Raw genomic sequence first — 70,882 nt, 5'->3', positions numbered from 1 at the left:
CACTGATTTCCTTCATGTTCTTTCTCTTCAAGCCTGGCTGTTATCTTGGACCATAAAAATGATGGCCACAGGCCGGGCAGTGGTGGCGCACGCCTTTAATCCCAGCACTATAGAGGCAGAGGCAGGCAGATCTCTGTGAGTTCATGGCCAGCCTGGTCTACAAGAGCTAGTTCCAGGACAGGCTCTAAAGCTACAGAGAAACTCCGTCTGGAAAAAAAATGATGGCCACGTCTGAAAGAGTAAGCTGGAAGAAGTTTGAATCTTTGATGACTTGATCATGGATTTTCTTACCCAAAGATTTCATTTATGTGTTAGAGAAATAAACTTCTCTCTGATTTAAGACTTTATTACTTATGCCTATAGCTTCCTATAATACTACCCATCTTTTATTTCTAATTATTTTTTTTGCTTTTTATTATCTATTTATCATCCTGGAACATAAATTCTACGAGGGTAGACCCCTGGCCTGTCTTGATCAGCAATGCATTATCAGTTTCTAGAACAGTTCCTGGCACAGGGTAACACTTGGAAAATACTTGCTGCTAAGCAAGTGTCTCCTCTGCTAGATTATAGAACCACCTTTGGGTTAGCATCATTTCCTGAGTCAGGACCCCAGAACAGGGCCTGGCACACTGAAAGGGGCACATTGATGTCCAGAGGGTTGGAGGACGGAAGGAAAGAGACTCAACAGTGCTATGAGATCATAAGGAAGCCATGTACCTGCAGTGCCAGGAGTGCCACTTGAGGTCTCGAGAGTCTGAGCACCTGTGGGCAAGAGCAGAAGGTGAGGATCTCCTTGGGCATCCTCTGATGGCTACAATCTTGCTCCCAGCCCTCCTGGACTGGATCACCACCCCCACTGGCAATCCTCACTGTGGAGGCCTTGGTGACTTGGCAGGTGCATATCTAAGAACATTCTATGCAGCTTCTGTCTAATCTTCCTAACAGGTTTGTGAAGAAAGTCTCTTCACCTCCCATTTGCCTGGGGGGGGGGGGGGGACAGAGGCTCAGTGATGTCAAGGAACTCGCTAAGTTGATTTTTTTCAGTGTCAGAGTTGAGATTGCAGCTCCAGCATGACAGTCACTTCCCACCATCAGCTAGAAAGGGTTGAAAGGTGCCTAGGGTGTGGCAAAGTACCGTTTCGGGTGTGTCTGTGAAGGATTTTCCACTGATCAGCTCAAGGAATAAAAGACTTCCCTGAATGCGCATGTAACTATTCTACAGCCTGGACTAAAGGGGAAATGGGGAGAGCTCCATGGATTCCCTTCCTCTCCCTCCCTTCTCCCTCCCTCCCCTTTCCCTCCCTCACCGCAATGAATCAAACAGCTTTGTTCCACCTCATTCTTCCTCTGTGACCTTCTGCCTGGCTAGAGGCCCCAAAACATGGAGGCAAGCCACCATAGACCAAAACCTCTGAAATCATGAATCCAAATAGGTCTTTCCTCTTTAGTTCTTTCCCCAGCAATCCAGTCACCACAATGAATAGCTAACAAGACCTGTGCGTTTGCCCCAAATCCCCCCTACTCAAGTTGTCCTGTGATGCTGCACAGGGCTCCAAGTTGAGAGCTCGGTGAGGGGGCAGGGCCACTCAAGGCAGAACTTCCTCGTGAGACAGCTCAGCCTGTTCATCCCAGAGGGAGAAGAGGGACCAGTGGTGACCGCCTGAGGTTGCCATGGGCAGCCGGGCTGATGATATACATAAAGCTGTTCAGCACAGAGTGCGGATAAAAATACTATTATTTGATGAGAATTCACATTACTGCATCTTAATTTTGTCAAGGCAGAAAGCTCTTTCTTTCTTGGCAGGAGGGGCTCTTGCTCCTCCAGTCAGGTGGCAATAACAACCACGACAGTACCACACACACTTGTGTGAGATGAATGAAGCATGAGAGTGTGGTTGCATTGTTTCCCCCATTTCCTATCTCCAGAGGATCGTGGCTAAATTTTGGAAAGCGCATTCACCCTGCTAGAGAGGAATTACAGGACCCCGGGCCAGCTGTGGGGAAAAGCGGTGAAATCAGACTCATCTGGGTTCATTCTAACTCCTGCCACTCATAAGCAAGTGATCTTAGGCGAGTCTGTTAATCTCTCTGAACCTGGAGTTCTAACAACTAAATGAACACAGTCGTGGGAGGATTAAGTATATTGATGAATGCAAGAGTTACACCCAGCCTCTATTACCCAGGCGCCGCCATAAATGCCAAGACAGCTCCACTCCATAGAAAGACACATTCACAGCGATGGGTGCAGCGAGAAAGAAGAAAAGCCCGGAGGGGGGGCTGGCCTTGGTGACCCCAAGCATCCACAGGTAATTATTGATACTTGGTCAGCTGTCCTTGCACCAGGACTCGCATACTTACCTTTCCTACTGATGGGTCCTAAGTCCAGAACCTGGGCCAAGTTGATGCCTGGTCCACTGCTGCGGAGCTGACTTCTAGAGCAAGACTGTAGAGACATAGGACTCCTGTTATATCAAAATGTAAATACCTGGTTCCTATGTGCAGGTTGTCAAGGGTATGAACATCTGTGAACCTATGGCCTAAGCACTTGGTTAACCCACCCTATGGCCTTCTTTTTGATGCTATGGTTTCTTCCATCCGTGAGAATTCAGTCACGCTTTAACATACCTGGGTTTGACTCTTATCTCTATCCTCTCCTGTATAATTGGGACAAATGTCTTTATCTATCTACGATCAAATAGTTCACATCTAGTTTTATTTAGCTAGTTATTCATACATTCATTTATTCATTTATGCATAGAAGCATGTGTGGAGCAAAGGACTGATATCAAGTGTCTGTCTATATTGCTGTCATCTTCTTTTTTGGTCAAGATCTTTCAACGAACCTACAGCTTGTCCTTTTGGTTAGGCTGGTGATTTAGTGAGACCCCAGAATCCTGTCTCTGTCCTCCCAGAAATTGGGTTACAGACAACGCTGGCATCCTAGTTTTCTCATGGGTGCCGGGGATCCAAACCCAGGTCCTTCAGCTTGTATAGTGAGCATTTTAGCATTCAGATCTCCCCAGCCCTGCACATTTGGTTTTTAACATTAACATGAAGTGTGACAGCAACATATAGACACATTGTAAGCACCCAAGGAATATCAGCCATTCAAACATTGCCCATTAGGTGTGAAAGTATGGGCTTAGGAGTCACAGCTCAAATGGGGAACACTCCAATTTGATATTAACCTGTAACATCTAGCCCTATATGGGGCTGTGTTAGGGACTTCTCTGAGCCTCAGTTTCTTTATTTGCATCGTAGGCTTGATTAAATAGTCATTGTGAGAGCTCAAGTAGATAAGATGCAGGCGCTTTAGTGTAGGGCCTGCCCCAGAGAAGGGACTGAGAAAGCCTCGCCACAGGGTCACATTTGCCCCTCACTGAAAACCTGAGGTCCAGAAATAGTCAGCATTTGGGAGTTTCTCAGATTTTGGAACCTTCACAGTCTTTACAAGTTAGTCATTTATAATCTGAGGATCTGCAACCCAACCTTCTACAAAACCTGAAACTTTTTGAGCTTCATCTTGTCCCTCAAAAACTTTAAGAGTTTGGATCATTTTGGGTTTGAAATTTTTGAATCAATGATGCTCAAGCTGTAACATCGTAATCATTCATAACAGATGTTATGCCAAGGAAAATTGGTCTGCCTTATGATGAGACAATAATTGCTCATAAATAGGCTTTGGGGATGCTCAGCCTAGACCTTATTTCTTCTTTCTTCTCTTCCTTATATCCAGCCTCCCACCCATCTGTCTTTCCACCTCTTCAAGCATCCATCCATCCATTCAACCAACTTCCTTCCTTCCTTCCCTACTTCCTCTCCTTTTCTTCCCTCCCTCCCTCTCTTCCTCCCTCCCTCCTTCTCTCCCTCCCTCCTCCCTTCCTTCCTTCCTCCCTATCTTCCTTCCAATTATGCATTTATTCATCCTTCTTTCCATCCACGACTCCAATAAATAAATGTAGACAGCCAACTGGGTACCAATCCAAAGAGACACTCACTGGTTCACACTCTTCATTAGTGGAGTCACATAGGTTCACCTCACAATGCAGGAAAACTAGGTCGTAATTTCCAGCAAACATGAACATCTGTACTGAGAACCGGCTTTCTGAGGACACCCCATTCTCCTCCACGTTGATGGTGGAATCTTGTTGATTTGGGCAGCTAGGAGAATAAAAGGGGCAAAGGTGTAACTTCTAACCCCACACTGGAGAGCATTAAAGAGCCCTCTGCCCCAGGTTCTGTCCATCATAGTCTCATTTTTCTAGTCTGTCTTTCCGCAATAAGTTTGTATGGTTTAAGTTTTGGGGTGCCCAGTTTCTAGGATGAGTCAGAAGATTCCAGTCCCCATTTCTATGTAAGTGATTCGGGTCTGGTTAATCATCCTTATTGTGCCTCCATGGTCCAGTTTTTTTACCTCCATACTCTTTTTAATTTTTTCTGTATTCTTGAGTATTCCATACACATGTACAATGAAATGTGATCATACCATCCATTTTCCTCCGACCCTCCATGCACCCCTTGATTGTAAAGCAGAGACAGGCATGTCCATTTTATATAATTGAGATGAGCACTTAGGAAGACGACTGTGTTGCATATCTCACTACAGAGCTGGCCACACAGCTGAGCCCAAACATGAATTTTACTAAGCACCATTAATATTTGAATTGTAACCTCCAGGCAGGTATTTCCTTTGTTTTATCATTAAATGACATACAAGAATATCTTGTCCTGTAATATTCATATATCACATTCATTTTAATCAATATAAACATTTATATAATAGGCCATTATTACTCAATTGAACTATATTTTAACAGTAAACATAATGGGGAAGTTATCAAGAATACTAAGATGGGAAATTATTTGTATTTATTTACCCCACTCATCCAGCTTGTTTTAATACTTTAGGTTAAAATATCAGGAATAATCTTCCAAGATCAATCAGGACGTAAAGGCACATTATTTCCAAATAAAGTGAATCAATTTGCACTCAGCCAGCAATGGATGAGACAACATTTTTATCAAAACCTTAGCTACGAAAAGAACAAAACAAAATAAACAAAAACAATTAATCCCAGAGTGTACTGATACCTGTCTCTGATGATGAAGTACTTCACGGGGTCATTCTTATCTTTTGTGGGTGTGGCATAGCAGTTCCTCAGCAACAGCTTGAACCTGGAGTCATCTCCTCTATCCAAGATGGCACCCACATAGAGCATAGACTCCACCTGAAGTTCCACTTGGGCCTCTTCATACGGTTGTGTGTAGCTCTGGTCTCGGAAGAGGGCCATCCTGACGGTGAACTCTCCTGCCCCACCCACATCAATATTCAGGGAACTGAGACGAGGAAAACCACAAGAGTGGAAACATCAGGCTTTGACAGGAAAGAAGCAACTAAATCAAGCCTTACACAATGACAATATTATGGAGAAAATGATGTATCTCTGATCTGTAAATGAACTAGTTGATAATCCATTGAAACAGACCACTTATTGGCATTTAAGCTCTGAACTTGACAGACTAGCAAGCCTGTCTCCAGGATTTGCGCCCATTCCCCCTGTGTGGCAGCTACATCAGACTCTCACTCAAGGAACACGGGTTAGTACACAGCACCATCTTGTCACCTGGGCAATGGGGTTTGGGATCAGCTCTTACAGGCTCACAATTTTTAGCCTTATGTCTCTTGTGTCCACCCCACAAGCTTCAGCCGATCCCAGTCTGAACAAGATAAATGACTTTCATTTTTATATTTATGAACGTGGGCTCCAACACGAGATAGCTTGAAAACCTTTGAACTTTGACATTCTTAATTCTTCGCATCCTGCAATTCTGTGAGCCCAGGAGGCAATTGGGGGAATGAGACAAGCACCCTGGATTTCTGGCTGACAGTTTAGAAAAACCCCTTGGCAATTCTAGAGTTGTATAAAACCTAGTTTAATGAACTTTGTTCTGGGAAAAAGGGGCAGTGGTAAACAAAATGCAAACAAAAGCCTTGCCTGGATCCAATCACACCAAACCATTGTTTCACTCTATTTCTTGTGGGTATAGGTGCCGTTCTTCAAAAGTAGACTTGACTTAAATCTCAAGCCTACAGTAAAGCCTCCTAGACCCCTTCTGATCTCTACCACGCAAAGATCAGGTCTGGGATCCATGCCTACTGACCCAAAGTACCCTATATTTCTCCTACATTGCATTATCTGATTTGCAAACGATTATCAATTATGACTGTTGATATGATTGGTTGTTCGCTGCCTTTCCTTCAAGATGAATGAACTTGTCTGAAGTTTTTGCTTCCTGAGCATATTTTGAGCACCAATCCATGGTACAGCATTGCTTCATAGTAAAAATCTTTACTAATCATTAGTTTCTTGATCATTCTCCATGTCCTTAGCTTCAATACAGAAATGTAGTGATTGGAAGCTCCTGCGGTGGGCGTGGTAGCACTGTGTGGTCATCACGGATTGTGTGTGTGATCATACCTTACAACGGGCCGAAGTGCAGTTTGGAGGCTGATCTTCATGTCCAGTGGGTAGGCACACTGGAAGTTGACATTGACGAGGAAGTCCCTGATGATGAAATCAGTGGCCAAGGAGAGGTTGTTTCTGTAGATGGCATGGGTCCCATTGTTCTTTGGTATAAAAAAATGAAAGCACATGAGTTTATGCAGATGTGTGTAGGTGTTTATCTCGAACTCAGATCTGCCTGAGTCCGTAGTCAGTGTTCCCAGCCATGCAGTCACCCTGAATTCTGACACCCCCCCCCAACCCTTCAGAGAGTAAGGGGTCCTCTTTTTCCTGCAGCGCCAGTACTTACAGGAAGCCCAGAGTAAACACTAGAAACTGAATGACGAACCCTGGGGAAGAGTCAGGGGCTGCCATGCTTGCTCTTCCCACACCACCCCTAACGAAGATCATTGTGATCAGAGCTGACCTCACGAAGCTCAAGTGCTAAGCCCAGCCTAACCTCTTCAACATGGACCAACATGTGTAAATCCACAGAGCCCTGGCAGCCTGATGAGAACAAGCTATTTGCCTACAATCTCACTGCTCTAAAGATGCTCCCGTGAGCCCAGATCCCACCTGCTACTACAGCAGAGTGAATATCACTTACTTCCAGAATGTTCCCACAGGCATTATCCCCAACGGGGCTGGTGGCAGACACCCAGTTGTTGGGCTCATTCTGCATGATTCCACTACAGTTCCGGTCATTCAGGAAGGTAATAATCTCCTCCTTGAAACCCAGACCTCCCAGCAAGCACTTGTCCAGCTTCACCTTGATCTCACTAGGTCCACAGTCCAGCTCAGGCTGCAAACTCTGAGGATCTAGGAGGTCAAGAGTAAGGTCAGTGGTGTGGACAGAGAACTGGAATCAATGAGGAACGTCTTCCTTCTCTGCCTTTTGGCAAACTGATTATGCCCATCGAGCTGCAGGATAGACTAGATGGGGTCAGAGACCCCAACAGAAGTCACGCTCACACTGATAAAAAGAGGTCTCCAATTGAAGACTTCCAAGCATCTCAGATACAGGCTTGACTTAGCTGCTCTTGGAAAACCAAAGTGGTTCTATATTCGACACTAAACCAAAGCCAGATGCCCGTGCCACCAGTGTTCCACCAGCTGACTTGGAAGTCTGGTCTGGCCCCACCCTCTCTCACCCTTGCAAACCCACTGGCTTCATAACAAGTAGCCTAACTAAATCTCAAGATGTCCCCAGTGTCAGTTCCATGGCCCCTGACACTGGTCCCTGCCTTATCCTGACCCTGTCTCATTACTTTTGCCCTGTCTACTCAGCCCCAGGAGCTACTCACCAGAAACACTGAGGTCCGGATTACAGACACAGGTCCAGGAGCCATCTTGGAGTAGAACACATTTCTCCTCAGGACGGCAAGTGATATCACACTCGGTGGGTTCAAAGGTGGGTGCAGGGGTGGTCTTAGGGGTGGTTTTAGGGGTGGGTGCAGGGGTGGTTTTAGGGGTGGATGCAGGGGTGGTTATAGGGGTGGGTGAAGGGGTGGGTTCAGTGGTGGATTCAGGAGGGGGTTCAGTGCTGGGTACAGGGGGGGGTTCTAGAGGGACAGAAGAATAAGAATAAGATGCAGAGTGGGAAGGGTCTGAGTCCTCCCAAACCAACTCTCTCATTCCTTCAGTCTTTATAAACACATGAGATTCTTGCCAGAAGAGCCAAACCTCCAACTCATAGTTCCTGATTCCCATTTCCAGCAGAGTGAGTAACATCCCTGAAGCTGCCAGGCCAACGATTTTAAGTCCACAGTTGCCAGGGTTATAGGACCTGGGTTTAAAGCCTGGCTCTTCTGCATCCTAGCTCTGTGACACAGGGAGAGCTCTTGGACCTTTTTGTGCTCCAGATGCTAATATGAATGACTACATAGACCCCATTTCATGAACTGACTAGGAAGATTCAGGGAATCCATATGTTTAAAGTGGAATGGTCGCAGATGCACTGTGAGCAATGCAAGCTATTAGTTTTGCCCTTTTGTTTCAGATAAGAAAACAGGTTTTAAGAAGAGTAAAATTTGACAAAAGTAAAATTTGAATGAGCCTGGGTTCTTGATATGATTTGTGTGTGTGTGTGTGTGTGTGTGTGTGTGTGTGTGTGTGCGCGCGCGCGCGTGCTGTGCATGGATGTGTGGGTGTGAGCACTCACCTATGCACAGAGACTAGAGGAGAACATCAAGTGTCCTGCTCAGCCCCTCTTCACCTTCTTCCCCTAAGACAGAGTCTCTCATTGAACTTGGGTCGAGACTGGCAGCTAGTAAACCCCAGACTCCTGTCTCTGATTCCCAGTCTTGGGGTAACAGGCGAGCTTGGCTGCCTTCAGCTTTTTACATGGGTGCTGAGGGTTGTCCCCACAGTCCCCACACTCGTGTAGCAAGCACATTTTAGCTACTGAGTCTTCTAACTCGCCTGGAATTACGCAATATGCATTTATAATTCAGGCTATCTCATACTCAAATGTGAATCTCTGGCTTGTGCCTGGCAGTTCCCAAATTATGTTTCCATGTGTATTTCTGACAGGAGCCTAGTGGTGGTGGCTGCTTTGCTTAGTCTCCTCTTGGACCTTTCTGGATCCTCTGAGTCCTGGGCACTAAAAGGCACCCTGTCCTGCAGCTGCTGCTTACCTGTGCAGTATCTCAGACTGCATTCAGGGGTGCCCTGGAGCTTGTATACATGAAAGATTCCTGATTCTTCTGAGCAGGCCTTCACCTTGACCTCAGAACTCCAGAAGCAGCAGTTTTCATTCCAATTGGCACAGGCTGTGTGGCTGACAATGCCATCTTCCAGGTTGGGGTGAGCTCCATTCAGCCACATGGGAGCAAAGGTATGGCACCGGAATACTTCCACACAGGTCTCTGGCATCCTCACTCCTCCTTCACCCACAAAGCGGTACCAGCCCCGCAGATTGTCATCACACGCATCTGAGACCTCCGTGTACTCTGTGCTTCTGGATGGGTCATCCAGGGTGATGTAATTCTGACAAGGGTCAAAGCAGGAGCCAGACGCTCCACAGTCCAGCCCATCAGAGCCACTGTTCCTGGGGCCTCCATAATCTAGGATGAATAGAGAGCGTGCAGGTTTATTAAGCAACTCCATAGCCTTCAGGGTTTTTATCCCTTCTCCATTCTGCTTTGAATGCCCTAATGATTCCAGTGAGGCCAATAGGTGCACACTGTAGTAATTAATGCCAGACTTTGTTGCTCAGGGAGCAGAAGGGTCAGGAAGAACTTTCCATGGCATTTTGCGTGCAGCAAGGACATCCCAGCCACCACCTTACATAACCCCACTGCCCCACCCAAGGTTTCAAAGAGCTTCTCTGTGGGCCACTAGCAGGACACTGTGTGTGTCCCATTCAGTCAGTGTTTGTTGTTCTCAATATATCATGCAGGATCCCTGAGAAAATCCCCAGATATTAGTGAAGTGAATGAAGCAGAAACAAATGTTATCATGTTGCTTGATTTGGCAAAATATGTCATAAAATGAAAGTTGTCCTAAGTTGGACCCATCTCTAGAAGTAAGCACAGATTTGTTGTATAACCCTTAGGATTTTCCCATGCCTGTGCAAACACACACACACACACACACACACACACACACACACACACACACAGAGGGGGAGAAGAAGACAGAGAGTCATTTTAAAACATTGGTTGTAATCTTTAATGTATTACAAAAACAGCACTGTTCCCTATCAGTAGGTAATAGCACGGGTCGGCATCCACAGATCAATCAGGCCACTCAATCTCAAGCTTAGTATTACTGGTATATTATTGGCTGTGTTATTCACTATTGTGTAGCTGCCATCAAAACAGAATCAGAGAACCCTCGACCTCTACCCTCTCAATGCCAGTAGCCACTTCTGAAGACTTCGGGCATCACCGATGGTCCCAGAAAGCTGAAATCACCTCCACTGAAAACCACACATCTAACAGGGCCATTTCTGCTGCTGAGTTTTCACTTGGGGGTTGAGGGAGGGGGTGAGCCACAATGTATGAAGAGGCAGAGAAGTAACGAAGGAAATGGTCAGAGGCTGGAAGAGGAAATTTAAAGTCAACTCTGATCTGCTGGCTGGTGACCTTGAAAAGTGATAAAGCTCTCCTAGGACTCAAATGCAAAACCACCCCAATAGTTCAAGGTTTCCAGATACCCTTCCCACACCTCAGGCCCTGACATTTGTACACCTGTGATCTTGTTCCTGTGATTGACTTATAGAGACTTTTTCAGTGATTCCTTTTAAAAATTAAATAATTAAGGGATACTGAAGAGATAGCATGAAGATGTGAGATCCATCACAGAGAACTCGCTTTAATGAGCTGGGCACAGTAGCATGAGCTTCTGATCCCAGGGCTGGAGAAGTGGGAATAGGCAGGTCCTCAGGGGCTCACCAACCAGTCAACCTAAGCTGTGGCGGAAGTGAGAAACCCTGTCTTAAAAAGCAAAGCAGATGGTACTGGAGGAATGGCATCTAAGGTTGTTTTCTGGATTCCACACGTGCACACGCGTCCACACACACATACATGCATGTGCATACTCATAGTTATAAATATATAGATAAGTAAGTTTCATCTAGAGGAAGAATATCTCTGATAACATAGGAATGTAGGGATGGTTGTATTGTTATATTATTTAATATTCATAAGTAAATATACAACCATTAAAAAAAAATGAAGGGCTTTCCAGGCTGCCAGAGTCGCTTTGGGGAGGAGTGCTTCATTTTGGAGGTAAATACTTAAAGATAAAATGAGATGGTTACTGTACAATGCCACACACAACACCCAGATGCAGCCAGATACCCCTAGAATGATAACCTAAGCATCTCTTTGGGCTCACAATCTTATGTGCGCCAGTAAGACTTTGCTTTAAAAAGGCAGGGAAAGGCCATTTTCCAGTCTTGATCATGCCTGTGTTTGCTCTTAGGAGAGGAATTGTCCTTGTTATTCTTGGGTCATTTCCAGAGCACCCTGTTCTTTCCCACGGGAGTAGGAGCTCAGCTCTCGGAGCTCAGTTTTCTTCCCAGCTTCCCACCATAGGGATCCTCACATTGGCACTCCCAGCTGGGAACTTTTTCTGCAAGTGTCTGGGTTGCCCTCATTTACGGGTTTTAGAAGCTGTGGATTTAATCCCAGAATCCTGAAGGCTGAGGCAGGAGGATGGAGAGACAGCAAACACACACATACACACACACACACACACACACACACAGAGAGAGAGAGAGAGAGAGAGAGAGAGAGACAAAGAGAGAAAGACACACACACACACACACAGAGAGAGAGAGAGAGAGAGAGAGAGAGAGAGAGAGAGAGAGAGAGAAGACAGGAATATTGTTAATTCTAGTACCTTTGTTTTTACAGATAAGCAACTTGATAGGGAAGGTGAAAGGGGGTGACAGGGTGACCTTTTTATCTTCCAGTCTGTGCTCTCTGATCATCCTCAGAAAGGGGCTGCAGAACTAAGGTTACTGGCTCCCCTGCCCTTTAAGCAGAGAGATTGCTGCTTTCCTTGTTCTCTCTATCTCTAAGTCTTTGTTCCCAACTCCCTGTTCCTAGAACCAAACTGAGTGGCCTTTTCTGCTCCCTCCCTCTGCCCACTCCCTAGGTATTGCTGAGTATCTGTGACCCCTGGCGAGCAGATACTCACCTTGCTGTGTTGTTGTAGATGAAGAGGCCAGCATCAGAATGCAGGCCACAGCCAGCCACAGCAGGTCACAGCCCACCATCTTTCCCCTTAAAGTGAGGCTTGCAGGTCACACCGCAGTCTGCAGACTCTCCATGTAACTACAGGAAAGGAAAGGCTCGTGTCAGGTCAGGCCCACAGACCACTATGCCTGGGGGTGAGGTTGATACTCAGCTCAGCACCTATCATGTGACAAAATTTGCTTGAAGCCCTTTGCATGGTTTGCCTCACTTAAGTCTCTGCCTTACTCCACAGGAAGCTGCTATCATGGTTCCCATTTTGTGGTGAAGAAGTTTAGTTTCGAGAGTATGTTAAACCAAACCATATCTATACAGCTGCTTCTCTGAGCAACTATGGACATGGCATGGACCTGGCAACAGGTCCAAGTTTTCAAAAGCCAAACTTCTGGCCTGATGTGCAGAAATGGAGAGGGATGGGATTAAGGGCTTTCCAGGATGAAATCCATTAATGAGCAAGCCAAAGGTGGGTGAGCACTGCAGAATGTCCTAGAGTGGTGTTTGGAAATTTCCTGCGCAGGTGGAAATAGACACTCTCGAGAAATTGAAGGCAGGGATTCTAATGCCTGCTGGTACCTATGAGTAAGAGTGCAGTCTGTCTTAATCATATGCATCAGGTCCTCTGGGATTTCAAAAGCATAGTGCTATGTTAGATTAAATCCCAAGACCCTTTTCTCTCAGTACAGAAGATAGCACACACTGACTCCCAGTAAAAAAATTTACATGATAGAATAATTAATGAATGAATAATAAAAGCAAAGAAACAAGTAAATAATAGATAGATAAAATGTATGTCAACTTCAGGTGACATTTATCCTTCTATGCCCTGAAAGGGGACCTCTAGGTGATTTCTTGCAGCCTCTAAAAAATGTTCAGTTGGAGCTAGAAACCTGTTTCTGATGGCATATCATGAGTCATTTCAAGGATCAGAAGAGCACCCGGGACTGCATTTTGAGAGTCGCTAACCCAAGTGGAAACCTGTGTCTTTTTAGTAGGAAGGGAAAAGATGTCCTATATAAGCTGGCCAGAGCCAGCCAATGACTGGGACTGTGAGCTGACTGACCTGGGGAACATTTGACAATGGCTAAGGTCCAGAATCACTTCTGGGTTCAGAAAGTTTACAGATGCCCCAGGCAAGTCAAGTAGGTAAAAAGGGTGAAACTCACCTGCTGGTGAGGAGAAAGCTTGCTGGGTCTTGGATCAGGACTTACCGTCAGCGAAGAACCCAGAGGCTCCTTCCTCTTCTGTTCCTCCCAGCGTGGGAACAGATCTTGCTGCCTGCTTCATTTATACTGACACTCCCCACTCATGTGGCCCTTCATGATTGGTGCTGAGGGCGCTAAGTTCCCAGGCGCTAGGGCCTGTTGGCCGTAGGTAAGATAAGCCATTTACCGTAAGGGTGGTGAAAGGAGGGCTTTTGTGCCACCTGCATGGAAACTCTTCCAGAAGGTGCTATTCCACATGAATGGTTCTCCGCAAGTAATTGCAATATGTACTTAAGATTGCCTACACCAATCATTGCCAGTATCTTGCAATCATGATTTTTCCCATCTAATCCTCCAATAAACTCATAAAGCCAATGCCATGTTTATTCCCACAGAGCAAACATGAGTGAGAAGGAAGCAAAAATGCCCAGAGGAAAGTAGACAGAAACCAAATAGACTTGTTTGCTCAGTAGGTGTCCAGTGTAATGCCTGCTCCGAGCTAATTGCTATAGGATACTTCCTCTTTATTCACCTGGTCCCAGAGAGTACGAGAGAATGAAGGGGGTTGAGAGAATGCCATTCTTAAACCACAGAGTTTACCCCATTTCCAATGACATATTAAGAAATGGGTTGAATTGTACAATAGAAAGAGATGGCCAGGGCTTTTGGACAAAGTCAGCATTGGTATAGCCCCCCCTTCAAGTCCTTAAAATAGACGGGCTAGCCTAGACATTAGAAGGCACACAACTGTGAAAAAGACTCTAAAAGCTTGGTCATATCCAGCCCCTTACCCAAGTCTTCCAAGATCTAGTCCCATTGTCCCCTACCTAATGTCTTCTTTTTCCTCCAAGGCCAATTTGTACCGCCCAAATATTCTTGGATGTATGGGTGTCCCCTGGGGTGCAGTTGACCTACCAGGGGCTTCACTCTTAAACACCATGGACTTTCCCTCTCCCCGCCAATAGCATAGAAGTATTTTCTCAATCGTGGTTCCTCTTCCCTGAAAACACTGGCCTGTATCAAGCTGACAGAAGACCAACCAGAACAGGGGGCTTCAGTCCATCATGGCTGAGAGTACAGTATAGTTTAGCCTATGGCAATGGGAGCATGTGACAGAGGCTTTTCACATCACCAAAGACCAGGAAGACCAGTTTTATCCCATGCTTTTTCAGTCACAGTCCAGCTGGCCTTGGTGAGCTCCCAATAGATCAGCTCCACTGTCTCAGTGGGTGGGTGCTCCCCTCGTGGTCCCGACTTCTTTGCTCATGTTCTCCCTCCTTCTGCTCCTCATCGGGACCTTGGAAGCTCAGTCCAGTGCTCCAGTGTGGGTCTCTGTCTCTGTCTCCATCCATCACCAGATGAAGGTTCTTCTTACTTAGCTTCTTTGGAATCACCAAGTGTAGACTCCGTGACCCTTGTTTATGGCTAGAAACCAATTATGAGTGAGTACATCCCATGTTCATCTTTTTGGTTCTGGGATACCTCACTCAGGATAGTGTTTTCTGGTCTCTCTGAGCATGGCGAACAATGAGGGCTGATGAGAACCCAAGGACAATGGCACGGGGTTTTGAACCTACGTAATGTGCTGGCTTTGTGGGAGCCTAGCCAGTTTGGATGTTCACCTTCCTAGAAATGCACGGAGGGGGGAGGACCTAGGACTTACCACAGGGCAGGGAAATCTGACTGCTCTTTGGGCTGGAGAGGGAGGGGGAGAGGAGTGGGGGGAGGGGGAGAAGGGTGGGAGGAGGGGGAGGGAAATGGGAGGCTGGGAGGAGGAGGAAATTTGTTTTTTTTTTTTCTCTTTTCTCAATAAAAAAAAAGTTAAAAAAAAAAAAAAAAAAAAAAACAAAGACCAGGAAGTAGAGAGAAAAAACAGGCTGTGAACTCAGACCCAACCTTGAATAGTCTGCCCCCAGTGGTAGACTTCTGCCAACTGCACCTCATCTCTTAGGGGCACTACAGCATCCCAGAGAGCACCACCACCTAGGGAACAAATGCTGGAAAGAAGGGACCGTGAAGACCATTTTAGATTCAAACTATAGCTCAATTTCAAATTCCCCCACACGTTGAGTCCCATCTTAGATCACTCTCCTGAGTCCCAAGATCTTTCTGAGCTTCTCCTCTTGGGAACAGACACCCGAGGTCCCTCAAACTCAGCAGCTTGCAGTCGGAGTCCATCAGCTCTCCTGACTGCCCTCCTCTCCCTCTGTCTACCATCCACCTGGGCCGATGGCGGTGCTGCTCACCAGTCTTCCAAGCTGGAGACTTGACTCTTTCTTTTCTTCCTCAGTCCTCAATTCCAGGAAGCTCCGCATCTCATCGTTCTGCATTTCAAATTCCTCTTGGTTCTATCAAGTCTTCTTGGCTTTCACTTGACCAGTCCAAATGCAGGTCTCTATCTCGCGAGAGGGTGATTTTAGTGCTGGTTACAGATTGCTCTCTGTGCTTTCTCTCTTGCCTCTGTCTCTACAGCCTGTCTTATCCCCTGCTCCTAACTCACTATGCCCTGGGGATCTGACCCTGTTTACACTTCCTGCTTCTACTCCTACTTCGCTGTACCAGCTCTGCTTCAGCCAATGCCAGATTCTCTGAACTCTTTCTCATCCCCAAATGCTTGCATAATCGTCCCCCTGCCTAGATTGTTCCGTGCTCAGCGTTTTCCTTTTTACCACCTCTGCCAGGAAGCTAGGATGGAGAACCTAGCTCTACATCGAGTCTGGTCCTCTGCTCTGTCCCCGTGTCTCTCCAGGACAACTCCAGTCACATTCCCTGGTCTGGTAACTAGTCTGTCAAGTCTGCAGGTGCTTTGAGAACCTGGCTCCTGATCTTCACTGAGAAAGCATTTGTTTAGTAAACAAATGGACAAAAGCAAATGTATGTTCTAGGCCCCCTAACAAGAGTCAGGCGTCCCACGTCCAGGTGGCAGTCAGCCTTGATGGAGAGATGTAAGTTTCTGCCTCGGGATCTTTGCAGTTTCTATCCCAGCTACCTGTGACAATGTTCCCCAGCTGTCCCCAGCAGGCTGGTTCGCTCGTATACTCCGTCAGCTTCTGCTTGTCAGGGAGGCCATACCTTATCATACCCTATCATTCTTTGTGAAACGGCACTCCTTTTGGACTATTATGTTGTCCTTGCCTTTCCCCCTCCCCTGTGGCTGTCACCACTTGCCACATTGCATGGTTATTATTTCAAGGTATTGTCGTTACCAAAGTGGCTGTTTTGATAATTCTCTATTTCCTCACTACCATAAAAGTGTCTGGGATTTAATTTGGTATCTAATTAATATTAATTAATTAATAACTGGGGCTACATTAAGTTGTTTAACCAGCAGACAGAAAGCAAGAAAGGAAAAGACATGGTAGGGGTAGAGATGGCATTGGGACATTTCTCCTCTGTCCCTTACCCGGCCTTTGTCTTTAGCTTAGCCCTTGTTTTCCTTGACCCAGACCTTCCCTTCAAGTCCTGCTGCTCCTGAGTCACAGCACAGACCGTTCCATACGTACTCCCTCAGTCCAAGCAGAACACAGACTAACGTGGTTGGGATAGCACTGGACTAGCCTGTGGGTCACCTGCAGAGCTCTTATATAACAGCAAGAAGCCTGTATGTGCTGTGCGTGTCTGTGTGAGATAAGAGCTCTTAACATAAGACATACTGTTCCAGCAGTCCTTGCTTTGGACTCACACATGTGTCTTTCCCTGATCTGAGGCCTTGGCTGCCCCGGGAAGGTCCAGTGAGAGGCCAGGAAACCAGGTGGGTCAGAGAAAAGAGTTCCCATCAGCATTGGTGACACTTTTTTTTCTAGAGACTTTTGGAATCTCTGGGTGTCTGAGCGTAGATTGGATCTGGTTCCTGTCCATGGATAAAGCACCACAAAGTCTCTCTACCCACGGAAAAGGCTTAAGTGTACTTTCCTCTACTGCTGGGGCCTGAGAGAGGAGCTGCAGCTTTAGGATTGGCTGTAGAAGTCTTGTGAGCGGGAGTCCTAAGGAGACACAAGACACCTGCCATTGATTCTACATCTCTTCTCTAAGACTTGAGATGCCCAGAGACAGGAAAAGGCTTTGTCTCATCCGCCAATGTTTCTCAACATCCAGTGTAGGCCTGGAACATGTGAAGTCCCCAAAGTTCATTTGTGGAAAAGCCAAGTGTATCCTTGTGAGGGTACTCTTGACTGCCCCTATTGCAAAGAATCTGCCACCTGATGGAGGAAGGTCATTGGCTAATAAAAGGAAACTGCTTGGCTCTCATTGGTTAGAAGATAGGTGGGTGGAGTAAACAGAACAGAACGCTGGGAGGAAGAGGAAGTGAGCTCAGACTCCACAGCTCTCCTCTCGGGAGCAGACGCCTGAGAGAGACGCCATGCCCCGCTCCTGGGCAGACACACGCCATGAAGCAAGCCGCCAGGTTAGATATGCTGAACCTTTTCCCTTAAGACCGGTGCTCACAGATTATTAGAGATGGGTTGATCAAGATAACAGAATTAGCCAGTAAGGGCTAGGGCTAAAGGGCCAAGCAGTGTTTAAATGAATACAGTTTGTGTGTTGTTATTTCGGGCATAAGCTAGCCAAGCGGGCGGCTGGGGTGTTGGGGATGCAGCCCCGCCGCCCATATTACTACAGCCACCTCCTGATGTCTGTTAAACTCTCCATGACTGGAGTCCCTGGCAGCCTAAAGAATTGCATGTTCAAGTTCTGAGGCATGACTTGTGCCCGCATTGCTCACGGCCTGTATCCACTGTTATATACCTGGCATAGCTTAGTAACTGGTACAGTAGCAGCTCAGCAAATGTGTCTTTTCTAAGGTAGCATAGCAGAACTTTTGTTCTGAGATCCCAGTTTCTCGGCGCGTCTGTGAAGTCCATTAAGATAGGGAAAGGGTCTGCTTTAGTCCCACCATGTGATGCTCAGTACAACAGACAGTGCCCACAGTGATGGTGTGCTCAGTGAAGATTTGAATTAATGACTCCAAAAGCTGATTTTTTAAGCTTATTATTATTATTATTCCTTAAGGAGACAGGGGCTCCATGTGCAGATGTACCACAAGTCCCGTTTGGAGAAAGAGCAGCACTGAAGGATAACTACTAGGTTTTGAGTGTGAGGATGAAAGGGAGAGAGTAAGTGCAATCTGGGAGCAGTGTGAGTCCCTCTCCTATGGCTGGAAACCAGCCTGCAGCTCCCCTCCTGGCCGGCAGGAAGTGAGCTGGAAGCCACACCAGGTTTCCTTCTGTCCATCAGTGAGACATCAGGGTCAAAGTGACGGAGAGAAACAGAGGCAGCCAGATGCTCAGGAGCCCTAAAAGGAAAACAATTAGAGGGACATGGCACGTGCTGGTGGACTTTTGTGCAACGTAACATAAGACACTTTCCTACAGACTAGCCAAGAAGGAAGGTGCCCTATCTGGACAAGGAAGTTCAAAAAAGTTGTCTACACTAAACGGGGTGGGGGTGGGGTGAATTCAGGCTCCATTCCAGGTGGACTAGACTTGAAAAGACAGTAATGTCTCCTGAAGTACTTGGTGTGCACCCTTCATGCGATACCTAACAAACCCAACCATCCCAGAGACCTGAATGCTAGTCACAGAGGACACACCTATGTCATGGGAGAACCGTGACTTTCCAGCTCTGAGCTCAGGGGCAGAGAACTCATACCAAACCCCAGGTCATCATAGCAATCCTCTTAGACCCAGGTTCCACAAGCCAAGAAAAGCAATGGCTGTGTGGATTCAGTTTTCATCTGGGGTGACAAATCAGGCAGCAGGCAGCAGAAAAGGACAACAACAATGTCACCAGTTCCTGACTTTTGTGGTCTGAGGCTTGAAGACGCAAAATATGGAGCTTCTTGTTTGTCTGATATGCTCAGTGCACAACTAATCTTGGTTCTTGGCAAACAATGGCTCTCAGCAAATATTTGTAACCTGTAGAGCGGCTTGTGAGGTGTAAGAGAAGAGCTTCAGCTTCAGGGTGTGCCAAGAAAAGGACAGGTGTGCATGTCTTTGGGGAACAGGTTTGTAATAGATGTATGTGGACATCTGAGCCACTTACATGCATGCGGGCAACTGCAGCTGTGTGTCTATCTCTGTATAAAGCATGAACATGTGTGATCTGTGCCTGCAGATAGAAGTGAGTGTGATCAGCATGTGCATACATGAACGTCTGTGATCTGTATGTGTACATATGAGTATTGTGATATATATGCAAATATGAATGTGTACGGTCTGTGTGCAGAAAGGAGTGCGCACAGATATGAGTGTGTATGGTCTGTGTGTAGACATGAAAGTGGATGATCTATATGCAGATGTGAGTATTATAGTCTGTATGCCCATAAATGTATGTGCAGAGGTGAATATGTGTGATCTGCGTGTAACATGAGTGTGTGTGGTTTGTGTACAGACATGTATGTGATCTGTGTGCAGATAGGAGCCTGTGTGGTCTGCATACACATATGAGAGTGTGTGTGTGTGTGTGTGTGTGTGTGTGTGTGTGTGCGCGTGCAGATAGGAATGTGAATGATTTATGTGTATGCAGATATGTACAGGTATGCATACATGTAAGTGTGTGTGATATCTGTGAACAGATATGAACATATGCAAACAAACCTAGACACTGTGCTCTCTCAGGTTGTTGGGTCGTACCTGTGTTCCAGCACACTAGTATGGAACAGCACAAATGTGCGCATGAGTACAGGTGAGGTCCAGGCATTTCCAGGACAGGTCACCTTTGGCAGCTCAGGCTCTGAAGGCTAGGCCCTCCAGTCCACTCAGAACCCCAGATAGAAGCCGCAGCGGAGTGTCATGGAGCAGGTTACTATACAGAAAGGATAGTTACATAGCTTTCTCAAGTTACTAACTTACTTAAGTTGCTGGAAGCAGCCTTGGATACAGCAGCCTGGACTCCTTTGGGAGAAACAGAAAGATCCATGAGAAGTGAGGCACATGGCTTACAAGGAAGCTGAGACTAGTTCCCTCCGTCTTCTCCTCTTGCAACCAGGGTCATCTTTCTGAAGCTCACTCCCCCACACTGGATCTGTAGAAAGCCTCATCCATATTGCTTTCAGAAGAAAGACTAAAAACTTATTGGGATCTACACAGTTCCACAGGGCTAGCCTCGCCCATACTAGTTTAGCCACCACCACTGGCCTAGCTCCCCTCAGTTCTCCTAACAGGCTGGCTTCTCCCTAGTCTTCCCCCATCATCAAGACTCGGTCTGGTTCCTTAGTCAGAACAGCTTCAAACTCTGTGTGCTCTTTCTCCCTGCGCTCAAGGCAACTGCAGTTCTATGCATCTTAATGGTGCCATTTGGACAATGTTTCCCCAAATGATCCAGAAGATCCAAGGCAGTGGGATCTGTTCTGCTTGTCACAAGATGCTAAGCCATAGCGAGCACCAAAGCCTGTGTCTGCAATGGACGAATGAAAGGCTGCACTAGAACTGGTTAAAGAGGAAGGCAGCTGATCTCCCAGAGAATCCACTGTTCCTCACTTTTCCATTCCCAGTCAGACCTAAGAAGACAGCCTCTGCCACCTTGCCTCTTCCCCATTCAGGGACCTGACAGAAGAACAGATCTCTCACCTTGCCGTGTGATGGGGCCCAAGTTCAGGACCCGGGCCTGATCTATGAAGTTCCCACTTCTCAGTCTAGTACCAGAGCAGCTCTGCAGGGGAAGGGTGACACAGAAAATCACTCATGGTTAAGAGGAAGGTGACGTGTGATCCTGGCGTGAAAAGTGGGCAGCCAGCTCAGAAGAGCATCCTCCTGCCTCATACAGGAGATAGCGGATCATATCCCAGCCCCAGCCCTTATTGGGATTGTGGACTAGTCACTTCAGCTCTCTGAGCTTTTCCAATTGAGAAAATGAGCGAGTAGCTCCCCCGGTGAATTTCTGTGGCGTTTGAACACATTAAAACACCTGAGTTGCACACAGCACTGCAGATTTAAGTTACTGTTATGGGGAGAATAGCTTGTGCCTGCTAATAAGGTCTACTTATTGGCCAAGCCCCCTGATATCACCACTGTTTCCTGACTGCTAGGTAGCCCAGGTGTCCTGATTGGTCCTGTCCACTCTGTCTTGCAGCTATGTGTCCTTATGTTAAAATAGGAAAATGCCACAAATACGTGTCTTGGTGGTAGAGACGGGCACTCCAGCAGACTGTTGTGCGGGGCAGGGGTGCTTCCAGCACTCTTTTGTGGGGAGAAAGGGGAAGGGGGATGACTCACAGGCTTGCACTGTTCATTCACAGAGTCACACAGGTACACCTCACAGTGCAGGTAGACAAGGTCGTAATTTCCTGTGAACCGGAACATCTGAACAGAAAACCGGCCCTGAGGGGACTCGCCGTTCTCCACCACCTGAATGGTTGTATCCAATGTGTTTGGACATCTGAATGGGAACATTAAGACATACGGTGGAGTTGATTAAGCCAAGACTCTGGAGCTCCACTTCCTGGGCTTAAATGCCACATCGCCACCTGCTAGCTCATTAAACTTCTCTGTGCCTCAACGTCTCCATACACATATGGGAATAATGTTAAAAGATAACTGAGGATTACGTTATTTTTTTTTTCAAAGTGCTTAGAACAGAGTGAGGCACACAGTAGGTGATGCCTGTGACTGGGGCTAAAGAAAAATGATGAAATTCTTCAACCACAGAGTTGGAACAATCCAGAAGCTCATTCTCATTGACAAGGAAACATATTAAAGAATCATTAATGGGGGAGGGGGAGGGAAGTGGGACGCTGTGGCGGGGAAGAGACAGAAATCTTTAATAAATAAATAAATAAAAAGAATCATTAACTATTTCATGCTGTCAAATATGTGCCTATAATCGCAGAAACCAGGGAGTCCAGCCAGCCACTGAGCCAACCAAAGTGTGTGTACCCATCTGCAATGCGCACAGTGGCATCCAAACAAACCAACATGCAGAAGAAGCTCACATGTGTGCTGGGCATTCTGGGCAGGTCCTGCAGCGTGGGCTGCAAAGCCTTTCCCTCCCTGCTTCACTTGTCCAAAGGCGGCCTCCTCACTGTGTATTTCACTTCCTTTTAATTGCCTGTCTTGCCTTCAGAATTTAAGTTGTGTGAGGGTGGGTGGTTTCATCTCTTCCCCTCGCCATGGTACCCACAAAGTCTGGTACACAACAGACTTTCAAAATATCTGTTTAATTTATCTATAGCCTTTCAATGAAGAGACAGCACGCCTGTACCCTCCCAGTTTCAACCACTCCTTGGCTAACCATGCCCAACCCCTACTCTTCCCAGCTGGGCACTGGCTGCCTGTTGCTCTGATCCTGCCTTTTCATCAGATTTCTTATATGTTCTAAGTCAGGGATGCCCACTTGGCCTGCCAGTGAACATGTGCAACCCTCTTCAAATATAATGACATATTGTATAAAAATAAGATATTTCAAAAAATACCAAGAAAACCACTTAAATCAAAGCGCACTTCTTAAAATGTTAAAACATTTGATATGTGTGCTTCACATACTTGTGAAAATACAGTTGATAATGTATTGCATAAGATGATCTAGGGAGTCCTAATGAATAGCACCTAAAAACTACTGAATAGCATAGGTAGGGCCCTGTATTCAGGTTGAGCCAAAATGCTAAATTTAAGCTAAGGGTATATAAACATAAACATGTATTCCCCATCCAAATCGAATCCACTGTTTTACCTGTCCTGGATAATGAAGTATTTTACAGGGTCTGTGGCGTTGCTACTCGGCGTGGCATAGCAGTTGGTCATTAGCAGTACAAACCGGGACACGTCACCCCCATCCAGTATGGTGCCCACATACAGAAAAGCCTCTGTGGACAGCATCACAGAGGAGCCTTGGTAGGGCTGTGTGTAGGCAGGGCTCTGGAACAGCGCCATCCGCACGGTGAACATGCCTGTCCCACCCAAGCTGATGTTCAGGGAACTGCAGAGAAAGAAGAGCTGTTAGAGAGGACCAGGTTGAGAACATGCGCAGATGGCTACCCTTTCTGACCAGCATTCTCGGACTGTTCCTTGCAGGTTTCTGACTGTCTCATTCAGTAGCAGGCCTGAAACCCTCACCGCTGCTTGGCAAACTTCTGTGAGCACTCAGAGGCATGGGGTGTTAGGGGATGCTGGAGAGAAGCCCTCCCTGACTGAGCAGGTCTGTGGTGGGTCTCGAAGATCCGCATCTCTAACAAACTCATCATTAGTGATGCTGGTGTTACAGATCCATAGACCATATCTTGAGTTAAATTTCCAGGGCACTGTGGGTGCCCCCTTCCTACCATCCTTCAAAATAGAATAAATTCTTCGGGGACCTACCTGGGCTTCTTGAGTCTCAGCCTGCAACAGGTAAAAAGAGATGAGCTATCAGGAGCCCTATAGACTTGAGTTCTGAAGCTCTGTCAAGGTGTTCCTTCCAATACCGACATCAGATTGGGTCTTATAAATGGGCTGTTTTTAATCTAAACACTCATACTGGTGTGAATTTCACTGCATTATCTCTCACAGGATACAGAGAGAGAGAGGTGTCACATAAAATAAGGTTTATGAGAATTGCCCAACAATACAAGGATCTGCTTCACAAGAGAGAACAGGATGAGACGTTCTTGAGCCCCAGAGAGGCTTGCTCACATACCTGTTGCTCTCAGACACCTTGAAGGGAGGCCTAGGACATGGCCACATTACTCCAGGGCACTACCTCACCTGGTCGTACTCCATCCAATAGACCGATATAAGCAAGTCACACACATATCAGTCCAGCATTCTTAACATGTTTCTGCCATACTGCAAATGCTCAATAAATACTAGTGTTTTCAGCTGTCATCCTTCCCACATGAGCATCAGTGGCCTGTGGCCCATCATAGGGCATCAGTGGCCTGTGGCCCATCATATTCAAAGACTTTCAATCATACATAGTAATAGGATGCTATTTTCCACCAAATGGATGGAGCTTTCCTGGTTTGCCTCTCCAGCTAGCTACCTCTCTACCCAAAAAAAGACACCTCTGAAGAGTGTGATCTGTAAATGCTTCTTTAATCATAGATCTTCAATTCAGAGAATGATGGAAGCTGAGATCTAAATTAAAGCTATGCTTGTTCAGAATCCCCTCCAGAAGCAGGGCCACCCAAGCCCTCCGAAAAGACAGACTGATAATTGATCCCCTTTGCAGAACATGACTGTCCTTAGAAAAGCCATGAAAGTACTATTAAAGGCCCCTGGTAAATGAGGACAACAGTTAGACGGTTGCTATGGGTTCCCAAAGCTATCCACTTAATAGATGGCAGAGCCTGGGTTGAAATCTGAATTCTGGAATTCCTCACTGTGTCCTCGCAACCCTGCATCTCCAGACTCCAAAGCCAGTTCCCACTTGTCAAGGCAGCTGAAGGTCTCAGGACTGAGGGGCTGAGGGGTTACAGGGCTGTGGGGTGAAGCCTCCCCAGAGCACTGGAGACCCCTGATGGCCACACCTGACCATGGGCTGTAGGGAGGTCTTCAGGCTGACTTTCATGTCCAGGGGGTAAGAGCATTCAAAGTTGATCCTGATGTTGATGTCTCGGATGATGATCTCATTTGCCAGGTAGAGGGTGTTGCTGTAGGTGGCATGGGTTTCATTCGTCTGTGTTGAGTGAAGAGGAGTAAGGAGAAAGAGACATGAGAACCCAAGCAGAGTTTTACAGCCAATGTGTTGGTCTATGGAGTCCTGAAAGCTGCCCTCCCCATCTGTGTGTTACAATAGCAGTGACTTTAGGAGCAGAGGTCATGTTCCAGACACTGAGCTACATTCTCCTCCTGCATCGTTCTACCAATGCTTCCCACAACCTAAAGAGGGCAGGGCTGCTGAATCCCTGCTTTGTGGATAAAGGGATGGAGGTTCACGGTTCCCTGAGAACTGAGTCCATCCATACAGAGCACAGGATCTGCAGGTTTCCTCTTGAAAATCACGAGCAAGCTGTCACTAATTTCATCACACACTGTCCTTGACAGTGACAATCTCTCCCTCCCCTCCTTTCCTTTTGCTCATCCCCATTTTCTTTCCAGGGATGGAGTCAGGAGGAAGCTAGGTGCCAGCCTCACAAACACTTAATGGTTGATCTTCGCAGAGGCCTCTGGGGGTGACATTCTTCTTGGGATCCCTGAACACAGACAGACTTGCTTCTGGTCCCAGGGTGAACCTTAGTTCACCTTAGGCCATCATTGTCAGCCTAGCCCTTTTTTCCCATCTGCAGAAGGGGAGGTCATCCTTACAGATCAAGCTCACACCAGACACATGGATTAATTTAACCCTAACATCCCTACAGAGAAGTGGCAACCCCTCCGAGTTGAAGTCAGGTCAAACAAATCACCCAAAGATCCAACAAGGTGTGGACTTGGACCTTACATAGGCACCAGTCACTCCAACCCTGATGTTACCACGGGCAAGGACTTACCCTCAACACTGTCCCACAGGGGCCATCCTGGGCAGGTGTCACCACGGACATCCAGTCTCGTTCACCCCTCTCACTGAAGCCCGAGCACTGGCTGTCACTCAGGTACATGAAGACCTTCATAAAGCCCACACTCTGGAGCTGGCATTTGCTGAGGGATATTTTGATGTCATTGGTCCCACACTCTAACTTGTGATCCAGGAGAGATATATCTGAAAAGGCCAGGGACAACAAGATCAGGAATCTTCTCCTCCAGGGCCAGGCACGTCCCCAGGGACACAGCATGCTTGCTGGACTGGCCATCAGATGGTGGCACTTAAGATGCCTTGGGTTAATCATAGTCCCCTCTCAGCCAAAATTAAATTATGAACATCACTGTGAGGATCCAACCATCAACCATCCAGCTCCATGTTCCCCTTAGAGTGCACTGTATATACAATTTAAGGTAGTTTGAGGGTCTTTCACTGGCCCAGCCTTAAACAACATCCAACCGATATGAAGAAAAAAAAAAGAGAAAAAAAGAAAATGCTAATTGCCACCCTCTGGCATCCTTGCTACACACAGGTGCCAGGCCTCCCATTGGCAGTGGCTCTGATGATGTTGTTGGTTAGTTTCCCTCTCAGACAAAGAGCAGGCTCGAAGTTTGGAGAAGGCAATAAAGAATAACTAGAATTTTTCCTTATTTTTCAAGTATTCAGGAGCTGGTGTGATGGCTCAGTGGGTAAAGGTGTTTGCTGCCAAGCCTTACTACCTGAGTTCAGTCCTTAGGACCTGTGTGGTAGAGAGACAAAGAACACTCAAGCAAGTTTCAATTTTTGGAAGGGTTTCTTACTCCTTCCTTTTCAGTGTGGAGCACTGCAGCTCTGTAGGAGGGCAATGGCTTCCTTACCATTGTGTTCCTTTGTACATGTAACGTTGTGACATTTTACTTGTAAACGCAGCAGGGACACCCATACCCTGAATCAAGCTCAAGGAAGCCATCCCACCAAACTGGAGAGGAACGTCTTCATCACGACATTTTGCCACACAGACAGTACTTGGAAAGAAGCAGCATCAGACAGTGGGCATGACACGTGACCCAAGTCTGGAAAAGACCTCACCATCTTCAATGACACCATGAGGAAATGGGCTGAGAGAGGCCCTGGTCCATGCCCAGCATCCCGCACTGGCCACAGAACGGCCGGTCGCCGTCAGTTTCTGATGTGACAGGTGGCTCAGTAGTTTCTGGTTACTTCTGGTTACCTGGTGTGCCTTTGGAGCCCACTGAGGAGGAGCCTCAAACAGCCCAGACTTTTAGTGACCTTTCCTTCTCACTGATTAGCTGTGTGTCCTCTGGTCCCAGACCCACACAAGCATGGGCCTCACCCCTAAGCGCTGATCACTTTCTCAACCAATCGCCCTCTGGGCCTCACCTGTGATATTGAAGTCCTTTTTACACTGACAGCGCCATCTGCCGTTTTCTGATATGCAGTCCTCGTCCACCCCGCACTCTTCGCAGGTCCCCTCCACGGAGCCAGGATCTGAAACATCATCAAGACAGTCAACAGCTTGTTCCTTAAGACTCCTGCAGACCAAAGAGTAGGTAGGGTGCAGCTCTGCTCACCTGTGCAGTAAGCCAGATTGCATTCGGGGGCCTCCGTCAGGTTGTAAACATAGTAGCCACCTGTGCAGGCCTTCACCTGAATCTCTGTGGACCACAGACAGCAGTTGCCGCTCCAGTGCGCACAGGCCGTGCGGCTCACGATGCCCTCGTTGCTCGATGGATGCGAGCCATTGAGCCACATGGGCGCAGCTGTGTTGCATCTCTGGACCGGCACACAGGTCTCAGCCATGCTCACGCCACCCTGGCCCATGAACCGGTACCAGCCATGCAAATTAGAGTCACAGGAGTAGCCGGCACCATATTCCGTGCTGCGCCAGTACTCGGCCAGGGTCTCATGCACGTTGCAGGGGTCTACACACACTAGTGCTCCCCCCGGGCCCTGGGGCAAGCAGTCCAGATCGGGACCACAGGAGTCTGGGGAGCACTCACAGTGCCGACCATCCCCTTCGTAGCCCTTGGGACACACGCACGAGTAGTTGCCCTCCGTGTTGACACAGGTAGCTAGTGCATGGCAGTCACTGAGTCCCAGCTCTGCGCATTCATCCACATCAATGCAGCCCAGCCCAGGCGTCAGACGGAAGCCATGCCGGCAGGCGCATGCGTAGGAACCCAGTGTGTTCACGCAGACGCTGTTGGCAGAGCAGTTGTGAGCCTGAGGGATGGCACACTCATCCACGTCCTCACAGTGCAGCCCGTTACCAGTGAAACCCAGCTGGCAGAAGCATGTTGTAACCACTCCATCCACCATGCAGGTGGCGTTGCTGTGGCATTCGGAACACCTTACTGTTGATAGAAGAGCACAGTCTCAGAACCCCCGGCAGCTGGGCAGATATCCCAAAACAATGTCTTTCTTGCTTCTTAAAGAACTTGTTATCTTACCGCCACCCTTGGAACCTGCCCATCCAACCAACGAGTAGATTCTCATATTCATCTAGTTAAGCATGGCCTTTCCTTTGTGCCTCCTTTTAAAACGTCCACATTGTCACATCCAAGGGCAGAACACACCAATACCCTGGGTAACTGGGGAGGATGTGTGACAAAGCTGCCACCCCTTCCTAGTCTGCCCAGGTCCTCTCTCTGCCTCTGCAGCCTTCACTAACACCCTTCCCTGTGTCCCTTCTCTCTGAAGACTGTTCCCAGCCCATTTGACAAGACACTCACACTTGCTTTCAACACTGAAAAGGAAAGAGCCGTTGTTTAGCATCACGTACTGCGTGTCGGACACAAGGATGTGCACCTTTCATTCTGGAGCTTACTGACCAGCGGCCCCCTTTTAATTTATCTTTATTTACAGACATGAACATTGAGACTCAGAAGGGGTAAGTCCCTCACAAGTTGCCAAACATGATATACACACATGGCATGACCACAGAACATGTGCTTTTAACCACGACCCCACAGTTGTATTTACTATGGCTCCACAGTACTCCAGGATGGAAGCCCCGTGGAATGACCCCACACTTAAAGGAGTTACATAAACTTCAATTCATTTATGTAACTGAGCATGCTTGTGACTTTACAATAAAGTGCAAGAAAGATTCAGAGATGCTCTAGCCCAACATCAGCATCACCCAAACTTTGTTATTTCTTCAGAGTCTCGGGCCTCTTGTCAGACATACTAAAGCAGGATTTGCATTTTAGTAGAACTTCTGAGTGAGTCTGGGCACATTACAATCCATGAAATGGGCTTAGGATACAGATCATGTCAAGTGTGCTAAAAGAAGGATTAAGATTGCTTAATCTTAATTAAGAATTCAATTAAGCACAGGGAAGAGTACTACATACACATGCACACACACGCACCACACACACACACGCATGCACAAACACTCACACTTACTTGCTTCTGATGAATCATTGGCTCCCGCTACAGTGAGCCAAGGGGTTACCATCATTACCACCAGCAACCCGGTCAAAGAGCACAGCCGCCTCATCCTTCCTGCTCTTCCCTCTATTTCTGGTACTGGAACACCTGCCCAAAGGTAAGGATGGGTTAGATGCTTTCCCTGTGTTTCTGATGCCTGGGATCCCGAGAGCAGAGATGAGTGAGGCACATGTGTGGTCTAACTCCCCTCCCCACAGACAGAAGGAATGCCTCTGTTGCGCACTGTTGATAGGGATCAGGAAAACTACAGGGCTGCAGCTCTAGCTTTGGTGGGCTTCCGTGTGTGTGGACACACCCCTGCTCCTTACCCATGCCCCATACCCCGTACCCACCCACTCATGTTCCGTACTGCACATTTTGAAGAGCTAAATCTTTTGTTTGGAGCAAAAAGTCACAAGATGGGCGGCGGGGGGGGGGGGGTGCTTTCTACTCAGAACCTTATTAGAGGCAGCTTTGGGTTTTTACAGGTTGTTCTTGATTGTCTGAACTTACAGTTTGCTAGCACCGACCTATTCATTCGACAAATAGTTACTGATTAATACTAGACACCAAACAGAATAACGAATATAGTTGACATCTTTGCACAAGTCTTGTAAAGGAAAGACACAAGATAAGGAACTCTGGAGATGACTAACTTAACAACAGTGCATATTACTGTTTTTCAAAATGGTTGTGGTTGCAACAACCAAAATCATTCTAGATGGATACAAGTATTACCCTAAGTTTTATAGCAGCAAGCGAGGATGGCATCAGAGGTAAACTCTTAGGAACTGAGCTGAAACAGAGCCCCGTCCCTGAGTCACCTCTCACAGGACTGTGACACCAGGTGATGTGTTCTAGTCTTCTCGTCTATGCAGTTGGGACCTCCTCTTCCACTGGCTGGTGTATAGGAACTGTCGGGCCTGCTTCTCTATGCTCAAAGAACTTGTACTGCAAGGACAAATGTTCTCCGGCCTGGGGGGATGGCTCAGTAGTGAAGAGCGCTCACTGCTCTGGCAGAAGACCCAGGTCAGGTGCCCAGCACCCATATTAGGCAGCTCACAACTGTCTGTAACTCCAGTTTTAGGAGAGCCAAAACCCTCCAGCCTCAGAGGGTACCCGTGCATAAATGCTGCACATAAATCATGCAGTTACACACACACACTAGCATAAATAAAATGACAGATATTAAAAAAAATGGTCTCTTGACTTCTGAGTCTGAGATATAAGAAACACACACACACACACAAGTAAAGGTTTATAAGATGACTCCTATCCTTACAATGTATGTTGCCTGTTGACATGGTCTATTTAATGAAGAAAATTCTGATAGAAACCACATGGTATAGTTTGAAAAGCACTACAGCACTCCTCTGGCTAACTAAACATTTGCAAGGACCCAGCACATAGCAGACGCTTCTATTGACTGCCACAAGCCCAGTACCTAGCACATAGTGTGAGCTTCAGGAAAACCACTGAATGAAGGAACATCAGCTTGCATGGCTATTTCAAAAGCTTTGCCTCAAAGAGAAGGAAGTTGCTATGTCACAGACCACAAAGTTGACTCTCAGTGGAGTAATGAGTCTGGCTGCTCTGACCCCAGTATCCAGATGCTAAATTTCCTCTCCCACCTCCCTAAAGGAGAAAGAGAATAGACAGAGAAGAAGTGGATGCAGAAGATGACAGCTCCAGTTTGCCTTACCTGAACCCAGGAGGACAGGACTGGTCCATTCACAAGCAGGTGTTTCTGATCAATATATATACACCTGCCCTTGGCAGGCACTCACTCCTCCAGTTATTCTCTACCCCTGCCCCTTGAGATTGTTCCTGTGGGGGCAGAATTTTTCTTTCCTTTTGGCATAGTGTTCACCTTTTCCAAGCTATGAGACCGTGGTTGTTATTTTTCCCTAATAGTTAGAGACACAAAATTATTGACATTGAGGGTCACACCTGTTCCTGGAAATACAAGGTCTCTGTGTTTCAACTTTTGGCAGCAAGGCATTCCTCAGTTAGATATTAACTGGCAAAGCGGTGCCAAGATTCTGGGCTTTTCCTTGGTCCTGGGCAAGGACGAGGTGGGACCCAAATCCAGGGTACCAAGCAGAAGGCAGTATCTGAAAGGTGCCTGTGTTAGGATAAGAGGAGTACTAGCTTCGCAGTCTGGAATACATTCCTGCTCTGAGGAACAGCCTCAGAGCAGCTCTCTTCTCCAGAGTTCAGATAGGAGCAGGAGAGTTGCTGAGAATGACATCAGGCCACAAGACCATCTGGACATCCTCTGTCAGACAGAAGGCTGAGATCCAAACAGTGAGGGTTCCCTGGGATGAGAAACAACCTTAGAATTGAACAGGCTGAGTTTTCCTGGGTCCATAATGAACTGTATCCCGGGGAATTTAACTCTTCTCTTCCATGAGACCATTTTCTTCTCCTCTGAAATGAGATGCCCCTCGCTCCCCATGAGCAGTGACAGTGGCGGACAGAGATGATGCAGGTGGAAATACATGGTGATGTTTGATTCGAGCCGATTCTGTGACAGATGCTTTGCTGATAGGGGGTCATAGAGATAGGGTCACTAGAGGTCAAGTCACAAGTTACACATACCTTCTGACCCAATCCCATGAAGGTGACAACCCAAAATTTGGTAGAATAGATGTCAATATGTTGAAAAATATCCAATACATGTACACTTTGACTGCATAAGAAGCATGAGGATGACAACCACATTGACTTTTGCTTGGGACTTTTTCTGTCCCCTTCTTAATTTCCTAGAAGTGAAAGTTCTGGGTCAAAACAGTGTGTACTTTTAAGAATATTGATAGCTCTTTCCAAACAACATCCCAGTGATATTTTTAAAATGAATCTACAGGGACTAAGGATGCAGCTCGGTTGTGGGAACACTTGTATAGCATGCACGAAACCTTGGACTCAGTCCTTAGCACAGCATAAACTAGGTGTGATGGTCCATACTGTAGTCAGACTGCTTGAGAGTAGGGACAAGAGGATTATAAGTTCAAGCCATTTCAGCTACATAGTGAGTTTGAAGCCATCTTGGGCTGCATGAGACCCTGCCGCAAGCAATGCAATAAAATGTAATAATGATTATAACCTTTCCTCTAGTCCAAATTAGTTCTGAGTATAACTTTAGCATCACTTTAACCAACCTTCCATCTTCTTTGCCAAAAACCAATGAGAAATATCTTCTTATTCACTTTTGTAGTTTGTTTTTTTTTTCTTTTTTACAAAAAAATAACATTTCTACCTCATTTGTTTATTTGCCACATATTTTTCTCTTTGTAACTTTAGTCATTGGTACCCTGTGCCTTTCTTACAAGGGCCCATGTGAGGGCTACTCTAGTATCACTGGTGCCCCTCCTGGATTTAAAGATTTTCTGTGGCTTGCAGAATCTGGCAAAGATTCAGGCAAGAAAAAGGAGAGTCTGGGCTAGTGTCTACTCTTAAGTGTTAGCTAGCACCGTGTTTTCTCATTTCTAGATTTCATGTTTTCTAGTCTGGGTGTCTGGCTGGTTCTGGGAGGGCAGATATTCCTGGGCTGGCTAGTTCCTGGAGATGCAGACATCTTGCTACAAGGAGCCTTTCCTATGTCCGCCAACCACTCCAGAGCCACACTTGTCTCATCATTGGTGGGGCTATCATGCAGGGCTACTATTCCTTGCTCTGCTCACCCCAGGAAGACAGCTGGGATTAGAAAACTAAATACAGCTGCCGTTTCCCAGAACTCACTGAAATTCAAGAAACCAACCTTTTTTAGACTTGCTTAGCCCACCCTCCTTTCCTACCTGAAGAAACCTCAGTAGGGTACGAGGAAAATAACTCAGTCACTAAAGTGTCTGCCAAACAAACAGAAGGACCTGTGTTCAATCCCCAAACACTCCCATAAAAAGCTGGGTATGAAGGTGTGCACTTATTTTAATCCCAGCACTGGGAGGCAGAGACATGCAGATTCCTAAGACTTGCCGGTGGACCAGTATAGCTTGTTTGATGAGTTCTAGGCCAGTGAGAGACCCAGTCTCAAAAACAAGGTAGATAGGGCCTGAAGAATGGCACCCAAGATTGACCTCTGGCCTTCACATGCTCACGTGCACATGTATGCACATTAGCACACCACACACACACACACACACACACACACACACACACACGCATGCATGCGTGCACACTCACACACAAAGAAAAAACAAAGACTTATGCACTCCTGACCCTTCTGCTCCCTTCCTTCCTGACTCCTCTGGTACTTCTGCACATACCTTCCTCCTCCATTCCCCTGGCCTCCCTGGCGTACACGCCCCCTTACCTTAGGATCCATGAACATAACAAACAACTTGTTGATGGCAGTGTCACCTTGCCAATGGCCTTGTCTTACTGTCATACTAAACCCCACATTTTAAGAGAAGAACCATTACTTTTATCCAATATAGCTGGACCATTTTTGGTGTGTCTCCATCAGTCATTTTCTTGCTCATCCTACCTTCCTTAATCTTTGTCATCTCTTGCCAGTTATGTACACTAGATGACTTCCTGGCATCCTTCATGGATGCTGTTGGTCCCTCATCTTCTCGGGCTATCTGCATCTCTTCTCCTTGGGATGAAGACCACACCATTCACTTCTTGGGACGATCCCTCTCTCCTCTGGTACTCCAATATCTTCCCTTGTCTCCTTCATTTATCCTCTCCTCCCATGTAGACTAACAACCTTCAGAGACACTTCTTTGATCCAACACTCGCCATGCCCTATTTTTCGAGACAAAATTTCTCAGAGGATGTGTATACTCTCTCCAGTTCACACTAGTGTGCTTTCTGAAGGGCCAACTCCACTGAAATTACTCCACACCACCGAAGACAACCATGCTGCCGGATGCACTCTCACTCCTCACTCAGTATATACTTGTTTTTGAAGGAGACTTGGTTCCCTTGAAATCTCTTCTCTTTTAACTCCCCAACACAGACAAGGCATGACAACTGTTGTTTACCAAGGTCTTCTCTTGGGGCAGACAATTTTTTTATTAAAAATAGATGTTTTTATTCACAATATACTTTGATTATGGTATCCTCCCCTCCCCCCTACTCTTCCCAATTCCTCCTACTTATCATCCCATCTGGGAACACCCTATTTCCGTCTCTCATTCATAAACAAACAGGAATCTAAGGAATGATAATAAAATAAATAAATAAATAGACAAATCAGAAAACAATGAAACAACCAAATAAATAAAAAAAAGCCAAAGGAAAAGCAACAAGAAGTATATGTGGGTGCAACGACACACACATTCGCATACTCAGGAATCCCATGAAACCCCAAACTTGAAACCATAATAAATATGCAAAGGACCTGTAAGGTAGAAAGGGGAAAAAAAGCTCCCCAATGTAGCATTATAAAACAAAAAACCTCAAAAGGTATTGTTCATTTTGTGTTGGCCATCTAGAGGTGGGCATGGGACCTACCCTTGAGTGGTTTGTTTCCAAAGTGAGACTCTCTCGGAGGAAACTTATTTTCATTTGCAAGTGGTCATCAATTAGAGTAGGCAGGTGTCTACTTCTACTTGAAATTCCAGAACACCATCTGGTGCAGACCCACGCAGACCCTGTGCATACTGCCACAGTCTCGGGAGTTCATATGTGCTCCCTCCCTGTGTCGTCCAAAAGGCCTTGATTCTTGGGTGTCCTCCATCCCTTCTGGATCTTATACACTTTCTACCTCCTCTTCTTCAGGGTTTCCTGAGCCTGAAGGGGAGGGATTTATTGGCGAAATCCCTTTTAGGATTGTGTGTCCCAAGGTCTCTCACTTTCTGCCTATTTTCTGACTGTGGATCTCTATATTTGTTCCCATCTGTGGCAGGAGGAGGCTTTTCTGAGCCAGGCACTGAACTAGGTACAGCAGAATGTCATTAGGAGTCATTTTATTGCTAAGTCCTTTTAGTAGGACAGTGTTTGGGTTTCCCCTAGTCCTTCACCTATTAGGTCTCAGGTTCTTGCTCACCCAAGCACCGCTGAGTATGGGTCCCATCTCATGCCTTAACTCAAATGAGATATTGGTTGGTTGCTCCCATAAGCTCTGTACCACTGTTGCACTCACGTATCTTGCAGGCCAGTTACTCTTGTAGGTTCAAGGGTTTGTAGCTGGTTTGGTATTTACCTTTCTCCTCCAGTGGCACACAGAGGACTTTCTAGGACCATGAACACTAGTCTATAGAGGAGAAGGCTCTTTGTATGCACCAGCTCAACGTCTCCATGTTCAGTGAGTTGTACCAGTGTTGTCTTCAGCAACAGGGCCTTACGATCAGCTTGTGGAGCCTGAAATGTTTGTAGGTGCCCATGGGACCCTTTGGGCCAACAACTGGATTAGGCGTAACTCATTTCTGTCATTGGAAACTGCATTTGGTGACAAGAGATATCCAGACTTTGCTTTTATGTTGTCTCAATGAAATAGGAGAGAAGACAGAAGTTCAGAGAAATGGAGTCACTTCCCAAGGTTACAGAGCTAGCTGATACTAACTGCAAACTAACACCCAAATTCAATTCAGATTTACCACTTCAGTCAACTTTATTTCCTGAGGGGTAAAGAGTATTCTCTGGTTATCCGTGGAAGGATCATAGAGTGATAAGAGGTTCCAGTTTTTTTGGTAGGCTGGAATTGATGGTGGGTTTTGAAAAATTAAGCAGACAGGACAAAAGGGGTTCGGATGACAGGCAGACACATTTGATAGGTACAGGAAATGAGCCGAGAGAAGCCATTTTCAACAGAGGGGTATCTGTGCCCCATCTCTCTGCTGTTTCTTCTCTCCCCACCTTTGAGACTCCAGGTGCACCTGTGGAATATGCAACAGCCTTGTTCTCCATCTCACTGGATGCCATGGGCTCTGAGCCATGTGATTTAGTCTCAGCAAGCCCCCATGGAACCCTCTTTTGACAGGCAGCCACATGGCTGTGAGGTGGAGGCAGGTGAGTCTTGCATCGTGTCTTGAATACTAAAACATGTCCCTGTAGGGGCATCTGGCTCTACTGAGTTCCAGGGCCCCAGGCTGTTCTCTGCTTCACTGGGATGTGAATAAGTCAGATGTCGGGGGATGGGAACTGCTTCTAAGGGTCCAGAAACACAAATAGACTTTGCCTTGTGTGGTGAGTGGAAAGTATGAAGGCCCAGGGGCTTTTTAGAGCACACAGTCCCTACAATAATACCCCTCACTTCTGCTCAGAAATCCCACTAGCCCCCAGTGAAATTAATCCTATAAATAGCATGAATATGAAGGACTAAATAATGACCCACAAGTACACCCCCGTCCTCGTGCTGGAATCCACGAATACTGCTTTGCGGAAGGAAAATTACTGTGTGGCTATGATGACCTTAAGGAGAGGGAGATGGAGAGGGGGTCCTAAAGGTTGGGCGCCATCACAACAGTGCACAGAAGACGGATGCCGAGAAAATGAGACGTGAGGATGAAACATAAGCTCAGCATAATTCCAAGGCAAGGCACAAGTCAGGGAGTACAGGCAGTCCCCAGGAGGCTGCAAGACAAAGGCTTCTTCCGGAAGGCACCAACCCTGATGGAGTTTAACATTTAACCCCACGTTAAAAAAAAATTGAGACAGTATCTTCCTAGCCAGCTCTAAATCATAAATCATAATCCCCCTGCATCTGCCTCCTAAACACTGAAATTACAGGTGTGACCCAAGAAATCGATATCTGATTTCTGGAGTCTTGAACCATTTGAGAATAAGTCCATGTTGTTTGAAGTCATTAAGTCTTTGTTAGAACAGTTAATGCAAAGAGACAAGCCTGGACCTGAGGACAGTGTCCTTACCTCTTCCCTTGGGGATAACTACAAAATGAGGTATCTCTCAGAGAGAGGGGGCTACCTGATGATTCCATTTGCTCCAAGGACATTCACTAAGCATCTGCTATGCGCCTAATGCAGAACACATTGCTGGCACTAAGAAAGCAGTATCTCTGCATTCGTGAAACTGGTTGTGGAGGGGGTGGGAGCCGGGGTACATTGCGCAATCACTTGATGAAATAGCAAAGTGCTTTCAAATATATAGCTCAAGATAAACAATTAAAAAAGAAAGAAAAGAAAAGGGACGTTAAGGGGCCACCAAGGTGCTCAGGAGGCAAAGGTTTATTTGCAAGCCCAGTGACGTGAGTCTGCATCCCGAAGCCCACATGAATATGACAGAATGGTTTCCACAGAGTTGTCCTCCTATGTCCACCACAATCACCACAGTGACACAGTATCACATGCACCACACATGCATTACACAAATGTACATACAATAATAAAATAAAATCTACAGCAAAGTGCTTTCAAATGTTAGAGTCCTGGACATGGCAACATTTGAGTTAAGATCTAAATGATGAGCATGCAGCTGTGTGGAGATGGGGCAGGAGCAGGGGTCAGTATTCTGAGGGCAAGCACTTGGATAGAGGGAACAAACCCATGGAGAGAATTTGTTATGTTCAAAGAATATGCAAGAAGGGTGGATGATGCACAGAGACTGGAAGAACTGGGGAGAAACAGCGATCTGCAGGGCTAGACCTCCCCCAGACTCTGCAGGAATAAAAAGGAGATTGGAAATAGTCTAAATGCCAGTTAAGGACGGAGATGGGACGGAGACAGTCTACGCCGAGAGATATGGTGTTCGAACATATCTCTGCGTTTGTAGGACTATGAGGTGTGAGGGGGAAGTAGAGAGAGGACATGTCGACCTGATGGAGAGACCAATTCTCAGTCTTCTGCTCTCAAACAATGGTGGGCTACCCTCAGCAATGCAGGGAAGTGGGCAGAGTCACGCGGGAAGAACCGGGCGAGTCACATAAAAGGAAGCCGCTGGAATCACATAGGAAGTATGCGGAGTCACATGGAGGGGAAATAAGTAAAATCAAGAGGCTCACCAAGTTTATAGTAGTAAGAGATAGGACCACAGGGGAGCATTCTGTCATGAGTGGGACACTTACTGGCATGTAGACATTTAGAGACAAGCTTAGAATTGGATCTCTATGGTACCAAATTGCAACCTAAGCCTATCAATGCACTTCTTTTGCAAGACTTAGCCAAACTCCTGAGGGCCCAAGTGGGGGTGGGCATGAATAGTGATGAACCAGATAAGCTCTGTAAGAGATACAACTCTCAACAGTCCTCAAACTGTGTCCTTCTAACTGATAACCCATCTCTTTGTGCCTCTGTTTCCTCCTCTGCAAGTGGGGACAGTAAAATGGCCTCCAGTGATGGGGTTGAAGGGTGGGGGGTTGCTAGCCCTTACTCAGTATTGGCATCATGGTTCCCCTTGCAGCCCTGCCTGAATTCCAGGCCAAGTGACTCTTTCAGTTAGCACGAATCAGGAAAAAGAGGAAATGAACAAAGATCAGAGACACTGGTGGCCTTTATTGCCTAGCCCCACCCACCCACCCCTACCATGTGATATATGGCATTGTCAGAGTAGATTCATTCCGAAACTGACGTCAGGACCTAGAATTAGGCTCCTTCCTTCCTGGCTTCTGAGAAGCTAAAGTTCTTCTTTGACTTCGCGTTTCCTCACCAGTTGAGACAATTGCTCCGGCTGAGCCGCCTTCTCAGCCTTCTCGGCTGTTTCCTTCCTTCCGGCTGGCTCTGCCGCCTTGCTTATGCTCCCCAGCACGGACGACTCTTTCTCTTGCCTGTCTCTGGTTGCTTCCTCCAGCTTGAGCAACTGCTGCTCGGGCAACTTTTCTGTGAGCTGGGTCTCTGGCTCAGCTATCACTTCCTCCTCTACGGCTTCATTTTGTTCAATAGATAATAGCTGTTAGAGAGAGAAGGGGATGGAGAATAAAGAAATATGTGTGATCATTGTGGTGACAACTGGTCAGGCTGTTCTGCATGAGCCCAGGAAGAGCCCTATTTAGCTTAAGCGTCCTCAGAGACACAGTGAAGAGGACAGAGTGCCCAACCATGGTTGTGACCCCTTTGTCAGGGGGCACACCTCTTCTATGACAGGTGCAGATGTCCAGCCCCTAACTCCAGGATAAAACAGGTGACTTTGGCTTACTTAATGGGATCTATGTCTAGCATACATGTTGCAACTACTGAAAAATGGATCTTATCTTTCTAAACCGGGAGGAGGTAAGTCTGGAGCCATGGGGTAATAGTTACTATCGATGGGAAAGTGACTGCTTGAGCAAGCTGCCAAGACGGAAGAAAACATGTGGGAAGACAGAACGCAGAGATGAGCTTCTGAGTCTGTCTGTGCCAAATGTTCTACCAGGTAAATGGAATAAACACCCCTTGCTGCTGAAGCAGGTGAGGAGTGTCTGATATTAGCAACAAAAAAGCAGCCTAACTGGTTCAGATGGCACCTTCTAGCACATTGTGGCATGGTTAGGAGAGAGGGGAAACTGTGGTCACATCCATTAGGACAGCAATACCGGAGAGCAGACTCCCATCATCTCAGGAAGTGACAAGCAGGCTGTTTGGAAGGCTGGATGTTACTTTGGAGTCTGTTTTTTAATGACTGCCGTTTCTACTTCCTTGTGACAAGTTCCCTTAAGATAGCAGTGAGCTCACTAAAATGGTTGTCCATGTAGCCTTAAACCCATCTCCAGAGAGAATGAAAAAGCTGATAGAATCGAGGCTTAAGTTTTATGTGGGCCTTGGCTTCCTGGTAATTGTGTGTGGGAGGGAAGACCCAGCCTGAAGTCCTGCCCCTTACCTCATCCTCTTCCTCAATCCTAATCTTGACATGGTGTTCCAGGAAGTCACAGAAGCCCTTCATACTGTGTTCTCCTTTATACGGGACAGCCTAGGTAGACAAGAAAGCAGGATTAAGATGGGAGCCTCTTCCTGTAAATTGCTCGTAAAGTGTTACAAAGAAAGAAAAGAAACAAACAAACAAACAAACAAACTCGGGAACAAATTCCTAATAATCTGGACCTACCCCCCCCCCAAAAAAAATGCCTTAGCCTCTGTGAGCCTCCTTTATCATGGCTCTAAGATAAGGATAAAATCTCTTTTGTTAGAGGGATGTGAGGAATGGACCATATATGAGCTATGAAGCCACACTTTCTATGTCTATCCCTTGGCTGTTTTCTTACCAGTATGGTCTGATTACTGAACTTATGACTCAGTTTCCTCACATGGTGTTCATTTCAGGAGCTTCCCCACAGGGTTGTTGGATTAAATGAGCTAATACAGAACATGTACTTAAAGCAGTGTTTGGTTTATGCTAAGTACCACGTGCATTTGCTCTTACGAGTAACTGGTATTAGTAGCCTTATAACAATAACAAGAAGAGTAGCTGTTATCTTATACAGCACCTACTGCATGGTCAGCATTGATTCATAATAGTTTCCTTTCCTTTGTGGATAAGGAATTCTTAATTTAAGAGGATTAAAAAAGACTGCCTACCACTGATTGTTTAAGCTTTTTACTGTATAACTTAAGGTTGGTGACAGCCTCATCCTATCAATCTAAACTCAATTTCTACAGTTTCTCTACATGTAACGTCTGCACTGGGATGGCATTGCATAGTGCTCTGGTCATTCTGCCCACCTCATTGCTCATGTTACACATCCTACTTATAGAGCTCATTTAAGTCTTCACCATTCTCCAGGGTTCTAAGTCTGTATGAAGACTTTAGCCATATCTTCCCTCCAGACTCTGCTTCCCCATTGCATACATAGGTAGACCCATGTCGCCATGACTTTGCCTCCCCCTCATCCACTCTTGTCCAGAGAAAGGACTTTGGCTCATGCCCCTTTGATTGATACCCTTCCCCATCAATAGAGAGTATGTTCCACCAGTCCTGATGATGGTTGCCCAAGAATCAGAATTCCCAGGTGCAAAGAGGATTGTTGGTGTCTGGAACACATGTTTTAATCTGGTAGCATTCCACCCCAATATTCCTATTGAGACGTTCTACTTTATTCTCTGTAGCTTGTGGAGAGCTCAGCCTCAATACTAGAGGAAACTTATCACTGTCCAATGAAAACATCCATATCCATTTGACACAGTGATCAGTCAACAATGAGCAATGGACTCAAGTTGTGTGCAACTATAATGTCTTAGAACTTGAGAAGAAGAAGCTGGGAAATACTCTAAACTTGAACATGGGAGCATACTAGGGCCTGAAGCTGAGAATATTCAGTAGAAGGCCGAGCTGGAGAGAAACTGAGTTCCTGGTGGTGACAACATTTTCAATTATGTGTTCCCAAGAGCCCCCCACCTCTTGTGAGTCGGTGGGGAAAAGCCTGAAGAATGGATACTGATCTGGATCCGCCAGCTCAATGTCATTTGCTGTTATGTCAATCTTGGCAATGACGACAGTGGAGTGGTTCTGATATTTTATACCCAACTCTTCTAGCAGCGGTAACAGTGCCTTGCACTTCTCAGACCAGGGCGCATCTGGAAAAGAAGGGTCTTGCTCAGCTCCCTTTGTCCAGGGCTCCGAAAGCTGATGCCACACATCACTACGGTGTTCTTCTCACCACGCATCTACTCAGCGAGCCACACACTCTTTCACACTCACCAGAGATTATTCGTATGTTCGTATAGCTCAGTGTGTGATCACTGTTAAGTAAACCAGAATAAAAATTAGCCTAGTCCTATTCCTTCTGGACACTAACATTTTCCATGTGTTAATATGTTCTTTAAAAACAACAACAACAAAAATAACCTTCCTTTTTAACATAGTGTTCCACTCCAGTTGAAGAGAAAAACAGGGAAAATATTTATGCTGCTGTTATGTTTGAAAGAGAATGTGTGTGTTTATAGCACAGAAGTTAAGCACTTGACCAAGGTCATCCAGAAAATTAAGCAAAGGAAATAGGAAAAAGGAAACAGGTCACGTGGGCTTGAATATACTACAAATATGGCATAGCATGTTATATAATGTACATTAATACATAACAATATAATATGCCTTTCAGTCCCTGTGAAGAGAACATGCCCAAAAAAACTGAACAGGTATGCGCTAAAATTATGACAACTACCCTTGGCAGGTATACTGGCCTTCCTTGTGGAAAGTTCCTTGAGCCTTAAGGGGTTAGACAGCTGGCCCTTTGGAAAGAGACCAGAGCACAGATCCCAAAAAGGGAAAGTCAGACCTTACTGGTTTGCCCTCGTCTGAAGCTCAGAACTCAAGAGTTTTGCTCTGTGGGAGGAATGGCCTCAGATGCCCTGACATTACACTTTCGCAAGCCCATCTATCCATTTACCAACCAAGTGTCCCTGTGATCAAATCTCCTGCCTACAGCACCAAGAGACCCCCTGGAGCCTGATGGGCCCTGGGTAGGAACGTGGGGGATAATGGCTGAAACCTCAGGGTACAATCCCACAGCCCTACTTCCAAGAAAATGAGGCTAGTCTTGCCTTTTATCAGAAGCAAATGAGTGTTCTCAGAACTCTGTGTGTCGGGTAAGTACAGAAAGGCTGCCCCAGCCCCGTGATGAAAGGGAGCAGATTGCTGTGACTCAGCTGGGCAGCTCTCAGAAGCACCATCAGCCCACAAGTGTCTGCTTCACAGAGGCTGAGATAGGAGGCAGGATGGAATCAGCACAGAGACTTGGAGTCTTAGTACTTACCATGTGACCTTGACCTGTGTCATGAAGGAAGCGACTGTGCCTTCCTTACAGACTTGCTGTCACAGTCCATGTGACACACTTAAGCCCAGCTCAGTGTCCAAGCTCACTAAAAGTGCCTTTGCCTGCCTGAAGTAGCTTTGGAGTCACCTTCTCCTCTGTCTCATAGAGAGAAGGCTCTAGCTTGGGGGGCTGGCATATACACTAGGGATGACTGGAAAGGGCCATAGTCCTTGGACAAGCAATGGGGATAATTATAAGGGCAGAACCAGCAGTCACCGTTTGTGACGTGCCTGCAACATGCCATGCACTATTCAAAGTCCTTGAGATGAAACATTCCTGCCCATACCTCACAGGGGCCATCGGATGAGTCATATAAGACCCAAAGCAGGGGATTCTGGGTGATAGCAGGAATGGAGGTGCTGGAGCCGAAATGAAAATGCTCAAATGTCATTTCTAGAACTTAGTGGGTGATACTGGGAATGTTTCTTCCCTGAGATTCTGTTGAGTTATCCGTACATGGGAGGCCTAATAGGAGCTGCTTTCAGGAGAATATGGTGGGGAATTTAATGCTATAGGTATACAATGACTCAAGCCTGAGTCCTAACATATTAGTGCATCCAACAAAACCATGTTAGCTGACAGTGTTACTGTTACAAACTGTCATAGGAATGGATTATGTGAAAAGCATTCATACATACTGAGAATTAATTCGGGGCACCAAGTTGCCTGTGTCTTGATCTAATCTTTTTAAGAGAAGGGAGAAAATTCTCAGCACGGTTTAAGAGTTTATCGGTTTGGAGACTGCACCACCCAAGAATTCAGAAGCAATTACTGGAAAAGTAATAGTGGGGCCCTTAGCCTCTCATTGTCTCCATGGAGATACTTACAGAACATCACAAACACGTCCTTCTCCTTATCCAAGACAACCACATTGAAGTTCTTCCCCACAAGCCTCTTCACTGGCCCCTGGTCCCAATATTTTGGAATATCTTCACTGGATTTGTGTTTCTAGGAAGCAAATTCAAGAGGTCTCACACTCTCCACTCCAGAAAAGAACAAGCAAATGGGGTCCGTCCCCCACCCCCACCCCCGCCACTTACAAACAACTAAAGGGAAAGAAAGGTTTTGTCTTGAAAGGTTTGAAATGCAGAGATAGTCACAAATTCAGTGTCAACTCTGCATTGTCTAGAGCAGACAGGGGTCAGATAGCTGGGGGTCGGGGAGGTCCTCTTCTCTGACATACTATAGAAGTAGTAGAGAACTTAAACGGGTGCAATAGGACCCGGGTTTTGGCCTGGGGGTATAGATACCTTCTATACCTTCAGGGTGTAAAAGAAGCAGAACTTAGAGAGAACGAGGAAATGACCAGGGTGACATGCCCTAGAACCCAAGTTCATGGAGAAGGCACCAGAGAGACTGAACCAGCCTCCAAAGATTGAAGGCTACGGGGCAGGTGAGGCTCTTTATTTATTTTTTATTTTATATAACTTAAAGATTAGTTTATTTAACCACGTATAAACATCATTATTTCAACATGTAGTTAGTGGCAAACGGTAAAATAAAATGTTTTGCAGTTTTCTTTATTTTAATTTTTTTCTTCCCCTTTTTTATTGTTTTTTATTGAGCTATATATTTTTCTTCACTCCTTTCCTTCCTTCCTGCTCCCCTTCTACCCTCTCCCATGATCCCCACACTCTCAATTTACTCAGGAGATCTTGTCTTTTTCTGCTTCCTATTTAGATCCATGTATGTCTTCCTTAGGGTCCTCTTTGTTGTCTAGGTTCTCTGGGATTGTGAATTGTAGGCTGGTGTTCTTTGCTTTATGTCTAAAAACACTTTTGAGTGAGTATATATTTGTCTTTCTGGGTCTGGGTTACTTCACTCAATATAATGTTTTCTAGATCCATTCATTTGTCCAAAAATTTCAAGAAGTCATTGTTTTTTTTCCCCCCATAGTATAGTACTCCATTGTGTAAATGTACCACATTTTCCTTATCCATTCTTTGGTCAAGGAACATTTACGTTGTTTCCAGGTTTTGGCTATGACAAATAATGTTGCTATAAACATAGCTGAGCACATGTCCTTGTGATATGATTGGGCATCCTTTAGGTATATACCCAAAAGTGATATTGCTGGGTCTTGAGGAGAGTTTTTCCTGATTTTTTTCAGAAATTGCCATACTGATTTCCAAAGTGGCTGTACCAGTATGCACTCCCACCAACAATGGAGGAGTGTTCCCTTTGGAGAGTGAGGCTCTTTAGCAGTGTGAAGTGAACTAAGAAGAGAAGGTTGAAATGAGACCTTTGGAGGAACTTGCAGCTGTAGATAAGGAGCACTTGAGCAGAGGGCTGGGATGGTGGGTGCATACCAATCCATGGAGAACAGAGCTAAGCATGCTGGACGTTAATGCCTAGGAATGATGGCAAAGCAGCATGGAGGTACCCTGCACTGAGGAGCTCACATCCTCAGAGGGAGCAAGGGAGATAGTCAGAGGATGACAGCAAGGGATAAAAGGAAGAGGTGTGATGCCAAAAGCATGAAAGACAAAAAAATGTTAGGTTTTAGAAGCTAGAAGGAGAAATGGTTTGGAAGTACCAGGAAGGACACCAGCTTTTCCCTTTGACCTCACAATCATGTGAGTCAGAGAAGACCTTCCTTCCCACTGAGAAGGCAGTAGAGGAGGAGGGGTCCCTATGGAAATAGATGGAAGGGAAGGGAAGCAGCCAGAGCTAAGGTCTCCGTAGATGCAGAGCTACCAGAGGACTCTGTGCACTCCTGTCATTATCCGAAACACGTCTGAAGGATTCTCCACTTACTCTCAAAGATATTTCGGTTTCTACAATAAACACTGTTATGCATCAGGAGGGCTTGCAGGTAACTTCCTGAACCGACCCTTTCAGCAGCATGGACGGTATCTTTCCACCCAACACAACCTAAAGGTCTCTGAAGCTCTTGTGGCTAAATCCTGGCTGCTATTTTTCATCTCCTTCCCCTCTAACCCTAAGGTCAAGTGGGCTTTCTGAGAGGCTGTAGGAAAGACTAAAGCCTCCTTCAGAAGACAAGTCAGTTTCTAGAACATCTCAACTTCTATTCTTCTTCTATCCTGAACTTCTATTTTCTTTATGACTAAAGAACTGGTAATGAGTTTCCAGTCTCAGAAAAAGCCACAAGCTTCACTGATTGAAGGTGAAAAATGGAGAGACTGGGCCACACTGAGCCTTAGGATGGTCTTTGTTCTGTCTCTTCAGAATGAGATGAAACAAGCAAAATTCTAAAGAGGTCCTGAGGTTCTAAACACGACTTACCTGAAAGCAAACTTACCTTGGCAGTTTTGCTGAGGAAGCTCTGGCAGAATTTCTTGAGGCTTTCAAAGGTTATGTCGTCTGTGGGCATTTTGTATCTGGTATCAGAGCTTATGTTCAGAATTTGAACAGATGGGACATTGACTGTTGCAATCCGGAAGTACTCGAAGACACGTTTGTTTTTGGGTTCATCCGCATTCACAAGGATAAAAAGAATCTGCCAAATCAAGCAAAACCTCTTGCAGCTCTAGACCCCTCATCAAGGGAAAGGAGCCACTGAGAAGCAAGGAGCTGATGAAACTCAAATAGCAAGGCCTAGGGAGTGCCTCCAGGGAGACTCACTCCCACACTCAGGAGCAGACATGCAACCCCTCCCCCAGGCTGGTTTCTGTGCTGTGCATAATCCACCCAACTTCAGAACTGAGCAAGTCCTGAGTTTCATCCTTGTCCCATGCTTTGGTTTCCTTGTCTGTCAAAAGGTGATTATGATCATACTTGCTTTAGAGGACTGCTTTAAGAATGTAGGCAAAAAGACACTGGGAGAAACAATTAATAAGTGGGACCTCCTGAAACTGAGATGCTTCTGTATCTCAGTTTGTAAAGCAAAGGACACAGTTAACAAGACAAAATGTCAGCCTACAGAATGGGAAAATATCTTCACCAACCGCACATCAGACAGAGGGCTAATCTCCAAAATATACAAAGAACTCAAGAAACTGGTCCCAAAAGAACAAATGATCCAATTTTAAAAATGAGGTACAGACCTAAACAGAGAACTCTCAACAAAGAAATAACTAAAAGACATTTAAGAAAATGCTCAACATCCTTAGCCTGGTGCTTTTATACAATGGAGTACTACACAGCAGAAAAAATAACAACATCTTGAAATTTGCAGCCAAATGGATGGATCTAGAAAACATCATATTGAGCCAGGTAACCCAGACACAGAAAGACACTTATCACATGTACCCACTCATAAGTGGCTTTTAGACATAAAACAAAGAAAACCAGCCAACAATTCACAAACCTAGAGAACCTAGATAACAAAGAGAGACATACATGGATCTACATGGGAAGTAGAAAAAAACCAAGATCTCCTGAGTAAACTGGGAGCATGGGGACCTTGGGAGAGGGTTGAAGGGGAGGGGAGAAGAAGGAAGGGGAGCAGAGAAAAATGTATAGCTCAATAAAATCAATAAAAGGAAGAATGTGCGCAAAGGCCTGGTTTGAGGAGTGGCAGTGCAAGAATGCTTTCCACATGTGAGTTCAAATTTGCTCTACGAGGGAAACCCATGCCCCATTATCCACATGTTCACACAACAAATAGTCACGTTTAACTGGACACTGGGGACATGGTACTGTACAAGGAAGACAGAATATCTGCCCTGTGGAACTCACATTCTAGTGGAGGAATTGGATAGGAAGTATATTAGATGACAACAAATAAGGATCTGGGCAACCGTGCAGATGAGGTGAGACATGGGCTTAGTATGTTAGGGGGCCCGGAGAAGAAGCTGGTTTAGCACACAGAACAGGAAACAGTAATCCAGCAAGTAGAAAGGCAATGCAAAGAAAAGCTCCAGTAGGAAAAGGAGCATGGAGAATAGAAGGTTCTGGAAAGGAAAGACATCAGCAGCATGATAGAGAGCATCATGGGAGATGAAATCAGACACTATAAAAATGACATGTGATATCAGAAGTCCAGTAAGAAGCTTGGGTCTAGTTTGGTCAGAATAAAGTGGTGCCAAGCCAGAGAGCGTCATGGTGGAAATTTTCAAATAGTAGATCTAGCTGCAGAAAAGGAGCAAGAGTGGGCACAAGGAGATGAGTTCGAGGCTTCTGCAGGCACCTGTGGTCACATACTTTCAGGTCGTTCATCCAGCCAAAGGTTTGCCCACAAAAGAAAATGTGCCAGCCTTCTGGATGCTAGAGAAACTACAAAACATAGAAAAGATGGTTAAGCCATCTTGAACATATCCAACACGTACCAGTTATTTCTATACCCTATAGGATAAGGTTCAGCAGGATAGTATCAGCCAAATTTTTTATTTGTAGCTCAGTAATGACATCTGGGATGCTCTCTGACTGTGGCAACAGGAATTTTGAACTTCATTTCCTGATCTGTCCCAAAGTAAATTCCAGATGCATTAAAGGTTATTGAAAAATGAGAAAATATAGTTGTGAGCCAACAAGGTAGCTCAGCAGACAAAGATGCCAGCTGCCAAACCTGATATTGGAGTTCAGTTTCTAGGACCCACATGGTAGAAAGAGAGAACAGACTCCCGACAGCTGTCCCCTGGCCTCCACACACATGTTGTGGAATGCATAAGCACATGTACATACATACACTAACAATATTTTTTAATTAAATATGGTTAAGTCATGACAATTGTTGCTTGTGAGCCATCAGGTCACAGTCACGTTAAATATCTGAAAGTGTAACACTGAAAAACAGCAAGATAGATTAATATTTGCAAGAGGTATCTGCGATTGGAAGACTCTTTCTGAAAACTAGTGTCTTGGTACTAATGTGTTTATGCTTCAGTCCTTACTCCATGTTTACACGTCAACACTACCATTTAATTTAATTTCAGAATAACTTCTAATGAAGAAAATGTCTTTCAGAGTCCAGATGCTAGTAAGTGCATTACACATAGACGTGGGACGTAGGAAGCAAATTTACCCATGGTGCTGATGATCCCAATTACAAGCACCAGGAAGTGTATTTTAACCATTGCTTTTGTGTGTGAACTTTCTAGATTAAAGTCAGAGTCTATGTAGAACATAGACTTTAAAGGAACACCTTTAACATATTAAGAAGAGTAAAAGACCATATAGGCTTTGCTCCCTGCAGAGGAAGAATGGAACAGACTCGTGTAAAATAAAATAGCAAACGTTATATATCCTTGGCGTGTAACTCATGAAATAGACATATGTGAAATAAATGCAAATCATTCCTGAATTAATTTATAGTGATGAGAAAAGACAACCACCCCCAGAGTCTGCTGCTCTTGTGTGCCCATCAAAGAGCCCCCAACAACAACGGGTTGGCCTACAAACCTTGTTCTGGAATTCCTTCGCAACCAGTCTGTAATGCCGAATTATGATGCTGTATGGCTCTGAGTTTTTGGAGATAAAGAGCAACATGTGATTCGAGATGCTGAGTTCATAAATCAGATCCTTATTCTGAAATGGCAAGGAAAGCATGTCACTCAAAGTGCACACAAGGGGCCCATAGGCCTCCCAGGACCGCTTTGCCCACTAACCTCAGGGTTGAATTCAATCACAGAGCCTGTAAGCTGCTGTTTCACGACCTGATTGAGATAGTCTTTGTTGGTATTGTCGTTAATGAGCTCTTGGCGCTTCACTACTTTTCCCTTGAGCCAAAGGAAAAGCATGTTAGAGGGCAGTGGCTTTCATAATACACACACCTAACAGGTGCAAACAGCACTCCCCCACACACACCTGGGGTGAAGCCAAACATAAGGATGTTGGCAGGTATAACAGATAACCCAAGAACTTAACAGATAAGAACCCTGAGCGAATCAGTCAGATGTGGAACGAGAAAAGGAGTCTGATGACAACAACGCTAGCTATTGTACTCTGAAATCCACCAAAATGTGTGTCAAGGTCGAACACCATGCCACACCACCACCAAACAATGGCCGAAGGCAAACCCAAATTGGGGAGATTCTGAGAGGCACCTAAATTGGAGGTGATCTATCAGCCTTCCTAACTCCAACAGGGTCACACCTTCACTATGGTCTGAAGGCTCTCTGAGTCCCTCATCCCTATGCTTTTTCCCTAATGAATAGGTGGCATATCTAATCCTGCTATGTTAGCCAATTCCCAGAAGGATCTGGATAAACATTGTGGTAATATGATTGTTGATGGTCTAAGTATTCCACTTCCATATTATTTTCATCTCCACCACTCCCAACTTGGTACAAACTTCTCAGCTAGACTCTTGATGTGTTACCCCCACCAACCTCTACATACACCATCCCACATCAGCTAGCCTGATGTCAGAATACAAATCTGACTCTTTGTTTTTCTTGCTTCCAAGTTGTTCTCTGGATAAACTTCCATCTCTTTATTGGTTATAGTAGCAGCCTCAAAATACTAATTAGAGAGTATGTGCTGTGCCCGCCACAGTTGTAAACATGTATACACAGTTTACTCAGTCCTCATGGAATCTCCCAAACTATGCATTAACATCAACCTCCCACTTTCCTTTTTTTTATTCTTCCTTTCTTTGTTGTCCTCACATCTCTCCAATTTCCCACACGAGGAGACACAGAGAGGAAAAATAACCCACCCAAGATTACTAAGTAAGGAATGAAATCAGGAGTTAGGTATATAGTTAGTGCTAGGATCACACATGCACTGTGGAATAACCCTCGTGTACACTGTAAGGACTGCTCCCTCAAATGGGTATAGTAAAATGCTTACTAGCTAGTAGCCAGGCAGGAAGTATAGGCGGGGCAACCAAACTAAGGGTGATGGGAAGGAGAAGGGAGGAGTAAGGAGCCACCAGGCAGATGCAGAGGGAGTAGGAAATGAAGGTGTCAGACTAATAAAGGTACCACCACATGGCAGAGTGTAAATAAGGAATATGGGTTAGCTTAAAATGTAAGATCTAGTTAGGAATAAGCCTGAGCTATTGGTCAAGCATTTATAATTCATATTCAGCCTTTGAGTCAGTTATTTAGAACTGGGAGGTCAGGACAAGAAACTTCTGTTGTTGATGTGCTCTACCATTGAACTGCACCCAAACCCCAAAGCCAGGATTTAAAAATGGACAGACTAACCATAGTGTTTATAGTATTAGCTGTTTAAGATATACCTTCCTATAACATCATATGGACTCAGGAGGCAGGGTTTTTCTGTGTAACAGCCCTAGCTGTCCTGGAACTCACTCTGTAGACCAGGCTGGGGATGAACTCACAGAGATCAGCTGCCTCTGCCTCCCAAGTTCTGGTATTAAAGATGTGCACTATCATGCCTGGAGACTCTCCAAGCCTTAAGAGAACTTGGAGAAAAGATTAGGACTTTGACATGATCCATGATGAACTGTCTGGTTCTACATATCAAAATCTGGAGTTAATTGAAGTCTAGATGGAGACAGAGTTTTTTTTTTTGTTGTTGTTGTTGTTGTTTTTGGTTTTTTTGTTTTTGTTTTTTGTTGTTTTTTTTTTACCACTACGTGTGCTTTATTCCTTGAAATAAAAAAGCAGCGAGAAGGAGGAAGAAAAGGAGGAGGAAGAGGAAGGGGAGGAGGGGGGAAGAGGAGGTGGAGGAGAAGGGGGAAGAGGAGTTGGAGAAGTAGGAGTTGGAAAAGTAGGAGGAGGTGGAGAAGTAGGAGGAGAAGAAGGAGGAGGAGGGAGGAGGAGGAGGAGGAGGAGGAGGAGGAGGAGGAGAAAAAGAAGAAGAAGAAGAAGAAGAAGAAGAAGAAGAAGAAGAAGAAGAAGAAGAAGACGACGACAGTGGAGGAGGAGGAGGAGGAGGAGGAGGGATGATCTCCACCAAGTTTTCAGTTTATATAGGCAAACAGACAACCCCATAGGTGGTAGCAATAGTATCAAGCATGCATTTTCACAGAGTCAAGACAGAGATTTATAAGCCATGAGTATATATAGTAATTATTGATAGAGATGGATGGAAAAACATGAACCAGAAAAATAAAGTCCATGGGATTGAGTCTTGATGTGACAGATACCGGCAAAGGCAGAGAAGGCAGTGGGGGTCCAGGAAACAGATTTCTCACAAGTCAACTAGTCCAGGAACACATAGTTCACAGGTAATGGATCCAGAGCCTGTCCCCAAATGTCATCACTTAGTGTGAAGTGAAGTATAGGATAAAGACCTACCTTTTTAAACACCAGGACGCTGTCAAGGATCACATGGAAACGCCCAATGGCATTTTTGATTTCTATCATTCCAAATGTCAGCTCTGGGAAGTCCTTGATCATGTCATAAAACAATTCTGCCACTTCTTCCTCTAAATCCTGTTTGGAAGAGCATGGTATGTATTTCTCTGGAGGAGGTAACAGTGCCTGCCTGTCTTGAAGGGAAAGTGGAAATGATAGTCTCTCTGTGCCTTTGTTTTTCTAAATTCTGGATTTTTGCTGGGTGGTCTAAATCCTCCTTCGTGGATGTTTCCCACCTAGAATGTTCTTCTAGCTAGGACTGAACCCCACAAGGCAAATCCTCAGAGATCAATGGCGTGAACTAGGCATTTTTACTTTTTCCTATTATGAAAACAAAGGCTGCTCTAACCCATGAATTGAGAATATTTCTAAAATTAATTCCTGAATCACTTTCAGAAGTCACCAATTTGACCGCACGCAAACCAAGTGTGAACTGGTGGTGAGATGCAGGGGCACTTTTGGCCTTTGAGACTCAACATTCAGCATGGAAGAATATTTGGGCCAAAAACACTCTTGAGGGAGCAGAAAGGAAAGAACCATGTGCTCTCTTCGCATATTAATATGATAGCAAAGATTGACATTATTGAGAGAGGAGGCTTTGTCTACCTAAAGTAAATCAGTTATAGCACATGAAAAACTCATTTTCTACAAGCAAACATACTTGGTAACATTTATAACTATAAAGAATGAAATCAATAGGAAGTGATCATAAGTCATTTCATAATCACATTTAAATTATTTATGAGCTAGCCCAAGTATCTCCCCATACTTGATCTGGATGAAGACTGACCCTTGGATGGGTGCATGCTACAATGTTGATAGTTTAGTTTCTATGGAGGCTTGGAAAGAATTTATGGATAAGAAACTGGCTTAAGCAGACACAAACACCTTTTAGAATCATAGTTGAAATAGTTCTCAAAGCAGAAAACAAAGATGGCCTCTTATCCTCTGATTTTCTAAATAGATACCCCAAAGATCAGTTATAGCATTGAAGCCAACTAAGTATTGATGACAGTCTCTTATCTTTCCATCTTCTAACCAACTGTTAACATTTCAACTTCCATGTTTTCTTTCTTTGAAACCAGGAGCTCCCCCAGGACACCAACTCAGTGGATAAGAAACTTGAGCAAGGATCTACACAAGTCAGGAACCCTCCTCACCCCAAACCCTCCACGCATAGCGCTCACCAGGTGAAAGTCACCTCCCACCTCTTCACCCCAGTACCTGGAAGAAGCCTACGATGACCAAGGGCCTGGATTTCACAAAATCTGCCACTTCCTCGCTGTTGTTGAACAAACGGGCTCTGTGGAGAATTTGTCTTCTCAACCAAACCGCCAAAGCTGTAGATTCGACCACGTCTGAAGAGAGATGTTTAAAGGAATTCCATCAGAACCTTCCTGAATTCAATGAGCAGAAGTATCTTGTCTTGAATCCCACGCTTGGCAGTATCTCCATTTTCTTTTCCTCCCAAACTCCGAGACGAGACTGTATTAAGGACTGTTTTAAGAGCAGCTAAATGTCACCAAGCTCTTGCCATGGCTGCGCCCCTGTACTGAATATTGTGCTTATATTTGCCCTTAACAGCAGCTCTAATGAACATGCTCACTTCTTCCCTTTGTCCAGACAAGGAAACAAGGTTCAGCTTGCCTACGGCCGGTTCACCAGCCCACCTGGGAATCTAACCTTAGAGGAAGCATTCCCAACCTTCTCTAAGATGATAGGAAAAGAACTGGTTTTCTTAACATGGAAGTCAAAAGGCCACCTATTTCTTTAACTCTGGGGTTCTTCCAGTACTTAATGTGGGTCTTCCCATATCAGTTAACACAATGAAGATGATCCCCCACAGGTGCTCCCAGAGACCCATCTGCCCGGTGATTCTAGGCTGCTCCAGATGGCAGCATGAACCATCCCAACTCCTAAGACAGTGGTTCTCAACCTTCCTGATACAGTGACCCGTTAGTACAGTTCCTCATTCTATGATGACCCCAACCATAAACTTATTTTCGTTGCTACTTTGTAACTGTAATTCTGCTAATGTTAAGAATCATAGTGTAAAAATCTGATATGCAATCCCTGTAAAAAGGTTGTTCCGACCCCCAAAGGGGTCCCGAGCCACAAGTTGAGAATCACTATCCTAAGCGCATTAAATCTGTAGGGTAAAAATTGTACCTACAGGCCAATGTACGTGAGATGACTTTTCACAACACAGACATGTGCATGTAACTGCCACCCAGATGAAGAAGTGGGGTGTGGCCCTTCAAACTCTTAGTATGTAGAAGAAGGCAATCACAGAAGTAAACGGGAATGATGTGTGCGCCGCTGAAGCCTCATACCCACGCCTAGGGGTAGCCATGTTCTTAGCCTCTAACAGTATGCACCGTTCACCTGTCCTAACTCCCTACAGCTGGGACCCTAGGGTACATTTACCTGGAGCACAGGGACTGACTTCCGTCAGTCTTGTGGGCCAGGAGCAGCGTTTCTGGGCACGGAGGATGTCATGTTCAGCTTTGGTAGATGCGGTTACAATTGAAGCGAGAGGTGATGCTGCATGCCTCTAACCCTAACCCTCAGGATGGAAGCAGGAGGAGTCTGAAGCCCAGGCCAGTCTGGACTACACAGTGAACCCCATCGCAAGAACAAAGCACAAAAAAGAGAAAGAATCCAGAGAGCCTCCAAGTGAGCTTAACCCCAGGTCATCAGACTCATGGCTGCAGCCTCAACTTTCCTCCACCCCAGCCATTTCCTCATCCACCTCTTCCCTGCCCCCAGTCATTACCTGCCTTACCACCCTCCTCCGCCCCCTCTGCCCTGCCATTATCTATGACTTCTCCTGTTCTTCCGTAGGTCTATCACATTCTGAAACCACTGTTATGATTAGGAGTAAACTTGTTCATTGTGAGTTACCAGGCACATACTTGGTGCTCAAGAAATCTTTTTAGGATGAGGGATTGAAGGCAGTGGACCACCAGGAAAGCCAACTTGAGAGAAGTTACTCCCAGGCCTCCTCTTCTAGGGTACATAGCCTCTGATTGCCCCTCTGGACCCTGTGGAGCTTAGGTAGTTTTGAACTTGACTAAGATCTTATTCCCAAGTGCCTACAGCTTGGGCACTGCCCTTGCCAGCAGGCACTGCACCTCCCCTGGCTCTTGACTCTGTGCCAGAGGACACGGTGACAACTCAGGTGTGAATGCTGTGTCAATGATTGACTGGGCCAGAGTTTGGCTGCATGTTTCCAGACACAAGCTGTGGCTGCATCACTAATAGGGGCCCCAGAGGCCGTCTGAATCTCCTTCCTCCAGGGCGGGAGACACGGCCAAGTCTGTCACCATCAATCCGCGGACATTGGAGGACAGGACTGGGCTGTGACCCAGCAAGGACTAAGTTCCACCTGTGCCCTGAGCAGGGCTTCATCACAGTCACATTGCAGGGGGCATGCAGAGCAGCGTGTCCTCTTGGAACTCCAAAGAGCCCTGCCAAGCAGGCCTTGTTCGTTCTGTCTAGAGTAAACAAATGCAAGCCAAGGTCTACAGCTCTGCTCGAGTACTCAGAGCCAGAGTGCTTCCTAATCCTGGAGACCAGAGTCCCAGACTCGTCCTGGCACCCCATTTCCTCTTTCTGGGCTTGGGAAGTAGCATTGAAGAAGAGGGAGATGAGTGAGCTCAGAAGTATATGTGTCCTCTTGTGCCTGCCTTCCTGCAGTGCACTCTGGTAATGGCATCCTGTTCAAACTTAACAACTAAGAACATAACTGTTCCAAGTGTTGGACTAGGCTTAAACAAATAACAGTTAATAATAAACACTTCTACTTATTTCATATACAGCACGATGTAGATCAGAGCTCAACAAACTATGGACCAAATCTGCCCCACTGTTTGCTTTTATAAATAAAACTTTATTGGAATACAGTCATATCTGTTCACATAGTGCATAGCACAGTGGGTAGGTGTGATAGGTTTTTCTTCCTCCTAATTCTAAAATTCCCTTTCCAGGAAAATCTTCCCTGACTTTACTGCTCCCTATCTGGAGTATTGTCTTTGTTTTTTTTTTAAAGTTCAATATTTCAGTTTATTTATTTATGTGTGGGGATGTACAGGTACCAGGGAGCATGCATGAAGGTCAGAGGACAGTTTGTTGGAGTCCAGTGTGTGGATTCCGGGGATAAAGCTCAGGTCACCAAGTTTGGCAGCAAGCACTTTTACCCACTGAGCCGTTTTGCCAGCCCCAGCTAGGATGCTGCGTAAAAGTTGTTCCACTTTCCTCTGCCCCATCTGTAACATAATTGCCATGCCTGGCTGATGTGAGGCATAAGCAGCACCTGGAAGCCAGTGCCTGCTTGCAGGGGTCTGTCGGGTCCTGTGCCTTACACACATTGCTTTATTTTCTCGCAGCCAGGGGCGGTAGAGTTTTCCAGTTCCCTGTTTTCAGATGGGGAAACTGAGGCTGCACAAGAGGGATGGATGCTTCTGAGGCAGGAAGTGGAGGGTTGAATGCAGAGACCAGAACCCCAAGGACAGACCAGCCCCTGCCCTTGCGGTGCCCGGAGAAGACAATAAACAGCAGAGAGTGTTCTGTGAGTCTGGATCGCGATGCACAGATACCGTGAGAACACAGCTGAGGGAGCAGGCGGCATGCTCTAAGCAGTCAGGCAGACTCCCTTGAAGAGGGGATGGGAAGCCCCCTGCAGGGCAGAGGAGGTCACAGCCACTAGGTGCCCCCAAGACTCGGACGTCCTGGAGTATCTTCTCTGCCAACCTCACATAGGGTGTAAGAAGCTGCCACAAAATCATCTTGTGGACTCTTGATAGAATCGGATCTCAGCTGTCCTTCAAGGAAGGGCAAGCCAGTACCCGGGCCACGCCATAAGCAATGTTGGCTTGTGCAAAGTAACCCAGGCCTGCTTCTTCACAGTCCTGAAGCCAGCACATGGTCCAGGGCCCCTTGCTTGGGTTAGATGGGTCCCTGTAGTTGAAGATCACTCCTCAGAATTCCCAGCAATCAGATCCCCATCTCTCTTTCACCAGGTCTCCCCAGTGACTTGTGCACACTACCCTCCATTTGGACTGTTGGGCATTGAAGCCCCCGCCTGCTCTGTGCTATGAAGTTCTCCCTGGGAAGTGCTTGCCCAGTGTCTCTCCCACGCCCTCTTGTGAGTATCCAGTGCAATGTACTTTCATTTCTTTCTCAGGGAGTCTCTTTCTAACCCTTTGGCTCCTGCAACAACAGTCCATCGGGTTTGATCGAAGCTAAAACCCCTACCTGCTCTCTGATTCCTGGGACTGGATCCTTTGTCGGCTCATCTAGTTCCTGGGCTTTTTGTGTGCTCATATGCTCACTGCTGAGAAGACGGCTTCAGAAATGCCAGAGCCTGGGAAAAGCAGTGCCTGTTTTCTGACTCCTCCATTCCACACATACACCATGGCACCGTTCTATGGGCATGGTAGAAGATGGGCTAGCTTCTTGTTACATTTATTTATGAAGTAACTATCAAGGGTGTACGCCACAGCTTGCCTGTGCAGACCAGAGAACAACTCTCAGGCATAGGTTGTCTGTCCCCTTCCACCTGGGTCATAAGGATTAAATCAAGTTCAGTATTGGCGGCAAATGCCTTCACCCACTGAGCCATCTCAGCTTTCCCCCTCCCCCCGCTGGGTTCCTTTGGGTTTCACCAGTTTTGTAACATCCAGCAGTGAGCCCACCCATCCATCTGTCCATCCATATCCATCTGTTCCATATCTGCTTACACTTGAAAACTAGAATCAGCCATGTCACACACTAAGGTACGTAATTCTACAGACAGCTTCAATATCATGGTAATAGACACCCCACCTCGACCTTTTGCTCCATCACCCCCAAGCCTTCTTGCTTGTTTCTGTGCATGTATGTGTATGTATGTGCACGCAAGTGCATGTAGAGCCCCAGAGATCAATCATAGGGTGTTATGCAGGCACCATCTTTTTTTCTTTTCCAAATGGGGCCTCTCACTGGCCTAGAACTTCCCAGATAAGCTAACCTAGCTGGCTTGCTAGCCTTGGTCACCTACCCGTTTCCACTTCCCCAGCTCTGGGGTTGCAAAAAGGTACCACCAAGCCTGGCATTTTCCCCAGGAGTTCTGGGGGACCAAAACAGATCCTTTGCAAGCACTTTGCTGTCCAAGTTATGTCCCCAGCCCCTTGCACCTTCTCGTTTAGCCCAGCAGTGCTTCCCTGTCAAAACACTCTACAGCAGAGGAGTGGAGATAGAAAGAACCTCATGCCCTTCCTTAGCTGAGAAGTGGTGGTAGAAGCAGCCAAATGATGGCCACGTCCCATTTTCCTCTAGACACAGAGCTGAGCTATGTTTCTTAGTCCTCTTGCATTTGTGTAGGGTCCCAGGTCAGAATTCCAGCCAGAAGATGGCAAACAGGAGTGATTTTGCACTCTCCGGCATGCATGCTACCTATGGTGAGCTCCTGCATCTGGGTACTGGGGAAAGAGCAGGTGGCTCCAGGGCTAAGCAAGATGGAGCCACAGCTGGAAGGAGCCTGGGTCACTGTGAGGCCATGTGGATCGGAGCCTCCCACATCCAGCCTTGAACTGCCAAGTAGGCTTTTCCCACGAGCATGAAATCAACCTGCATCCCGACCACCATTACCTTTGCAGCTGGTGGGGCTGGACCTGTTGCCCTCAACAAACAGCTTCAACTCTGGGGCCTGCTTGACGTCAAACTCCTCCTTAAGCTCCAGCTGCACAGTGATGTCCACTTTGCCAAAGCCCAAGCCGTTCTTGCCCTTGCCGAAGATCTCCGCGGCTCTGCCTAGCTCCTCGGCCAGCTTCCTGGACTGTTTCGAGGATGGATCGTCTGAAAGAATCAGTGCGAAGAGAGACTACAGAACCCCTCTTCCTTCTACCTTTCTGGTCTTTGTCCTGGGAGCCCCAGGATTTCCCCATGTTCACAGCTAAAGAATGGGTTTCAGAAATTTGACAGATGAGACAAAGGGGTCTTAAAATGGAAGAATTTGGGAGATTATCAGGATCAGATGGAATTAATTCAGCAGTCAGTTACAGGGGATTACAGGCATAGAGTCTATTGGTTATGATTATTATTTTATAGATGATGGATTTGAGGCACAACAAAACCACATACTTGCTCAAGGCCCTGATAAGAAGATATACTTAAGCTGGCTGAAAAACTTTTGTATTTTTTTAAACTTTAACTAGACACATAAAAACACTTAGATCGATACCTGGAACATGATAAGGACAGAATGCATTTTAATTGCTTTTGTTATTAATGGTATAAAAATTTCTTTGGTTAGCAATTAAGGCCGAGCGATGTGACTCACTTGCGCCATCTGGTGGAATATTTTGGAACTAAGCAGTTACTGCACCCCTCGTGCTGTGGCTGGGAACTCTGAGGCAAAGGTAGGTGAGGTGTGAGGAGCAGGTGAGTAGGGTACGCTGGAGGCTCACTCCCCTCTCTGACCCCACCACCCTGAGAAGCGGTAGCCAAAAAGACCCCGGTACTTTGTTAAAAGGTGTGCTATTCTGGGATCTTAGTTGTTCACACAGCTGGGGTATGGAGGTGAAGTAGGTAGGGTCTTTTTTACTGAAAACAGCCTCAGAGAACAGAGCTTGGCCAGAGGGATGGGTTATCCTTGCTGGAGTGGGAGGAGATGAAACGACAAGCTTCTGATGACATTGCTAGGCTGAAGGTCCTTGCAGCCACATGTCTGAGACCGGTAGGCTGTCATGACTGGGGGGGACAGATTCGCTTTCAAGCCAGAATGCTCTATCCCTTCCAAACCTCTTGTCCATCTGGAGCACTTGGAGAGAGTGCAGGTCACCTCCTGACTGTGGGTAAGGCCACATCTGGCAGATATATGTTTTGTAAAGCACAGCCAGGGAAGTTGGGCCCCAGGACAGCTGGCACTGGCTCAGGAGCCAGTCCCTGGCTCAGCAATGGAACCTGGCTGGGAGTGATCACCAGGAAAGACTTTCTGCCTCCCTCGCAGGTCAATGTTTCTCCTGTCTGCTCCATCACCACCCTCAGCACACCCCTCCACCAGTGCAGCAGCTCTGGACCCTTCGCTGGTCATTCTGCTCTGTGGCTCCTCCGTGCTTCCTTGTGGACTTGGCCATGCTGGGTCCACGGTTGCTGAGTTTATGAGTGCATATGTTCAGACAAGAGAAGCATTGGAATGGTTGTCAGTGGTGGGGCATTTGGAGACTCCATACATATCCCAGAGCCCTGGGGAGTCTGACGCAGAGGTAAGAAGACTGTGTTGTCATGGCCATAGGAGGTAAGGGAGACTGTGTTACCAGGCCATAGGAGGTAAGGGAGACTGTGTTGCCACCGCCATAGGAGGTAAGGGAGACTGTGTTACCAGGCCATAGGAGGTAAGGGAGACTGTGTTACCATGGCATAGGAGGTAAGGGAGACTGTGTTACCATGGCATAGGAGGTAAGGGAGACTGTGTTACCAGGCCATAGGAGGTAAGGGAGACTGTGTTACCATGGCATAGGAGGTAAGGGAGACTGTGTTACCAGGCCATAGGAGGTAAGGGAGACTGTGTTACCATGGCATAGGAGGTAAGGGAGACTGTGTTACCAGGCCATAGGAGGTAAGGGAGACTGTGTTACCATGGCATAGGAGGTAAGGGAGACTGTGTTACCAGGCCATAGGAGGTAAAGGAGACTGTGTTGCCACAGCAGAGACCTCTCGCGTGTCTATAGCATCTCATCGCCTGGCCTTCACCATAGCACTTTTAACCACATGAAACGCCCCATACTTCACTTCTGGATCTCCTTAGTGCTTGTCTCTCCTCTCCTGCCTGTAAGTTCCAGGAGGTGATGTGGTTTAGCACTGTTTCCTCAGGGCCTTCAGTACTTATGGGTAAGTAAGTTCATCTTCTGGAGATCAAGGCAGGGGTGCAGAATGGAGTGAGCGGCAGTTTGGGCGGAAGACTTGGTTTTAAATTCAGACCGGTGGTGTGACTTTAGGGGGATTATCTAACCTTTTAGAGACTTGTCTGATGGAAAAGACGGGAACCGTGGTACTGAGTTTGATATCTGCAATGCGGGTGTTTGATAAATGTCCATTAAAATCGTCATCGCGATAGTTAAGACCAAGACCCGTTGTCATCACCAACGCCTCATCATGGCAGTCAGTATCCCCATCAGCATCTACATCATCCTCAATATTCCCATCATCATACTCTCTCATCATCACCATCCCCTCCATCGACATCACTGTCTCTAGAATTACCTCTATTCTGCATTAGTTACTCTTTTTCTGCTGTACCAAAACACTCTGACCAAAAGCAACTTGGGAGAAAAACAATTTATTTGCCTTGTACTTCTGGGTCATAACCCATCACTGAGGGAAGTCAGAGCAGGAACGCAAACAGGAACCAAGTCAAAAACCATGGAGAAATGCTGCTTACCAAGGACTACCTGTCCAAGGAATGGCGATACATTCCACAGTAGTTTGAGCGCTCCTGTATAGTTAATATAATACCTCCTAGACATGCCCACAGAAAACATTACCAAAGGAATATCTCAGCTGAGGCTTCTCCTTTCAGGTGACTCTAGGCTTAGTCAAGTTGGTAATCAAGGCTCTCCTGGAAAATTATCACCATTGCCATTAGAATATCTATCATCATCACCATCTCCATATTACCTCCATCATCACTCATTATTGCCATTAGCCCAGTCGTAATAACCATCTCCATCATCTACTGTAACCCCAAGACAGATTCTTGCCACCTTTGCTTTAGGCCTAAGACATCTACTAATTTTTTCTTGGTCACTTTCTACCCAAAGTAGCCTTTCCTTTTCTCTTTGACTCATTCAAGTTAATTACCACAGAGAAAATGAGGATCCAAAGAACATATCATTCATTCATTCATTCATTCACTTGACATATGTAGAGACTTACGATGTCCTAACAGTGTCAGATCTAGGGATCAAGACAAGGGTAAGGTTTGTGCCCTGGAGTTCGCCAGTTCGAAAATGCTGTTGAGGTGATCTGGGCCACTGGAAGGAAGGCTGTAGGAAAAAATCCTACCCAGTCTAAACAGGAATGAAAGAAGTTTCCACACACGAAGCTTAAACCTTCCAGCCCAAGTGCAAAAGTGAAGGATGGATGCTACAGGGCAAAGGGCGTGATGAAAAGGCCTAGAGACCTGAGCCAGAATACTCCATTCTGACAACTAAAGCTGCGTTCTAGAAACCAGTCTCTCTGAGTGCTTGGCAGAGAGCACACTGGAAGGAGCCTGGAATCCACGGAGGAGAGGAGCCTACCTCGGGGCTCAGGTGGGAAATGGTGAGAATGGAGGAGCCTACCTCGGGGCTCAGGTGGGGAATGGTGAGAATGACGCAGAGGCAGTGACACAGGGTGTGGAGAGAGTTGGGGACCACAGAGTATGAGATGCAGAACCCACAGGATTCCACGGGGCCATATGAGGCCACAGCAAATTTGGGGATGACCTTGAGGTCTCTAACTGTGGAATGGAGTGTTTGATGGCATCATCAGTGCTCACAGGACATTAGAAGAAACAGACAGTCACAACCAAATCCCAAATACTAAGGTTTGATTTAGACTCAGACCTGAGAAAGGAAGGTCCCACTGAGCATCAACCTTAATTCTGGAGTCATCAAAAGGATAAGAGACTGGCCAACGATTTGAGAGTCACTGAGAGGCCCCTAACAACTTTCCTATACAAAAAAAAAAAAAAAAAAAAAAAAACCATTTACCTTTGAGGGAATTGTTTATAATCCTTCCCCAAAATGGTTTTCCCAAAGGCCACTTTAGGAGGCCTACCAGATTTCAAAAACTCATTTTGAATTCAATTGTGTATTGACAGAATCGATGATGGGAACATAATGAGTTTTATTTAAAGCCTCTTTTAGACAACGAAATCTCGGCTGGCATCAAGTGAGGTGTTCGGATACTTTGACTTGTTTGTATTGGTTGCTATCAGAGTAATTAAAACTGTAAAAGCAGGAGCTAAGGGCATAGGTCAGAGATCGAGGGTTAAAGGAGAGAGATGAACTTGGTCTCCCACTGTGATAAAATCAGCTGAGAGAGCGGAGCTTTGCATTCTTATGAGGACAGGCCTTTCCCTGGCTGTGAGTGCTAACATTATTTTTGTGTCTTTCTATGCATTGGATATCATGTAAGACTCCTGCCATCCCCCTGATCAATGAGACAGGTATCGCCCTTCGTTGTCAGAGCCGGATATACTCACGGAAAATCACCATTAGGAAGCGCGTCTCATTCAGTGTCTGCGTCAGGCCTGCAGGAGTCAGCACCATTAAGCTTTGGTCCTCCAAGATGTGCACAGGCCGGGAAATGTTAACGCCAGCATCTGTCCCTGGCGAGCCAAGGACCTCAGAGAGGCAAACAACCACCAGCAGCAGCGGCGTCCAGAGAAGTTCCATAACTGGCCTGCAGGGGGCAGAAGAGGAAACAGAGCTCTTCTCAGACCTAAACCTTCCTTATGCCTGTGGGGAAAACGGAAGGAACAGGGCTCACAGCACTCTGCAATGTACACAGCGTGGTAGCAGCCCTACAGCAAAAGACAAGGTTGTTTGGCCAACCTCCACCACTGGGCACTGACTGCAGAGGAGAAGCTAGAAGAGCTCCCATTCCTAAGGCCTGGAATCAAACAGCCCATTGGAGCCCACTGTTTTCGCAGCCACATCATGGGAACTTTGCAGAGATGAGCCCCGTTCCAGAATCCCAAAGTGAGCCTCTGACTGGTCCCCTCCCACACCCCCCTTGATCGATACTGATGCCGCTGCCTGTTCCTCCAACTCTGCCCAGCCCACTGCCTTGTAATATACACTGCATTTGGTCTTTGAAATGTTCTCAAGAGAACATACTGGACCACATAGGGAGTTCCAAGCCAGCCTGAGCTACACGGTACAATACTATCCCAAACAGGCAAACAGCAACAACAACACAAATTGTCAAGTAAATAAATATCTATCCCATGATCCCTCTGTGGAGAAAACTGCTCATTGGTAATGAATTCCCATTATGTTGAAATGTTGAAAATGCCTATATGCATTATTTCAAAACAAACACAGATTATAGATTTCTTGGGTTCCCAGTGCTCTTTTCTATTTTATTAAATTTTCATTTATTTTATATACGACCACCGCCTCTCCTTCCTCTCTCCTCTCGTTCCTTCCCCTCATCTCCCTTCTACTACCCCTGCCCCTTCTCTTCCGTCTCTGTTCAGAAAGTGCAGGTCTCCCATGGAAGTCAATAAAGCATGGCACATCAAGCTGAAACGGGACCAAGCTCCTCCTCCTGCATCAAGGCTGAGCCAGCATGGGGTTTAGGTTCCCAAAAGTCATCTCAAGTGCCAAGGGCAGGTACTGATCCCACTGCTAGGAGCCCCACAAACAGACCAAACTACACAACTGTCACACACATGCAGAGGGCCTAGATCGATCCCATTCAGGCTCCCTAGCTGTTGGTCCAGAGTCTGGGAGCTCCCATGAGCTCCAGCATCTGTCTCTGACCTTGATCCCCTTGGCTGGTACAATCCCTCCCCCCTCTCTTCGACAGAACTCCAGGAGCTCGGCCAAATGCTTAGCTGTGGATCTCTGCATCTGCTTCCATCAGTTACCAGATGAAGACTCTCTGATGACAATTAGGGTAGTCACCAATCTGACTACAGAAAGCTAGTTCAGGCACCCTCTCCACTGTTGCAAGGAGTCTCAGCTGGGGTCATCCCTGTGGATTCTTGGGAGTTTCTCTGGCACCCTAACCACAAAATACTCCCCATTTAAGATGTATCTTTCATTACTCTCCACCTCCATCCCACCAACCTGCTCAACCCAACCCCTCATGTTACCACCTTCCTATCACACTCCCCTGCATTGTCTGCCCCCAGTTTACCCAGGCGATCTCTTTTATTTCCACTTTCCAGGGAAATCCACATGTCCCTCTTTGGGTCTTCCTTGTTACCTAGCCTCTCTGGGTTTGTGAACTGTAGCCTGGTTGTCCTTTACATTACAGCTAATATCCACTTATGAGTGAGTACATGCCATGTTTGTCCTGGGTCTGAGTTATCTCACTCAGGATGAATTTTGTCTGGTTCCATCCATTTGCCTGCAAATTTCATGATGTCATTGGTTTGTTTCCTTTTGTTTTTGTGGGGTTTTCTTTTTTGCTTTGTTTTGTTTTTTACTGCTGACCACATTTTTTTTAACCCATTCTTCAGTTCAGGGGCATCTGGGTCGTTTCCAGATTCTGGTTATTATGAATAACTAACACTGCTATGAACACAGCTGAGCCAGTGTCCTTGTGGTATGATTGAGCATCATTTGGGTATATGCCCAGGACTAGTATCACTGGGTCTTGAGGTACATTGATTTTCAACTTTCTGAAAAGTTATCATGTCAATTTCCAAACTGACGGTATAAGTTGGCACTCCCACCAGCAGTGGAGGAGAGTTCCCCCTACTCCACACCGTCTCCAACATAAACTGTCATTAGTATTTTTGATATTAGCCAGTCTGGCAGGAATAAGATGATATCTCAGAGTCATTTTGATTTGCATTTCCCTGGTAGTTAAGGATGTTTAGCAATTCTTTAAGTCTATCTTGGCCATTTGAGATTTTTTTTATTGCGAATTTTCTGTTTAGATCTGCACCCCCATTTTTAGTTGAATTATTTGATATTTTAATGTCTAGTTTCTTGAGTTCTTTATAGATTTTGGAGACTAGCCTTCTGTCAGATGTGGGGTTGGCAAAGATCTTTTCCTATTCTAGAGGCTGCTGTTTTGTTTTATTGACAGTGTCCTTTACCTTACAGAAGCTTTTCAGTTTCAGGAGGTCCCATTTATAAATTGTTGATCTCAGTGTCTGTGCTGCTATTGTTTGTATATGTATTGTGGGCATACATAGTATGTACATATATTCCTGTGAATGTGTGGGTGTGTGCAAGCTACCATTTGTATGAGAAGGTCAGAGAGGCAATCTCAGATGTCATTCTTCACTTTCTACCTTACTGAAAGCAAGCACTCTGTGTCTGCTTCCAGAGCCCCAGGTCTACAACATGGAGAACAGACCCTACTAGCTGGTAAGACAAACTCACTATCTTAGTCAGTGTCCTATTGTTTTGAAGAGGCACCACGACCATGGCAACTCTTATAAAAGAATTTAATTGAGACTGGCTTACAGGTTCAGAGGTTTAACCCATTATCATCATGGTGGAGAGCATGTTGGCGTGCAGGCAAGCAAGGTGTTGGAGAAGTAGCTGAGAGTTCTACATCTTGATTCACAGGCAGCAAGAAGACTCTGGGACTGGCTTGGACTTCTGAAATCTCAAATTCTGCCTCTCCAGTGACACATTTCCTCTAACAAGGCCACGCCACCTAATCCTTTCAAATAGTTCCACTCCTTAATGACTAAGCATTGAAATATGAGTCTATGGGAGCCATTCTTATCCAACCCCCACATTCCAATTCCTGGTCCCCCAGAGTTGTAGCTATATCATAACGTAAATACATTCAGTCCAACTTCAAAAGTCTCCATGGTTGATAAGAGTCTCAACACTGTTTAAAGGTCCAAAGTTCAAAGTCTCATTTGAGACTCATGCCAATTTCTTAACTGTAACCTCCTATAAAATAAAAATTTTAAAAAAAAGCAGATCATACACTTCCAACAAAAAAAAATGGCATAAAATATACAAAACCATTCCAATAGGTGGGGGAAAAAATAAAGTGAGGAAATACTGGGCTAAATAAAACCGAAAACCAGTTGGAAAAATTTCCAATTCTGCATCTCCATGTATGAGATCAAAGCGCTCTTCAGATCTCCAACTCCTTTCAGCTTTGTTGACTGCAGCACACTTCTCTCTCTTGTGCTGGTTCCACTCCCTGTAATCAGCTCTTCGTGGGAGGTATAAAACAACTCTGGCATTTCCAGCATCTTGGGATATCTAACACAATCCAGGCTTCACCTTCACAGTTTCACACAACGGCCTCTCTAAGTTTCCATGTAGAGACACCCCTAACACATGCCTGGGTCAGCAGCTTTTCTTAGTCTCAGAGGGAGGTTCCACAGCTCCTTTCTTCTATACTTGACTCTACAGATAGAACCATGTGGCCAGAGCAGTCAAATTCTGCTACTTAGAATTACTGGAACTTAGCCCACTCATTCAAACATTTTCATCAGCTTTCTGTTTTCTATGTTTTCTTTCATTGCTTAAGTTTTTCTACAATTCCTTTTCACAACTTGGAAGCTTAGATGATTGGGATCCTGCCCTGGAATCACCACTCCCTTTATTCCATTTCTTTATCTGTTTATCTCCTTAAACACAGGACTCCTCTCCATCACACTACCTGATGTTCCCTTCCTCCTCAAACTGTACATTTTGTATTTTTTTTTGCTCAGCTTACTCTTTTTCACCAGGATTTCACCAAGGCCCCCATATCCCAACCGCCATTGGCTCTTATCCAAACCATGTGATGCTTGATGGTCTTCTATTCTTTGTCGTCCTCAATTCCTGATGGACACACAATGGTCAAAGATCTCCATTTTAAATATGTACTAAACCAAGTCATTTCTGTTTCTGTGAATGTTCCTGTGATCTGCCAAAATGAATCGTCCAAAACTTGTGTTATTCTCTTGGGTCCAATGTCTCTAGACCTTGTCCTTAATGCCCTGTGGCCTCGGTCCCTCCCCCACTGCACTCTAGGACTTTGCCTCTGCCTACAATTTGTTAATCTCACCCCTTGCAACTCCTAAGATTGTTTAGATTCCTGCATAGAAGCCCCCTGCTGAGAGTACTCACCCAGGGGCACCAGGAGGCACTCCAGCTCAGAAAACAGCCATCAGGTGAGGAGTCTTCCAAAGCCCTCTCCTCATTCACCTTCCCCTGTAACACTCTGCCCTCCCAGTAACCAGTATTTATTTCATATTTCAGTTTGGTTTTGTTTACTTGGGTACTTTATGCTTCATTTTTGAATTTTCTTTTGAAAGGCATGGACACACTAAGTAGCCGAGGCTGGTCTGGAACTCACTTGGTAGCCCATGCTAATTAGATATGTGTGATCTTTCCACCTTCTCCACCTCCCAAGTGCTGAGATTTCAGATAAGGCACCACTGCAGCTGGGTCTTTAAAGTTGTTAAATATAAGCAAACAGAATTGTTCATAGCTGTTTTCCCACCTCCCAGACCCATGCCTGGCCCTGTTTTGATGCTTAGTGATTTGGAGTGACTAGATGGCCTCATTTAATTCCCACAACAACATCTATTTGAGTGGGTTTTCAGTTACCACTCCACAGTACAGTTTCCTGGTGGAGTTTTTCACGAATAGTGATGCTTGACTCCAAACCCAGTAGGTTCCGATTTAAGAGGTCTGGGGTAGGGTTATGCTGAGCCTATAAAGATATTGCACTGACCCTAATGTGTAGCCATCTTAAACAGAAGGCAGGACACCTGTCAATCAGAGCAAACTCATACCTGGAAGAAGCTGGGTTACTCTCGGGCTGTTGGGCCACGTTGAACTAGGGCAGTCAGCTCTGTGGCACCTCAGAAGGGATGTCGGGGTCTGAAGAGCAGGCCTTAAGTTCCCCCTTGTGATGAAAGCAGGACCTGTCTGCTAATGGGTGTTCCCAAGAAACCCTATTTAAGCACATGGAAGCCACAGCTGCCTCTGGAACAATGCTCTGAGTTCTGGGGTTCTAGAGAACCAGGCTGAGGGGTTGGAGAAGAATGGGCCATTGTTGAGTAAGAGGGGCCTGGCAGAGCAGCGCTGCTAAAAGAGTGTACCCATGAACACCAGGGACCAGAGTTTCTGTGGGACTGAAAGTCAAATTGATTGTAGGGGTCTGGATGTCTACAGATTGGAGATTGAGTTCCAGCACTGCCCTAAGTGTGACCATAAGCATGTAGTTTACTCTTTCTGAGGCGTGGCTTCTTCCACTGTTCAATGACGTGGAATTCTCTGGGTGTGGAAAGGGTTAAACAAACTGATAGGTGCAAAATGAGCAGCTGAGTGTACTGAAGGCATAAGCACCCTCTTTCCTCTCCGCCACGACCCATCTCTGAGTTCTCCTCTCCCCCTCTCTTCTCCCCTCCCCTTCTGAAGTACTGGGGATCAAGCCCAGGGCTTTGCACATACTTGGCGAGTACTCTACCTCTTAGCCTGCCACTGAGCCACACCCTTCCCTTGGCTGTTCTCCAGCCACATCAACCTCTTCTTCCTCAAATACGATGCCCACGTTCCTAAGGAAGGGCTTTGTGCTTGCGGTCTCCCCAGTCAGAGAGCTCTTTACCCAGGAATACTCAAGACTCATTCTCCTGGCGTCTTCCAGTCAAATGAAGCTTCACTTTCCCAGTTAGCCCTTTCCCAATTACTTTGTATAATGTGATAACAGCCTCACTCCCATCTTGGGCATTGATCACCTCCTAAATTACACGCCATTCCCTTTGCCTAGCACATGCGAGGCACCCAGCAAATATTTGTTAAATAAAAGCTATTTGTGTTATTAGTATGTCATTGTTACAGCCAGAGTTTCCAGCCTTCGGCACTCTGCTGCCTTCGCTCTTATCAAATACTGGTAGAAATAAAGATATTAAGATTATATCACCTGAAGATAGCTCACTTGTCATATTCCTGGGCGTGAAGATCACATCTCTAGAAATTGCTGCAAATTTAGGCATGAGCTTATTGCCTAGGGCTCAGTAAAGAATCTGTGGCCAATTTATATAGGGAGAAAGAGAAAGCTAGTCTTGTGGAAATGGGCCAGGTTGACCTGACCACCAAATGAGACGGGGAGCATGGCATCATTAGTGTTAGGTACCCTGTGTGAGGTTGAGCATTTTCTCTATGACAACCCCTCATCCACTTTTAGTGTTAAGGAAGATGCTCTGAGGTCTCCCTGTACTGGGGTTTGGGAACTTCACCAGGTTAGATTTTATTCTAGAAACAAAAGCCAAGCACACCTTTTCATACCTACGGTGTCAGAAATCAGTTTGTAGCCATTACTACTGGAAACCCCAGCCCAGTGTCTGGCGGTGAAAAACTATTGAAGGAATCTTTGCATTTGCTGCTTGTGAGCTCCACAAATAATCATGAGCTCCCCCAAACGCAGAACTGTTCTAAGTGTGGGGATACAGGAGTGCAGAGGATCCCGCAGTTACAGCCACATGGAGTTCTCGTGGGAAGGGGATAAACACAGCAAATTAACAGAAAACATACAGAGTTAAAAAGGGGGCAAGGATAGACAGGAAAGGCTAGCAAGGAATGGTGGCCCAAGGGGGTGTGGGCAAGTGTGGCTGAAGGAGACAGCTCTAGTCTGAGGGAGAGCCTTGTGGCAGGAAATCAAGCAGAAAAATGGTTCTCAACCTGTGGGTCCTGACCCCGGTTAGGGGGGTATTGGATATTTACATCCATGATAGTAGGAAAGTTACACTTAGGAAGTAGCAATAAAATAATTACATGGTTGGGGCCACCACACCATGAGGAACTGTATTAAAGGGTCGCAGCACTAGGAAGGTTGAGAAGCGCTCACCTAGAAGGGATGGTTAGGCAGGAAGACACAGGCAAGCAGCAGTGCTATGCTCAAACGGATCACAGTGGGAAGGCCGGGACACAGATTAACCGGGGAGCTTCTAGAGCAGGTTCTGGTGATCGATAGCCACACTAACGGCATCTCAAGGGCTAGGGAGCGGAGGTTTTTGCTGCTTTTCTCAAGGAAGCAGCCCACTGTGCGCCAGTGTCACAACTTTGGCCTTGACCCTTGCAGAAATTGAGAGTCTTAGAAGGCTTTTTATCTAAGTTCAACAGCTTTATTAGATAAGATC

General features: G+C 46.1%; 3 protein-coding genes across 3 annotated transcripts in view; all 3 read right to left on the bottom strand.

Moving 5' to 3' along the window:
- Gp2 (glycoprotein 2) overlaps positions 1-13,557 on the bottom strand; it is an 18,078-nt gene extending 4,521 nt beyond the window's left edge. The window contains exons 1-10 of the mRNA XM_041667221.1: positions 13,420-13,557; positions 12,156-12,292; positions 9,120-9,571; positions 7,811-7,901; positions 7,114-7,325; positions 6,483-6,631; positions 5,095-5,340; positions 4,002-4,164; positions 2,362-2,446; positions 721-765 (exon numbers count right to left, since the gene is read on the bottom strand). Of these exons, the coding sequence (XP_041523155.1) occupies positions 721-765; positions 2,362-2,446; positions 4,002-4,164; positions 5,095-5,340; positions 6,483-6,631; positions 7,114-7,325; positions 7,811-7,901; positions 9,120-9,571; positions 12,156-12,234 (1,522 nt within the window). The 5' untranslated portion in view covers positions 12,235-12,292; positions 13,420-13,557. The remainder of the gene's footprint in view (positions 1-720; positions 766-2,361; positions 2,447-4,001; positions 4,165-5,094; positions 5,341-6,482; positions 6,632-7,113; positions 7,326-7,810; positions 7,902-9,119; positions 9,572-12,155; positions 12,293-13,419) is intronic.
- Positions 13,558-18,402: 4,845 nt separating this feature from the next.
- On the bottom strand, positions 18,403-29,381 carry Umod (uromodulin). Its single transcript, XM_041666575.1, has 10 exons — positions 29,254-29,381; positions 27,414-28,196; positions 27,223-27,330; positions 25,814-26,022; positions 24,854-25,002; positions 23,080-23,325; positions 21,627-21,789; positions 20,982-21,063; positions 20,265-20,306; positions 18,403-18,706 (listed from the first exon to the last, which is right to left on the bottom strand). The coding sequence occupies exons 1-10, from the start codon at positions 29,345-29,347 to the stop codon at positions 18,645-18,647; spliced, it is 1,938 nt and encodes a 645-aa protein (XP_041522509.1). The 5' UTR covers positions 29,348-29,381; the 3' UTR covers positions 18,403-18,644.
- Positions 29,382-38,793: 9,412 nt separating this feature from the next.
- Pdilt (protein disulfide isomerase like, testis expressed) lies at positions 38,794-68,673 on the bottom strand. Its single transcript, XM_041666443.1, has 12 exons — positions 68,537-68,673; positions 63,302-63,501; positions 58,705-58,911; positions 53,299-53,432; positions 52,015-52,152; positions 49,411-49,521; positions 49,205-49,330; positions 46,164-46,361; positions 43,729-43,849; positions 41,485-41,663; positions 39,973-40,062; positions 38,794-39,066 (listed from the first exon to the last, which is right to left on the bottom strand). The coding sequence occupies exons 2-12, from the start codon at positions 63,492-63,494 to the stop codon at positions 38,794-38,796; spliced, it is 1,770 nt and encodes a 589-aa protein (XP_041522377.1). The 5' UTR covers positions 63,495-63,501; positions 68,537-68,673.
- Between the last annotated feature and the right edge of the window lie 2,209 nt (positions 68,674-70,882).

Source organism: Microtus oregoni, unplaced genomic scaffold, assembly GCF_018167655.1.
Source record: "Microtus oregoni isolate MIOR12 unplaced genomic scaffold, Mior012 000016F_ref0000370, whole genome shotgun sequence".
Classification (NCBI taxonomy): Eukaryota; Metazoa; Chordata; class Mammalia; order Rodentia; family Cricetidae; genus Microtus; species Microtus oregoni.
This window is presented reverse-complemented; position numbering and strand designations above follow the sequence as displayed.

What these genes read in the sequence shown, in the direction of transcription:
- Umod (XM_041666575.1), bottom strand. Translation starts at nt 29,347, where the DNA reads ATGAGGCGGCTGTGCTCTTTGACCGGGTTGCTGGTGGTAATGATGGTA. An exon ending in CAATCTGGCTTACTGCACAG is followed by an intron (nt 27,331 to 27,413) that starts GTGAGCAGAGCT and finishes ATGATGTTTCAG; the next exon opens with ATCCTGGCTCCGTGGAGGGG. An exon ending in GGGCCCCATCACACGGCAAG is followed by an intron (nt 20,307 to 20,981) that starts GTGAGAGATCTG and finishes TTTCTCCCAAAG; the next exon opens with GAGTCCAGGCTGCTGTATCC.
- Pdilt (XM_041666443.1), bottom strand. Translation starts at nt 63,494, where the DNA reads ATGGAACTTCTCTGGACGCCGCTGCTGCTGGTGGTTGTTTGCCTCTCT. An exon ending in TCCTCAGCAAAACTGCCAAG is followed by an intron (nt 43,850 to 46,163) that starts GTAAGTTTGCTT and finishes TTTGCTTCCTAG; the next exon opens with AAACACAAATCCAGTGAAGA. An exon ending in GGACGTGTTTGTGATGTTCT is followed by an intron (nt 41,664 to 43,728) that starts GTAAGTATCTCC and finishes CTTCTTTTCCAG; the next exon opens with ATGCGCCCTGGTCTGAGAAG.